Source organism: Corythoichthys intestinalis, chromosome 4 (genome assembly GCF_030265065.1).
Source record: "Corythoichthys intestinalis isolate RoL2023-P3 chromosome 4, ASM3026506v1, whole genome shotgun sequence".
Lineage (NCBI taxonomy): Eukaryota > Metazoa > Chordata > Actinopteri > Syngnathiformes > Syngnathidae > Corythoichthys > Corythoichthys intestinalis.
In genome coordinates, this window is record NC_080398.1 from 12,022,552 (window position 1) to 12,091,481 (window position 68,930).

A 68,930-nucleotide genomic window follows, 5' to 3' on the forward strand; every position below is an offset into this window, starting at 1 on the left:
AATGTGCTGTGTGAGCCTACTTCTGCACCAAACTCTGAACATCTGCTCATTTCACGTGACTTCCCCCCCACCAAAAAATGGGGGAAAAAATAGAATACTAACATCTGTTCTAAATAGGTTTCATTCTGTGTGCTTCAATTGGCATCTGGTCTCCTCTGAAAAGGGGAAACATATTTAAAGTCGTTTTATCCAGAGAAGAACGTGGCTCAGTGTCATGAGTGATGTGTTTAAAATAATACGGGAATGATTATTATTGCAATATGTAAGCGTGAAATTCACCAAGTCAATCTTTAGGTGCACTCTGTATGTGTTTGTGGGTTCGTGGAGCCCCCTCCCACGCACACAAACAGTGAGAGTGCCCCCCTCGTCCACTCTACCTTCACGGCCTCCTTAAATTTCATAGACATCTGGGAATTCCATACATGCCTCGAAGGCCAATTACACACCTTCAAACGGTCACGGTTTGCTTTTTGGACAGTGAGGAAAAACTTTCCCACGTCACCTAAACGTTCCACAAAGCGATGACAGCAGGAAGTCGCGTGATATCTTGGATTAATCAAGTACTGTTTATAGAAAGACAATTGTTATTATGAGTTTTTAAAGCAATCCGTTTATGTGCAAACATCAGCTATGATTTAGAATTTGGTAAAGTGATGGAAATGCTCTCTTGGTAGATTTCTATAAATACGTTGATGCAAAATTGTTATTTACAATATATGAGCTGGCAAATATATATACCTAAATTGGGTGACTTGACTCATCCAACCTTCATATATTTATATTGACTGTATAAGGCAAGACCTTAATTTACATGTTGAGGAAAAAAAAAATACGTGAAGTGTAATTTTGCCGTGTGCGTATTTTAAGGCTGTATCTCGCAAATTCCGTATTTCTTCCAATGTGATTTCATTGTTGGGTGTTGTGGTTGTTCACGTATTGTCTAATTACGCAGAAAAACGACCTATAATTAGAACGAGCAACGAAGGTAAAAGAAACAGCATATATGGTCGTTTTCTTTATTGCAAAAAAAATATACAAACATTTACAAAAGTGATAATAAAAAATAGGAATGTATTTATATTTCAGACACAGGATGTATTCCTAAATGTATTACCAATAAATAAATAGATGTTTTCTGAAAATATTTTTTGCACAGGTTTGATCCACAAAAACAGCCTAAAAAATGTGGGCTCACCACCAGTAGAGAATCACACGTACACACACACACACACACACGCGCACAAACATATACCAAACTGCCTTGCTCCACGGTGGCAGAAATAATACATGTAGAAAAAAAAGTAATTCTTTTTAACAGGCAACAGCCGTGATATATTCAACATTCGTCGTCAACAACTTGTACATAAACCGTCATCGGAGTGGGGGGTGAGGGGGCTGCAAAAAACCCCAAACAAACAAAATCCCCTGCAGCACCTCCGTGGTCTTTGCTTTAAATAGTGATCCCATGTATCCAGCATTGGACTCCAGAAATGTCCCGTCAGAATGTGAGAAGTGTAGAATCAGCAGTCACCTGCACAGGGTCACACGCACACATAGTGATTAGTGTTTATTGTGGTAGTATTGAATGTCAGTGCAATCAGTTTATAGGGCCACTGCATATGTGACGTGACTGGTGCAATTTAAGTGGGGGAAATATAAGTGACTTGAATTTAAAGAGAAAACATTTTGGAGCCTCATGAATTTGAATTAAAAGTACTATTGAGCATTTTAGGTGAAAAAATATCAGATTCATGCAATTCAGCTGCAAAACACATGTTGAACTTTCATTAATTTTTGTTTTAACAATGGAATTTTAGTAAAAAAAAAAAAAAATACTGCGCAATGCAGTTTAGTAAGAATATATTTTGACAGGAATATTCAGCGTTTGATTTAGCTGAGAAACAACAGCATTTTGCATCAAGGGCACTATTATACTAACGTAATGGCAGTCATTGACGGTGAAGGGCGTCCAATCCATTTTGACCGGGAGAATTGGCAGTAATCATTCACTCCCAGTCAAAATGGGTTGGACATCTAACCCCATCAATAGTACTGAATGATGAGCATTCACAGTCAATTATCCCAGGTTAAAAGAAGTATCGTCTATTTTTGGCAATGGCACACAATGAGTTAAATACTTTTTTTTTTTTTTTTTTTTTTTTTAAATCAGGAAAATCAACTTAGAGTGTTATTGGGGGCTACAGTGTATTTCTAATTTTATTCGTTTTAATTTTATAAAGAATGTTTTATCAACCATTAATTAACCATTTTATTTATTCATATACATATTTTAAAATAAGAATTATAAGTGTAAAAGTAATTGTTATACATGACATTTTGAGTCATGGCCCAAAACGTGATGTTTTTTTTTTTTTATTTTTTTTTTTATTTTTTTTTTTATTATTATTATAAAAAGTAGTCACTTGCTCCATAAAGAGTTATCTTGAAAGTATGTTATGATTTTAGCAAGTCTATGGATTTAATTATAAAAAGTAGTCACTTGCCCCATAAAGGGTTATCTTGAAAGTTTGTTATGATTTTAACAAGTCTATGGATTTTAGTAGGCGGGAAAGCTATTGGACATTATGCAACTTATAGCAAAAGAGAAAAATCATGCTTTTAGCAATAAACAAAATTTGACAACATGCACAGTACGTTTTAGTGGAAGAAAAGAAAGCATAAATTTGCACGGGAAAAATAATGCGGACCTTTTACGAATGCAAACTATATGCAAACTAGATGGGAAAAAAATCAATTAAACAATGTTTGTGAGGGGAAAACAGCCAAGCATTTCAACAGGAAAAATAAGATATTTGCACATTTCTTAGGGGTAAAAAAAACAGTCCTTGTATTTGTACCTACCATGTTGGGCTTGTGTCGTCCTGGTGTTAGTGAGATGTGGACATGGACCATGCGCCCTCCATCCTCCAGACGGAGAAGGCGTAGCTGAGCCTTTCGTGGGCCACATAGCTACAGCTGGACATCTTGGCATCCAGCTCGTCGCTCTGCAGCACCTGGCACAGGAAGTCGATGTACCTGGCGGCCAGTTTGAGCGTCTGTATTTTGCTCAGCTTGTCCGAGGGCAGAGTGGGGATGATCTTGCGCAGGGCCGCGAACGCCTCATTGAGCGACTGAGTCCTCTGACGCTCCCTCACGTTGGCCATGACTCGCTGGCTCTGGAGCTCCTCCAGCGACTGCGGGCTGCCGCTGCTGCTCGACTTCTTGCCCCTTTTGCCCCCCGACGGGGTCGGACTGTCCGAGTCGTCGGCGACGGCGTGTTTCCTGCTCGGCCTCCGCTTCCGCGCGCTTCTTTTGGGCTGAGTGTCCGCCTCGCCCTCACTGTGGCTCAGGCTGTCCACGGGGGAAACCGGGGAGCTGCTCGACTCTTCCCCCAAATTTTCCTCGGACATCTCCACTCGCCACACGGAAATAGTGCCCCCCCTCTAAAAGAGTCCGAATATTACCTCCCTGTCATCAAGTCGGTTTATTCCACCTGTAGGTCTTTGCGGTTCGAAAAGGCCGAAGTATCCATAGATGGGCCTCCAGGAGGACAAGTCTTTTCTGACGCTTGAGAAACTTAGCCTCATCTTATAGGCTGAAAACATTTTGGGGAGGGGCGTGATTGGACGAGATGACGAGCAACGTCAAGCGTGGGGCGGGCTTCATTTTCACTAAAGGAACACAGATAACGGTACTGTATCAGTTACATCATAGAAGAAAAACATTATTATTATTATTATTATTTTTTTTTTTAAATAACAACGAAACATTAAAACTGATTGCTGTGTCAAATCAATATTAAAAAAAACTCAAAATTATGAAAAATATTTATTGATTGTTGCATTTGGCAATTGTGCAGTACTGTTTATTATTAATGACTGACTGATTATTCACAACCAAACATTTTGTCCCACTCAAACATTCAATAAAATCTGTTAATCGTCACCTTTCAGTTAAATGATATCTGAACATACACATTTGGACATAATCATATTTGATTTGGGGAAAATTACACAACGTGATTACATTAAAAGAGAATGAACCCAAATTGACAAATAAACTTCTGAAACTTGAATGATGGACTTATTGGAGATCTTTATGTTGTATACATTACATACAATTAGACTCTGTGAAGCAACATTTTTAGTTATTCAAAAGTATTTTTCTAAAATAATATGTAAATACTTACTTTCGGTACATTTATACAAAGCCCAAGTCCAATAAAGTTTTGGAGGTGATGAAGATGCATTGGTTATAGGTGTGAAACTGCCTACTGTTTTGCACGCAAAAGCAGGTTGATTTACATTCCCTTCAACAGTGGCACATTTGTTCTGAGCATTGAAATGGACAATTGGAGGACTGGCTTTCCATCCCAATCATTCATGTCCATATGTAGCACCTCAGGCTGTGCCACAGCCATTGGGATGATTTTAGAAATATTATAAAGTTAATAATAAAAAGGCGTTTAATGAATTAATTTCGAATGATTCAGAGGTTTATATGCAAGCTGCTTTTCTTTGGAGTATATGGACATATAAGTTTTTAGCGCAGATGATCAATCAAATCAGCGTTAATATTAGAATTGAGGGACAAATTGCCTGTCCTATTACTTAGCAGCCCAATCATGTTCTGACAATCTGCTTTCATTTGACTTCTCCGACCAAAAGAAACACCTCCTAAAAGAGTCATATATTCTATTATGCAACCATGTGTGCAACCCACATGACGTTTGCTAATAATGTTTCTATAGTCTGACCTAATCCCGGGGAGATCAAACGTGTCTCATTATGCAACGCTTGAGCCCAATCTGACACATTGCACATGCAGCCAGGGTTTCACATCGTCCAACTTTTTCCTCATGCTCCAATTATATTCCCCACAAGAGGGCATGTTTTGGTAATAAGCCACAAATGTAGATTTTAAAAGGATCATTTAAAAAGAATCGTAAATCACAGACTACAGTATGTCTTTGTGCATGTGTATATGAAACAATGCGTCTGCCAAAGCCCCCTGTTGAGTCCACGCAGCCGAGGGAAAGGAGAAGGTAGCTTTGTGTGCGAAGCCCTCTGGTATTTACTGGTGTGGTGATACAATATCCATCTTGTTTAGTGGAGGATTACTTTGTTTAGGTTGAGAGGGCCGTGGTCCACAGGAGCAGCATCTGGTTCAGGAAACAGGGGGCAGTAAGGGTGAGAGGTCACAACACCAGCCGAACCATCCATTTACATCTTCACGGAGGCCTGAGAGTGAAGTATTGTTCCAGGGGGAGCACCCCCAGGTACCAACAACACACACAGGCTTGTTTAAGTGGGAATTGGGTTCCATTGTAACCAAGAATATTTAAATCTTTTGCCGTTTATGTCCATAAATGATCACTGGAAAGTTGATGAGGATTTGTAACCTCCGTATTATGCAGATAGCAAATTAGAATCAGAGTGAGCCTTGTCAAGGTGATTGTACCTGTGCAGTGTATCTGTCCATGGTACTGACTTGAGCAAGCATCTGTTACCTGTATGTGAGGAGCAATCTACATAGCATTTCGATATTGCTTGTCCTCATTAGGGTTAAATAGAGCCTATTCCATCAGACTTTGTGCAAAAGGCAGGTTACACTCTGATGTTGTTGCCCGCTAATAGCGTACCGCACGTAACACGTCACCTTTGCTCATTAATATTCATGTCGTTAGCAACTGTTGCTAGGGGGTCAAACTCACGTGTGTCCCTCATGCTAGATGCATGTAAATAGTGTACAAACGAGATGTTTACTGAGCTAAACCTCCCAATTCTGTCTGAAAACGATGTCCCTGGTGCCAAATTCACTGGTAAAGATGTGGAAGAGCATACAAATGATCATTTAAAGAGATGGATTGATTGCCGAGGGCTGAACAAGACGGGGAAAAGAGCCGACCTGATCCAGAGGTAGTGCTTTTATCGACACCTTTTGCTTGTGTGCATTGCCTTACGCCACTGACAATGACATTCTCCTGTTAAAAAAAGTTATCCTTTACCACCATATGCCCTGTCTTTCTTATATATTATATCCTCTGGTTGTCTTACATCTCTGACCGTTCTTGGGGGCAATTTATATTGCCATTTTTGTGTAGCGATCGCAAGTGCTACTCAGTGACAGCCAGCGAACACTTTTTAGTTTTTCATTAATAACAAATCTTAATTCTATTAATTTATTTACACTTCGTCTTTACAAAGGTTGTTTCTTTACAACAGAAAAGGTAAAGCTGTTTAATCTCGAGCCTTCCTGTAGGCATGAACAGGCTTACTACAAAAAGACCAAGGCCAGACATGGCTAATTTATTTAAATATCCGTATTTTAGGAAAAATATGCCTACATGACTGTTGTGATATATAAATAAAATTTTAATTATTTTCAGGTCATTCATTGTCAGACAGAAACAGTACGTCAAAACGCTACGCTAAAAAATAAGTAAATGGCTTACCTCTTCGGGGCAGGCAATGGATCAGGATTGTCATCTGTAGGCCCATGGCCCCGAACAAAATGTTTACTGCATATGAAGGTGAATGGCTTCACCATGCTGGCGTTAAACTGGTCTTTTGGACGTCCGCACAAGTTGATCCATTGTTCACATTTTTTTCCCTCTGAGTTTCTGGCTTCGGGAAACGATTGAAGAAAACATCCTTCACATGTGGATGGTTGTAATGTCTAGAATAGTTTCTACAAGTTCCATAGCAGCAGTGTTTATCAGTATGTTCTTTTTTGAAAGATTACCGGCAGAACACAAGCAGTACTAGCATGGGTTGTATGCGAGCGCGCTTCTATGTTGACCCCCATCCGGTTTACGATGGTGACCGCACGCAGCCTTGCAGTCTGAAAATAGCATTCATGCAGTACGCTATTGCAGACCAAGAAACCGTTCAAAAAATGGATAATTTGGGCTAAGATGTCAAACTCAATCTCGTTATAAAAAGTAACCCGCTATTTTAAAATGCTTATAATGTATTCATGTGTTTTAATGTTTTTCTCAATTTCGTTTGTGTACGTTCAATGATGTATTGGAATTTAAGTCAACGTTGTTGGGTTTTTTTTTTTTTTTTCGAATTTTGTTTAAAATTTAAAGGCTCTACAAAAATGGCTGGATGTTCTTGAGAAATCAGTTAATGTGGTTCCCAGGGGGTTTGAGAAACTGGTGGCCAATTGGCTACTTAATAATTTCAGGAGATTTATATGTTAATGCCATACACTAGAAAATACTAAATTAATTCCTGTAGCTGTACCTTTTTATCTGGATTTCACATTTTTCTTTGGCTTCATGCCACACCTCTTCATAGTTTTGGTTTGTATTTTTTAGTGTAATCCAGCTAACTGTATGCCTCCTGTTATTTACTGTCACATTGACTGTTGAAAAAGGTCATTAAAACAACAAGGCTGTTGCGGCGGTGGCCTTTTGCACGGTATATGCATAAAAAAATACAAGCTTGTATTTAGGCCCACTCTATATTTATAATCCTTGGCAGATTGCACCGCCAAGTTCAGTTCTTTGCTGCTGAAGTGACTCTGAGAAAACACAGCTGCTTCTCAGCTACATGATGTCATCACAGGACAACTCCACCGGTGTTGATCTTTAATAAAGACCTAACCTTCATCCCACTGTCGGGAGAATGGACACACGCAAACACAAAAAGATGTGTGCCCACTCATCAATTTATCAATGAGCTCCAGCTCGGCTCTTTTGAGCTTTTAAGTGTTCATTCATCTTGAGCATCTTGAGCGAGCGTTATCGAGCATCCTCCCAGAGGTCACATCAAGGCAGACGCAACTCAGGATCTCGCTCACTATACGATCTGAACCCAAGCCAGATCCACAGAGACCTGTCTATTTTCTCTGCTGGGGCCTTGGAAGGCAGCGTTTCTCTATCGGCCCACTCATATCTGCTGAAATAACAAACCACAGTCCCCCTCATGTACAACGCTCCCACAATTGCCTGTGATATCCGTGTTCACTCCATTAAAGCGGCCGACAGCACCGAGTCTGATGCCAGCTCGCCAAGATGGATCAGCTGCACTCAATGAGGAAAGACAGGGCTCCTTAAAGGGACGAAAGCGTTTTAATTAACCTGAAAGGGCTAATGAGGTCAAGCCTTAGCATTGGATGACCTGAGCAACAAAATGTGCCATTGAGAAGAGAAATCCAGACACTGCATTAGTTTTTTTTTTTCTTCTTTTAATTCTGATAACAGCAGTCCTGTGAGAGTGAGACGATTTGGGGTGTTGAAAAGGGAGGTGAGGTTAAAAACAAGCCTTTATAAGCTGTCTGGACATGGAGGAGCCAGGACTCCTGGCAGTAGCAGTAAAAGAAAGTCTTTAAAGCACAGAGCTTTGATGTTGTGCATTCTAATCGGGCTTCAAGTTGCTGTTCCTGCAGCACAAGTCCCAAGGTCTGAAAGGTCTGAGACAAGGCCTGCCGTCACTAGTTGCACGCCTGCGAAAAGATACACATGTTCAGTTTGTGTTTGTATTTGTAGTAGTCATGTCTCTGATCAGGGTTTGCATTTGAAGGCACAGAACAGAATGTCCAGGTTCAAAGATTCTTTAAAATGCAAACTTCTTTTACAAATGTATTAGGACTATTGTCCACAGGCTGAATCATGATTAAATAGTGGTACAGTGGACCCCTAAATGAACATTCTCCCTTCCATGACATTGGTTTTATTTGACTTTTGAGGCAAATTATTCCAGAAATTTTGTTTAAACCCCAAACGGCACGATTATATTTTTATTTTCATACTTACAAGGTGGGCCAGAGAAGTGTCATAGATCTCAAACCCAAAATGCAATGTATGAATTACAGTTTTTAATGCTGCCCAGAGACGAAACGGCACCTGATAAAAGAATATTTTCTTGGTTCAGTGTATCAAAATGTACCAGAGTTTTGGCAGGACAATGTTCTAACTGGCCCTGATCTAGTATAACATCACAAAGTAAATGCAACCTCACTCCTCACCTGTCCTAGGTATGAGATTTTTCCTGCAGCTTCACCAAGCTAAAAATAGTAGTCAAGCAGACCTGAAGACATGGAAGACAATAAAATGCTGTGAAGATTGTGCTGCAAAGAATCCTGGTAAAATCCCTCCTGGTTTATATGAGGGTGGAGCAAAGAGAAGGATGGAAAATTGTATAACGGGGATGGCAATGATGGGTTAAATTGTTGTTTAGAGTCTGGATTTGAAATGTAACTTAGTTGACACCAGCTCTGCAAACTCTCTGTCACACCTTTTATTTGAACATATCTTGCCTTTGAGTGACTAGTAACCAGTCTAAGCTGCACGCCACCATCTTGCCCACAGTCAGGTGGGACAAGCTCCACTTCATCCGTCACTCTAAAGGCTGAGTTATGCTTCTGCGTTGGGGTGACGCCGTAGAGTCTACATCGTCGCTACGACTTTCGATAGTTCTGCGGCAAGAGAAGGCGTTGCACTGTAATTCACCGCCAAGCCACCAGAGGGGTGTTGCATTGTGCTTGTGTGGTTTTGGGGGACTTGTTGAATTCATTGAGTTTTCTTCCGGTTAGAAAACAATGGCAATGGAGATGGAACGCTTCAATGTGGATCTTCGGCTCATCAACATTGAACAACAAATGTTGACAATACAAATGTTGAGGCACAGGTGACGCAGAAGATGGTTGCAGAGGTGGTCTGTCTGACTGTTGATGCCGCACAGAGACTGGCAGTCACAATACGAATTCTAGCCTCGGGTGGAAGCCAGCAAGCTGTAGTGGCTAGCATTAAACTGGCGTCGAGCAATGTGTCCAGCGTTTTGTCTGAGATGTGCAAAGCATTGTGGACAGCTCTCCAGCCCAATTTTTCGCCGTGTCCTCCAACCAGCCAGTGGGAAGCCATAGCAGATTTCTGGCAGCTATGGAACTTCCCAAACTGCAATGGAAGCCTTGATGGTAAACACGTTATCATAAAAGCACCGAGGCACTCTCAATCAGTGATGATGTATCAAATGTTTAAACTGCTGGTTGTTGAAAATTAAACATTAAAACTCTTTTGACACCAAACCTGTGCTCTTTTCTTCATATAGCTTTTATAAGCTCAAGGCTGGACTACTGCAATGCACTTTATGTTGGCCTCCCCAAGTGCTCAATTTCTCATCTGCAACTTGTTGAAAATGCTGCTGCTCGATTTTTAACAGGTACACCTAGATGTGAGCACATTACCCCCGTGCTATCATCACTTCACTGGCTTCCGGTCCATTTTAGAATTGATTTCAAACTTTTAATGTTTGATTTTAATTCTATTATTGGCCTTATTTATGGGAAATTTAAACCTTCCGTAACTCTGGCAGGACTCTTCGTTCGACCGGCCAGTTTCTTTTACATGTTCCGAGGTTGAAACTTAAGCAGTGGGGAGACCGATCTTTTGCGGTTGCTGCCCATAGGCTGTGGAATAGCCTTCCCACTGAAATCTGCACCACTGCGGATCTAGGTCTTTTTAAGTCTCGGTTAAAAACACACCTTTTTAGGCTTGCATTTTACACAGATTAGGATAGCCTGGTTTTATTTATTTTAGGGTTATCAACCAAAAATATGACATAAAGTGATAAAGCTGGCAGCTTTTTGCCGCCTGGATCACCGCTTCGGGTGGTCATTTGGTTGCGAACACACACATACTTGTCTCGGAGGCTCTTCCATTTTTTATGCATTCGCTGACCTCCAGCCCCGTATTTTCAGCAATCTCCTTTCACGAATTGCTTGCCATTTGGAAATCTTTATAATGCATTGACGAAACATTGTACAGGTGGTCGTACCTGTGGACCTCTTCGATGATCCCCTCGACGGCTTGTTCCATTTTTGAATGTAGCGCAAAAATGTTTGTAAATGGCAGTGATTTTGCGCTGAACTGGAAACAACAGTCTGAGCGGACCAATCACAGTCCATTTGCGTCACGTCACCACGCGTTGATGTGACGCGTAGTCAGAATTTTGTGGAGGTACACGTCAAGCTGCAGAGGAGGGTCGTAAATCGGGTCTGCCTTGACAGCGTAGGTCTGCCGCAGAAGCATAACTCAGCCTTAAGTGTCTCACTTTTGTTCCCTGTGTTTCCAGTAATTACATCAGTTCATAGATATTATAATAATCATTATCATCATCTTCATCGGGATTCATACTGGTCATGAAATAGAGCCTGAGGCCTTTCCTGCAATTACATTAATCAAAACACCCAGTTAATATATGAAAAATATGGTGTTAAGGTTGTTTTAAAAAATACTACAGTAAAATATATCTTAGAATATGTAACTCAACTTCTGCAACTTAACTTCTATTCACACATATTCTATGTGCAATACATATTTACGTGCAATATTAATCCGCAATATGCAATGCCTTCATTGTCAACTGATGCTACTTCACTTCAATTATTTGCACTGCCTGAACATAGGACTACCTCATACATATTTTATACTATTTAGATTTTATACTTTTATTCTTGCAAGCCACTTTCGAGATTTTTACTGGTACAGTATTCATTGCCTTCACTGTCAACTGCTGTTACTTCACTTCAATTAATGCACTGCTTGAACATAGGATTACGTCATACAGTACATATTTTATATTTATTTAGATTTTATACTTTACCATTGCAAGCCACTTTTGAGATTTTTCACTTGTCCTGCACTGTAAAGGGAGATGCTCCACAATTTCATTGTACAACCATATAATGACAATAAAGGGCTATTCTATTCTATTCTATTCTATTCTATTCTATTCTATTCTAGTGCAAGTTAGAAAGGAAAAATCCTTTAAGGTAGGCTGTCCCATTTAACCAAGGTGGATGTGTTTTTTGTTCCTTGAAGTGTCCAGCACATCAATTGGTGCACAGCGTTTAGTAATTGTTGTGTAAGTTCTGTTCCAATTTATACATACCATCTGAATAGGATGTGGGACAGCTCCATGAACTGAACAATGACACCTTATTAGCCACTAAGGACCAACAAACCTCCAGTATGTTTTCACAGCTTGGGAGTTGACACACGCACACACATACGCACCCACACAAGCATGCACACACTTACACACTCACCGCAAACACAAGCCTTTGGATAGTTGCACACAAAACATCACAATTTTAAATTAAAATCCAACCCTGGTGTATCTCTTCATCCTTCAGCATGTCCTCACATTTTTTTTTTTTTTAATGGAAAGTTAACGTGTGTTTTTGGCTTCATTGCCGCTGTTTAATCTTAAAATCTGGAGCCCAGTGAGCCGTGCCTTCTGCTGTCTATAAAAGCTTGCTGGCATTCAGAAGACCACACACACACGCAAGTGCGCACATGCCTGCACACTTTCACTCAAATATATAGGTTCACCCAGGCTGCTGCAGCCAGCTGACCAGTGCAATGACCCACACAATGAAAACTAATGCTGAGACGGTGACGGTAACTTTATCGTCGCTTTGGACTAAAGGGTGCTACCTTGAGTTTAGAGAGTGCTGAATTTGTGAGTGGGAGTTTTTTTTTTTTTTTTTAAGGAAACAGGCTGAAAGATACAGAGCAACTCATTCGTGAAACAGTTGTGTTTTTATGTTAAATCCATCGATGTTGCACACATTAACTGTAAAGTATTGTCCCAGGAAAATGTTATAAATGAAAAAAAAAAAAAAAAAAAAAACTATGGCAACCAGAGATAGACAAATCAACACAATGGCCCTGATGTCTTTTTCCTCATGGTCACATCATGTACATACATGGTCTCTTGTTGCTACGGTTCTCCGTCAGTGGTGCCTAGTGGTAATGCGACAGGTTCACTTATACACATTAATGCAGTACTTCTTGAGTAGTGGGGCGGGCCCCCCCAGGGCGGCGTGGAGTGATGCCAAGGGTGGTGCATGTGACCTCAGGGAACATACTTTTTTGCCGTACTAGAATAAAGTGTAATTGCACATCCGCTCTGGGTGGCGATGGCACGCTCATTTTCAGAGTGTGTGCAGTAGTTTTTTAACCAAACAAGAGTACACAGCAAAGAGCACTGGAGATATGAATAGCTAAGACGAGGAAATATGACGAAGCGTATGTAGAGAGCCGAATATTGCAAACAATCGTCCCGCTTCGTCAGTGTTACATAAGTAAACCAGCGAGCACTGTTAGCATCATATAAGGTGGCATACCAAGTTGCTCAGTGCAATAAAGCAAAAATAAAACCTGGCCCTCTGTCCAATGACACTCTTGTTTTTGTTCTATTTATTCTATTTTTGTTTTTTCGGTCAAATGGTTTGGCATATTGTTCTTATGAGTTCATGGTGCCAATCAATTTGAATTTATTATTATTTATTGATTTTATTAAATTTTATTTTTCAGTATTCAGTAGTCATAAATGTACCTCCAGTGTATTTTTACAGTTCAGATGTACTTTTTTTTTTTTTAAATTCAGGCACAGTGATGCACAGTCTTTTCTGTTACATACAAAACAATGTTGATAAAGTTATACTTAAATTTGATCGACATATTTTTTTTCTTTAATATTAAAAAGGACACAGTGTTTTGAAGAGGTGCAGTTATTATAATAATAATAATGTTATAGACAAATGATACTATTTACAGAGGTGACAGAGAGTTGGGGGGGCATGAAACATTTACATCCTCCTGGGGGGTGGGGGGGCTTAACAGAAAATAATTGAGAAGCACTGCATTAATTCAACCACTGAATCACTGCTCTGTACTTAGAATAAAAGAGGAGTGCATATTTCATCACTATTTACAAATGTAAGCTAAAACTCTCACATGCAAAGCGAAAAACCATTGATCTACAGTATCAACAACACCCAGAAACAGTGTCAAGAGTCAAGAATCTGCATTGGACAAGGTGTCAAGAGTCAAGAATCTGCTTTGGACAAGGTGATAATGCTGGAACTTTTGTTTGGTGCTGTTCCAGTGAGATTTACAAAGATGACTGCCTGAAGAAGACATCAAAATTCCTTCAGTCCTTGGTAATATGGGGCTGCATGTCACGCAAAAGCACTGGGGAGATGGATGTGGTTAAATCTTCAATAAATGCACATAATTTAGACAGCTTTCATATCCCCTCAATTGAAAATATGTTTGTCATTTTCTAAGATGACAATGCATCATGCCACAGAGCTAAAACTGTTAAAGCATTCCTTGGAGAAAGATTCATCCAGTCAATGTCATGGCCTGCAAATTGCCCAGATCTCAACCCTATTTATAACCTGTGGTGGAAATAGAAAAAAAAGGTCCACAACAAGGCTCCGACCTGCAAGGATGATCTGGCAACTGCAATCAAAGAGAGTCGGCACCAAATTGATGAAGAATACTTATCAAGTCCATGCCTCAGAGACTGCAAGCTGTCATAAAAGCCAGAGGTGGCGCTACTAAATAGTAGATATGTGTTTTGATTGTTATTTCTTTGTTTCTCATGAGTCCATATTTTTTTTCCCTCAGAATGGAGTGATTCCATATACTGTATATGTCCCTGCACTTGCTCTATGAAATTAACATTTACGGACCACCACAATGTTTTTTTTATTCCTTTCTTTCAGTGTATCTGAATGCGAAAGAGTTGCACTTTTGAACTAATTCATTATTTTTTTCAAGCTTTTTATCTGAGTTTATCTACATGATAAAATGTCTCAGTGAGTTCTGGTCCGAGACTGGTGATTCCTTACTTTTTGCTACGGGTTGTATTACTAATATAAATAAAATATATACAGTATATTATATAAATATATAATATAATAAAAAATAGTTAACTTTGGGCTGAGGAAAAAAATACCATTGTTAAAAAACAAAACAAAAAAATAAACATCGTAAGCTATGGAGCGCCGTTTGTAAAGCAGCACATGCCGAAAATTACGACAACATTTTCTCACATTTAGTGCCACACAGTGTTGAAAACGTGGTGTCAACATTTTTAGATTCACCTTTTTTGCACATTTACACCATTATTTAGCAACCTAAATATTAATTTTTAAATAAGAAGTTTTCGACCTGAATGTTTAAATCCAGAGCTAAATATTTAATTTCACTCTTAAATTTATATCCTATATCCTAAATGCTAAATCAGGAAACGGTTGGAACTAACTATTTAGTTAATATGCAAATTCACATGGCTGGAGACCGGCAGTAACAAAATAAAAGCTGGAGCACACAAAATACTCTTTAAATAGGTTCTCCTAAATATGTATTTTACCTATATATTGTTATTATCACAATGACTCATGTCTAAGAGCAGACTGCCACCGTTGAGTAGGTTTTATTCATTTTCAAGCAACGTAAACAGACAGTCTGAGCTGCTCCACCAGCTTTTATTTTGTTACTTCCGATCTCCAGTCGTGTCAATTTGCATATTGAACTGAATATTTAGTTCCGACCGTTTCCTGATTTAACATTTAGGATAAAGGATATAAATTTAAGATTTGAATTAAATATTTAGTTCTGAATTTAAGCACTGAGGTCCAAAAATTCTTATTTTAAAATAAATATTTAAGTTGCTAAAAAATGGTGTATATGTACAAAAAAAAAAGTGACTAAAAATTTCACACCATTTTAAACACTGTGTGGCGCTAAATGTGAGAAAATGTTGTCATAATTTTCAGCATGTGCTGCTTTACAAACGGCGCTCCATACGTAAGCAGTTACAATGTTACTCATTGCTTGAGTACATTTTTTTTTGGGATGACTACTTTTACTTGTACTTTAGTCATATTATTTTGAAGTAACGCTACTCTTACTTGAGTATTTTTTTTTGGCTACTCTACCCACCTCTGATTATGCAACACAAGTACTGAAGTTGTAAGACTATAGTATAGTACAGTATAGTACTGTAAATAGTACAGTTAGGAAGTATTTGTATATAATGAATTACCACATGTGCGAAACAAATGTTAATGCAAGACGGTTCAGTCAGTATAGAATACCTCAACAGTGGAGATTACAGAATGAGATGGTCCGTCCACTTCCCTTACCAGAGTCATACCACACTTCGACAATGAAAAATAACTTTCATGAAACTCAATAGCAGTGGGGACATTCCACACTCTTGACAGTCCACAGGCCATGCAATCAACCTACTGATTTGACTCGCTTGTTTTATTAGTACTGATGAAATACTGTAGTCCCTCTGCAATGTTTGCTTGAAATAAGAGGTATTAAATCGCATGCCCCATTTGTGTTTGTGATAGTACTGTTAAAAAAAAAAAAAAAAAAAAAAAAAAAGAAAGTACACAAAAATGTCACTTTCCAGATGATGAACTTTCCTTAAGGCATAATTCTTATGTACAAGTTTAAAGTTGACAAGCTGAGCATAAGCAGACTTTCAATTTTCAGTCTATGACTGTTACAATCGTTAAGTGTAAGCATAGCATGAGACTGCTTCGGACTAGCACGCTTATATGTTCAAATTACAAAACAATTTCTGCCTGGGAATTATTGTAAGGCGCCACGACGCCACGGGGTGAGATCTTGCATGGAGCCCCCGATCGAGGGAGATTATCAGTGGTCTTGTATGTCTTCCATTTTCTAATAATTGCTCCCACAGTTGATGTCGTTACACCAAGCGTTTTACCTATTGCAGATTCAGTCTTCCCAGCCTGGTGCAGGTCTACAATTTTGTCTCTGGTGTCCTTCGACAGCTCTTTGGTCTTGGGCATAGTGGAGTTTGGAGTGTGACTGACTGAGCTTGTGGACAGGTGTCTTTTATACCGATAATGAGTTAAAACAGGTGCCATTAATATAGGTAACGAGTGGAGCCTCATTAGACCTGGTTAGAAGAAGTTAGACCTCTTTGACAGCCAGAAATCCTGCTTGTTTGTAGGTGACCAAATACTTTTTTCCCCACTCTAATTTGGAAATAAATTCTTTAAAAATCAAACAATGTGATTTTCTGTTTTTTTCCCCACATTCTGTCTGTCATGGTTGAGGTTTACCCATGTTGACAATTACAGGCCTCTCTAATCTTTTCAAGTAGGAGAACTTGCACAATTGGTGGTTGACTAAATACTTATTTGCCCCACTGTATGTGAAGGTCACATTTAGTCTCATGTAGTCCACTATTGTATACAAATGTTAATATTTTGGCCTACAAGACCCAAAATGTGATGTTCACATACAGTTGTGGTCAAAAGTTTACATACACTTGTGAAGAACATAATGTCATGGCTCTCTTGAGTTTCCAGTTATTTCTACAACTCTGATTTTTCTCCGATAGAGTGATTGGAACAGATACTTCTTTGTCACAAAAAAACATTCATGAAGTTTGGTTCTTTTATGACTTTACTATGGGTTAACAGAAAAAGTGATCAAATCTGCTGTGTCAAAAATATACATACAGCAACACGAATTAGCAATTTTGGCGAATCATTGACTTGAACAAGTCAGGAAAGTCACTTGGAGCCATTTCAAAGCAGCTGCAGGTCCCAAGAGCAACAGTGCAAACAATTGTTTGTAAGTATAAAGTGCATGGCACTGTTTTGTCACTGCCACGATCAGGAAGAAAACGCAAGCTATCACCTGCTGCTGAGAGAAAATTGGTCAGGAGGGTGAAGATTCAACCGAGAATCACCAAAAATCAGATCTGCCAAGAATTAGAAGCTGCTGGAACACAGGTGTCAGTGTCCACAGTCAAGCGTGTTTTGCATCTCCATGGACTGAGAGGCTGCCGTGCAAGAAGGAAGCCCTTGCTCCAAAAGCAGCACTTTAAGGCTCGACTGAAGTTTGCTGCTGATCACATGGACAAAGATAAGACCTTCTGGAGGAAAGTTCTGTGGTCAGACGAAACAAAAATCGAGCTGTTTGGCCACAATGCCCAGCAATATGTTTGGAGGAGAAAAGGTTTAACCTTTAACCACAAGTACACCATGCCTACCATCAAGCACGGTGGTGGTAGTATTATGCTGTGGGGCTGTTTTGCTGCCAATGGAACTGGTGCTTTACAGAGAGTAAATGGGATAATGAAGAAGGAGGATAACCTAACGTCATCAGCCCGAAGATTGGGTCTTGGGCGCAGTTGGGTGTTCCAACAGGACAATGACCCCAAACACACATCAAAAGTGATAATGGAATGGCTAAATCAGACTAGAATTAAGGTTTTCAAATGGCCTTCCCAAAGTCCTGACTTAAACCCCATTGAGAACTTGTGGACAATGCTGAAGTAACAAGTCCATGTCAGAAAGCCATCAAATTTAACTGAACTTCACCAATTCTGTCAAGAGGAGCTTGCCAGAAGCTTGTGGATGGCTACCAAAAGCGCCTAATTGAAGTGAAAATGGCCAAGGGACATGTTACCAAATATTAGCGCTGTTGTATGTATATTTTTGACCAAGCAGATTTGATCACTTTTTTCTGTTCACCCATAATAAAGTCATAAAAGAACCAAACTTCATGAATGTTTTTGTGACAAAGAAGTATCTGTTCCAATCACTCTATCAGAGAAAAATCAGAGTTGTAGAAATAACTGGAAACTCAAGAGAGCCATGACATTATGTTCTTCACAAGTGTATGTAAACTTTTGACCACAACTGTATGTGGATGGAAACACTCTATGGGGTAATGTGTTTTTTTAATGCCCCCCCCCCCCCCCCCCCCCCAAAAAAAAAAAATCACTTGTGTTCTTTCCAGACCCTACTTGGCATGACACAAGTAGTAAATACTGCGTGTTGAAAAACAACATAAAGTTCACCAAATGGGCCAGTGGCCTAATGTGTAGCAATTCTAACTACTGGTAGTTATGGGTACATTGATGTGTCTTACAACAGTCAATGCTCATAAGTACTAAACCTCATAAGGACTGCTCTAACCTTAACCCTGGAAGCAGGTCAAGCAGAGTGCTCCAGCTGCGTATGAGGATGAATATCATACAAGGAGGATGATGGGCAGTGGAGTGGGGGTGTGGTGTCAGGATTTGCGTGGTGATCTGGGTGGAGGAGGGTCTCCCATCGCTTGCCAAGAACAACACTGCAGAATATCCTGCTGATTTCTATATTAAATAGCTCAGAATCTTATCTTTCTTCATTTTGTCATTCTACAGTCATACAGTCCAGGCGATAAGGGTTCAGAAACAACTTGCACATCCCACACTGCAATGAGCGATGTAATTCTAAATGATGCGAGGTTGTAAGGAAGCTATCGGTTTATGAACTGCAGCTGTACTCGCATCCCTGCTCACTTCTACTTCCCCCACTGTGTCAGTTAAAGGTGACCTCTTCTTCCTCCTTTCCCTTCTCCTCCTCCTCGCGGAGGACACAATGGGCTACCTCGCAGGCCATGTTGTTTTTGGAACAAGAGCCCTTCAGCCTTGGTTAGTTGACAGAAATTAGCCAAGAAGACATCCTTAGAGAGATTTACCCCCAAGCGCTCAGCTGATTGTAGATTTTTGTGTGTTTTCTCTAGGGAGTTATGTTTATTTTCGCTCATCATTGAGGAAGCTGTGTGGTCACTCAGCTAGGCATGTTATCAAGTCGTGATGTCATTCAGTTTGATTATACTAATAATAATAATTCATAATGATAATTACAAGCAATTATTTGAAAGTTTTGGGAGGGAATTTCAGGAGTGAATGGCATCTGATCTCCAGTTTGGTTGAGTGTGAGGTCATGCCTCAGAAGGGCAGCAGCTTAAGAAAATAAGAGCATGTTCATGGTCAAAGTGTCGCCACTACAAAACCTTTGTGACTATGTAGTAAGTTCCAGTAACACCTTCATATTTTTGCTGTAATGATGACACAAGCCAAGGTACCCAGCAAAATTTCCCGCAAGCACGGGAAAAACATGCAAATTCCATACTGGATTGTCGGAAACGCGATTCTTAACTCAGTATTGATTGGAAAGCATGCAGAATGTGCTAACCCAGGGGTCTGCAACCCATGGCTCTGGAGCCGCATCCAGCTCTCTGAACCCTCTGGTGCGGCTCTGTATTATATTGAATAAATTATTATGTGTGTCAAATTTATTCTGGCGCTTGTGAGACTTAAGTCAAAAAAAAAAAAAAAAAAAAAAACTTCCTTTTTGTAAACAGATCAGGACAGGCTCACTGTTTTGTGTGTTTGTTAACAGAACTCTCACGTATGAATTCACTCACAATGTAAAGTTATGGTTGCCCACCAGGAGGTGTACCTCCAAGTCGTTGCACCATTCACAGGAGCAAATACTTGTGATACACTTTCCAAATAGCAATCGTGACCTAACTTAGTTCACTCGTTCAGCTCATTAATTCACCAACTATGTAACGTCATGGTTACCACTCAGAGAGTGTACCCACAAGTCTTTGCGCTATTCACAGGCACAAAGCATACTAAAAGGAATCAAATATGCAACACAGAATACATATATATACAGTATGTATATATAAAATCGTGCTGATGCAATTTCAAATGTCTACAGCAGTGTTCAATAAATCAGGACCTCAGTGCCACTTTTCCTGTCGTGTTTTCCATGTCTCCCTCCTCCAACATACCTGAATCAAAATAATCAGGATCATTATTAGGACCTGGAGAGGTTGCTGATGACATAATCTTTTGATTCAGGTGTGTTAGGGGAGAGGGACGGGAAAACACGACAGGAAAAGTGGCACCGTCGTCGGGATTTAGTGAACCCTGGTCTACAGTATATCTATGTGCGGCTCCAGTGATGTCTTTTCTGTGGAAACTGGGTCAAAATGGCTCTTTGAGTGTTAAAGGTTGCCGACCCCTGTGCTAACCGCTAGCTTGCCTTGAAAAATACCAAAAGCCAATTGTTTTTCTAGTTACGTGCTGTCACTTAGGCTAGGTTCATACCGCAGGTCTTAATGGACAATTACGAATTTCTGTCATATTTGTTTTTTGGCGTGCCCAATCAGACTGCTTTTGTCCGATGAGCCCATTCAGGTATCACACATGCGCACTAATTCGCAGTCCTAGATGGGCTGTGCAAACTGACCAGCATGCGCTGGAGCATCAAAACAAATGCTGGCTTAATGTCATTCCAGGATGATCATATTTAGATTTTCAAAAAGAGGACACAAATAACAGACATACTGTAAATAATCTCAGTTTAGTCAGTTTTATATGGCTTGATAGTTTATACGCACTGTGCATGCATGACGCACACATATACGGACACTTTGCCCCGACTCTCGGCCATGTAAACAATCTTGAAGTACAATGGTACCTCCACATACGATTGCTTCGACACACAATCTTTTCGACATCAAAAGTAAAATTTGACTCGCCGTCTGTTTCTACATTTGACAACATGCTCGAAATACGACAATTTATGACAGCGCCGCAGTTTCTTTCTTTTTCCCCAAAACGGATGCACTACGGATTTTCTTGTAAGAGAAATCAACATGGGTTCGAAGAATGTTAGTGCAGATGGTAAAAAAAGGAAAAATATGAGGCTTACCATATAAATGAAGATCAAAATGATAGAAAAATATGAACGTGGCATACACGTCTGTAAACTGGCTCTACAATACGGCCGTAGAATGTCTACAATCTTGACGGTCCTCCTCCGACCTTTGTTCGCCAGTCTTTATAAGTTAAGGTGACAAATATTATTGTTATAACATCGCCAAAGAAATCGCCACCTTCGTCAGCTTTTTAATCATTTATTTCAGAACTTTTGCAACACAACATGCCTACTGATGCCAACGAGAGAACATGAAAAGTGAAAGTAAGAAGTCCTCTCTCTCTCTCACGTCAGCCACGTGGTGCGTTCAGGTACACCACTCAAAACACATCCGCCACATTAGAATTCTTATGGGAAAATTTTGCTCGACATGCGACCATTTCGACTTACAAACTAGGTCCTGGAACAAATTAACTCCGTATGAGGTACCACTGTATTGCTCATTTGGAGCACAGAAGGAAAAACGAGCATTTTCAGGATTATCCCCCCCCCCCATTTTATGAGTGTTGCCAAGCTCGCCTCTTCCCTAAAAGCCGCATTTAAGCTAGGCGCTAACACTAATGCACAGCTCCATCGCTAACGTGCGCCCTGTCTCTTTTGTTCTTTGCTGTTGTAATTGGTGCATGAATTCCGATTTCGGAGACTTGACAGTTCAGACCACCACCAGATTCTGGTAAAATGTGGCCCAGAGTGGATTTAAACCGCATACGAAAGTGACCCAGATCAGATTTGAAATGGTCCACTTCTATGTGACTTGTCACGTTCAGACCGTCAAGTTAATGCCTCACTCGAGTCAGAAAAACGGATTCGTGCATTAAGACCTGCGATCTGAACCTAGCCTTAGTTGATTTTTTGCTTTGTGTTGAAAGGAAAAAGCGGACTTGTTTTAAACAAGAAGTTAATAGTTCCCAGACAGTGACATGACCAAAACTGACACAAGCCTAGACAAAGACCAGAAAAATAACTTTTAAAAGATAAAACAATTATATTTTCAAAGATTGCAATTAATAGAAGTAAAAAGATAAAAAAGAATATAATAGAAAGAAAAGAAGAATAGAAAGTTTCTAATAACATTTTCTTAATTTGTTTATGGCGAACCACCCAGGGTGTACTTCAACCAAAGTCAATTGGGATAGACCCAAGTTCACCTTCAGCACTAGTGAGGAGAAGCAAAAGTGGATACATTATAGGGGTGTGACAAAATATCGAAATGGTGATATATCGTGATACTTTGTATCCCAAAAGGTTATCGATATGCTCCTGTCAAGAATCGAGATATCGTTTTTTTAACGTGTCAGTGTTAAAAAAAACAACAACAAAAAAACATCAAGTTGCTACCAAAATCCTCCACCATAATAGTGTCTCAGTTAACTTGAAAGCTGCCAGTGACGGTGCTTGATGCCCAATCCATTTAGACTAGGAAAGTTCGTTCATTCAAAAACAGAGCATTCACAGTCATTCGGTCCAATTTTCCAATTCGGTCCCAGGTCACTTCCTGTTCTGTAACTCAAAATAAACAGGAAGTGACCCATAAAAAATCAACAGGGATTTTTTGAAAATCAACAGGTAAATGACCTTAAATCGCCTAAAATGACCTCATTGCCTGGCATTGGCTGCCACTGATGGCCATAGACGTTCAATCCGTTTGAAGTGGGAGGGATGGCAGCGAATAAACGAATGTTCATTTGCTGCCACCCTCCCAGTTCAAATGGATTGTAAGTCTACTAATGATAAACTCATTCTAATTCACAGCAGAAGCTTGTTTTTCTGTTTATTAGTTCTTTTTAGAATATCCTAGAATGATTTCCTGACCAATGTATCGATAATCGTATCGCCATATCGTCATATTATCGTTATGATGAGCTTTGTATCGCAAATCATATCGTATCAAGAGGTACCAAGAGGTTCCCACTCCTAAAACATTATTCCTTGAAAACCAATGCACTAGTTTGACTTTCATGCAGTGATTGTGGGTTCATTTCAATCACAGAAAGAGTGTTGATGTAAGGTTTTCTGTCTCTATATGTGCCCTGTCATTTGCTTGCAGCCCGTCCAGAGTGTTGTTAGTTTGCATTTTGCTTGAAGTCAACTGGGAACAATAGGCGGTGGCAGTTCATAAATCCAAGATTTTAGCATGGAACGCATGTGTGTTATGAAAGCTCACATTGCTGATTATCAGCATACCTCAACGCCAACCCTGTTGGCTCCATCTGGTTTTTAGATCACTTGTGGACTGGGAGTGTCACGCTTGGTGCATCAGGCCTGTCAGCAGCCACGCTCTCTGCACATCCCCCACACCATCGGTATACACCTGACAAAACTTTCGACTGCAACAAAGGGTGTGATCACCTTGGCTCAAAGAAAAAGATATTTATTTTGCCATCTTTTGACTGAGTGATTCTCCGCATAGGATGCTGATGTTTCTCAGAGTTAACTTCATTTAGGTTCCTTCATGAAATTCAATTTAAGTCCGTGAAATGGAAAAAGTGAGAGGAAAGTAAGACGGTCCATGCAGGATGTGGACGCAGATTACTCATAAAGCTGCTCGAAAACGCAGCCAATTGCTTCACGGTCTTGTTTTTTTCTTTCTTTCTAACTTTTCTTTCTTTCCCTGTGAGTCATATAGTAATGGAGCTTCCTCCTTCCCAGCGGTGGTCATGGGAAGAGGCTCCACGCAGGCTGTTAGTCAGAAGAAAGGCATTGAACACCTTGTAACACCACAAATATGCTGCTCTCAAACATTGTGCATCGAAGAAATTGTCTCATGGATTTGCTGAATGGAACAATGTATAATCCTAAAAGTTTGGATGTACTTTATATGATTTATACAAGCACTTTATTTATTTATTATCATTAATATTTATTATTTACATGTTTTGCTATGACATTTAGTTTGGTGTCCAGTGACTTTATTTGAACTGAAATGCCTCTTTTTGGGAACATTACAGGAAGCTGGAGTATTTGCAGAAACCCCAACACAAATTGCACAAATGATGGACTGGAAAGCCTACCTGTATATTTGAACCCAAAATCTCAGAACTGTGAGACAGTCTAACCCATTTTAACATGCTGCCATCGCTTTTAATCATAGTGAGTCAATCTGCAAAGATAAATTGCCGGTTTATAAACTTTTATATTGCTCCACATCCCCCAACTTTTCAAATTATCCAACTTGCTCAGCTCTCACATCATCCATTACCAGATCTTTAGGGCGTAAAGTAAAAAAGGGTGGGTGTTGTGGTAGGAGTCACCAACACAGCCTCCACAGTGAGCATAAATCAGCAAGCTAATAAATTGAAAGCCAAATGACTTCTTGGCCCCGGCATATATCACGGAATCATGGCGGCAACTCAAATAAAGGCTCGTGCACCCAAGGGGGACAGAGGAATGCTTCTGTTCATACAAAGTGATTTGTGGATGGCTCCCAAGTTTGTTGGCTGCATAACCTACCGTTCCACAAACTTGCAAGCTCACTTATCTTAATTTGTAGTGGATCGTTACACCATTATGGCTTTGATTCAGCAGCAAATCTTCAAAATGGGACTTTCAATCTGCTGATGCAGAGTTTAAGAAACTAAATTAATAGTACGCATATACACTAATATATATACTATATATTATATATTTTTAAACACCTGACACTATCAACAACGACGTTTTTGGTACAATGGCGCTACCTTTTGGATGCAGCATGTCACGACAGAGTGATTTTTATTTTGTTTTTATTAGACCCAAGACACGTCAATTAAAGTAATGCATAGATTATATAAACTCAATAAAATAACATTTTCCAACTCAGAATATATTTCAACAAAGTCCTGAGTCACAATCACAAACTTTAAACAGATTCACAACTATAGTAACCGAAAGGGAACTAATTTTCTCGGGGTGTAGTTGCGCTCAGCTCGGTTTTCGAATGAAACACATCGTTTTCAGAAGTAATAAAAGGCGGTTATTTGAAAGCTCAAGCGTTGGCACAGTATTAACCACGATTTCAATGTAATTGTGCTTTAAAACAAGTGTTTACCACTAAAATGTTAGCTTCATTTTCAGACTGCTCGTTTTTTTTTAGAGGTACATCCAGGGGCGTCACTAGGTTTTAAGAACGTGGGTTGGGGGTGCTGGCCCCCAGGAAATGACCAGGATGTACGTGAACGCATACCATACCTGTCAACCCGAGGCCGTTGGCAATCTTACAAATAGTGAAGTATGCCCTTACAAGTTGGTGACTAATCTTCCAATGTCGTATGTAGCGTGCAATATGAAACAAAAATAAAACTCACTTTTAAAAATAATATGAATTTATTGGTAATAATGTAACACATATAATCTGGTGCAATCAAACAACAATCAATATCTTCAGCTACATCATGATTAATAATATTTAACAGTGACTTTTATTCAATTATAAATTGAAAAGGTCAGTTGATAAAATTGACTTACCGATGCAATCTTTGAGTCAGGGAACATTTCTTTTGCTAATTCTGAGAAGTGATCAGCAATAGTTGCGGGCAAATTGTGTTGGGCAACAAATTGGCAAAATAAAATTACTTTTCATTCTGCAGACTTCATCTTTATGACCAGTGTTGTTAATCTTACTTTTAAAAAGTAATTAATTACAGTTACAAATTACTTCTCCCCAAAAGTTATTGAGTTAGTAACTCAGTTACCTGAATGTAAGAGTAATTAGTTACTTGGCAAAGTAACTGGTGTTACCTTTCATGTTTTTTTCTTCACCCCCCCCCCAAAAAAAAAAAATATATATATATATATATATACACATATATACACACACACGTGTATATATATATATATATATATATATATATATATATATATACACACACACACGTATATATATATATATATATGTACACACACACGTATATATATATATATATATATATATATATATATATATATATATATTAGGGCTGTCAAAATTATCGCGTTAACGGGCGTTAATTAATTTTTTAAATTAATCACGTTAAAATATTTGACGCAATTAACGCACTAGGCCCGCTCAGACAGATTTAAATGTCAGTACAGTGAAAGGCCAACTTGTTAATTGTGTTTTATGGAGTTTTTCCGCCCTCTGCTGGCGCTTGGGTGTGACTTGCATATGTGATGTGGCGTAATGTCGCCCTCTGCTGGCGATTCAGTGCAGCTGATTATTTGGGTTTCGGCGCGCTTTTCTGACGTGATTATATGTCGACGCGAACTCACACTAATAGACAGTGCTATTCAGACCAGCTAACGTCCGCATCCAGTATTCAGTGGCAGTTCTCATAGCCCCATCACACTGTTTGTGTCTAATACATGCATCGCTTGAGTTATATTCCTCCTTTGTTTATATTCATGAGCATTAGATAGTTATTGATGATGTGTATTTGAATTTGTTCACATATATGGTGAAATGCAGTTACATTGTTAGATGCTTGTGAGCTAATTGGCTAGTGCTACTGCTCAAATGGACACGTGTGTGTACATTTTATGTTATTTTGTGATTCATGCAAGTTATTGACACATTGCCTTGTTATTTTCAGTTTTACAAAAATACAAGAAACGTGCTCCTGTCAAAAAGAGATGACTTCAGTAAAGCCCATGCAACTTTGCCACACCGTCTGATTTCTTTTTGGAACTTATGTTCGCTATCTGTCAATTTGTGTACTCACACACATTGAGGACAGAATAGGGCTACTAGTTTATTTTTTGATTGAAAATTTTACAAATTTTATTAAAACGAAAACATTAAGAGGCGGTTTAATATAACATTTCTATAACTTGTACTAATATTCATCTTTTAAGAACTACAAGTCTTTATATCCATGGATCACTTTAACAGAATGTCAATAATGTTAATGCCATCTTGTTGATTTATCGTTATAATAAACAAATACCGTCCTTATGTACCGTATGTTGAATGTATATATCCATCTTGTCTTATCTTTCCATTCCAACAATAATTTACAGAAAAATATGGCATATTTTATAGATGGTTTGAATTGCGATTAATTGCGATTAATTACGATTAATTAATTTTTAAGCTGTAATTAACTCGATTAAAAATTTTAATCGTTTGACAGCCCTAATATATATATATATATATATATATATATATATATATATATATATATATATATATATATATATATATATATATATATATAAAACCTTTGCTATGTTTGGAAGTCATTTAATGTTGTGAATCAACCGTTAAATTTGTTAAAATTGCTCCTGTTTTTGCATTAGTTCCCTTCTGTCTACTTTCGACATGTCAAAATTTTAAAACTGTCTCATCAAAACTGTCACATTTCAGAGATGTGGGCATTCTCAATATGAACAAGTGGAATGGATTGGATAGCGACGCATTGAAGGGGCGCTCTGCCTTACTCTATGAAGTAAGGGAAACTGAAAAATTTGTGATCAGATTTAAGTTAATAATGACAGGTTATATGATTATTGATTTAAACTAATATTCTGGTAACTTCCTTGTTAATATGTCAGCATTTTTTGTATTATTATTATAAAAAAAAAAATTTCATAAAAACCACCAAATTATTTTGGGGTGCTTAAGAGTATTTTAGGGGGGCTGAAGCTGAGGCCCCTCTAAAATAGGCCTAACAACGCCACTGACGCCCTACATCACATTGGAGTACAATTTAGCTGTGCCATATTGTTGAAGCGGGACGTGTACCCTACCCTCATTTTTTCCAGGTCCATTTTGTGTGCGTGTGGACAATCTATAAAAACTTTTATCTATTTTTTGTATACTGTATTTTATATACATTATATTTAGACATGCATATAGATATATTTTATATATAGCATTTGTTGTTTTGTTTAATCCCCAGTTCTACTTTTCATGCCGGTGAGCGCTTCTTTTTTCGAGCCCTAAAACAGGTGTCCAAACAACAGTTTAATCAGCACACATTTTTTTGCACTTTTCAGTTCAAACACTAGAGAGAGCTAGTCACCTAAACAGTGCCTCTCCATTAGAGCATTGAAACCTCTCATGTTGAAATTGCTGGAAACGTGAACTTCAGTAGGCCTACTGTATTTTGTTTTACATAAATTATATATTTATATGTATAAAAATGAAGTGTGATAAATTGAGCTGTGGTTTTCTTGCCTTTTTGCTGCCGGTACACATTTCCTCTTTTTTCTGCAAAGTTTGTTTCAGTAGTTTTAATACATATTTTGTGACATCCTAATATATCTGGATTATTTTGTTGCTTGTAGCCCTTAACTCATTCACTGCCGTTGACAGTTATAGATATCCATCCAACTTGTCTTGACGGCTGGCAGCAAGTAAACAATATAAAAAGAAAGTCAAAATGAAGTGGATGTCTATCAACGTCAATGGCAGCTAATGAATTAATGCTAGGGATGTCCCGATCGCATATTTTTGCACCCGAGTCAGAGTCACCTGATTTTGAGAATCTCCCGATACAAAGTCCCGATCCAATACAGAAAAAAAAGTTTATTTTTTATTTTTTTTTAACAGTTCCAAACCTGTTTCTGTCCCACCATGATCATAATGTGAATTATTTGTTAACAAGAATAATGTATAAAAATGTTTCTTTACTAAATGCTTCATTGAGTGAGTCCAGTCACGTTTTGACGCTCACGCTGCTGAGAACAGCCTCTCACTTACACAATGAGTTGCCACAGCACACTTATGCAAGTTTAACAATGATTGACACGTTTGTGCCTTTGATCGTAGACCTACCAAGCTTCTCTGGCAAGATCAAAGCTAAAAACCAGTCAATCATCATTAACTTTAAGTTCCAAATGCAAGCTGGACAGTTTGGCCGCACTGCTTAGCAAGAGGGAGTGTGAGAGGCTGTGGTGCTGTACGACCATGAAGCAGAAATTGAAAGTATTTTTTAAATTAAAAACCCGATCCTTTTCACCCAATTCCGATCTTCTGAAAAATGGTGCGATCGGCCCGATTTCCGATCACGTGATCAGATTGGGACATCCCTCGTTAATACTACTAACATTTTTTAAAACCTGATCATTTTTGGTTACCCGATTCTGATCTTTAAACAAATGAAAGTGGAAGGATTTTAAATTGGCCCTTGCATCCTCTGATTTTTCTGAAAGTGGCCCGAGGAGAAAATAATTTGGACACCCTTGCCTTAAACGCATCACTCTGCTAACTAAATGCAGACAGTGTTAGCCAGATCAGTGCAATATAAGCAATATGATATGTTCCCCCTTTGTAGAGCCTGTGTGTAGAGTTGCATACACATTCCAGAGGCCACTTCTAAACGTTACGGGAATTTAAACACTGCACTCGAGGGTGATACCATAAAATGTTGTTTTTCCGTTGCGCTTATTTTCTCAAAGACTGAAAGAAAGTGGCCACACCTCAAAGTGAAATTTTCTTTCCAGTGGCAGATTCAGCCTGTGGCTGGAGCACAGTTAAAAGGCTGCGTGTTGTGACTTTGTAAAGTTCTCTAAAGTGGGCATATTTTGTCTTCTATAATAAGAGAAAAATAAATTGTGAATCCACAGATTGTAGAGGGTTGTTAAAAAGAAAAAAATGATTTTACTTTGCAATATTTTAATAAGGAAAAGCAATAGAAAATGCCTGTATAATCTAAGGAATTGTACTCAGAATCAATTTATATTTCCTGTTAATTTACAAATTTCACTCAAATCCGCTTAAGGTGCTGAGAACAGCCTCTCACTTACACAATGAGTTGCCACAGCACACTACCGCTAGTGTGTAACAAGCTAAATGATTATTGAAAGAATTTTTGCCTTTGATCGTAGAGCTACCAAGCTTCTCTGGCAAGATCAAAGCCACGCACCTGTCAGTCATTGTTAACTTTATCTAGCAAACTCCAGTGCACTGCTGACCAACAAAAGCAGCAGGAGGGAGAGTGAGAGGCTGCATGAGCATGAAGCAGAAAAACATCAATACATATTTTTTAATTAAAAACCTGATTATTTTCTCCCGATTCCGATCTTCTGAAAAATGGTGCGATCTGCCTGATTTCCGATCACGTGATCGGATCGGGACATCCCAATAGTTCTCACAGGCCGAGCACAAAGGGCAAGGCATTAGGTCCCATTCCAACACGACAACAGTGCCCCTGTGGCAGTCTTATAAAACTTAGGAAACTGCTCTTTGAATTGGTCACTGGATCATTTCATAACAATGTTTGAGAAATAAAACAATACGTGCATGAAAATAGTTTATTCTAGGGATGCACTGAAAAGAACATTCTTAGCCCAAACCAAAACCACAATATGGGAAAACCACAGCTGAAAACCGAAACACAAAAATAAATTCTGAGACCTTTAAATGTTTTAGTTACACTTTGTTTGAATCTTTGTTATGAGAGTGTCATGAATATGAATGGATGCTTATGACAGATGCCATTAAGTGTCATTGAGTAAATTATGTCACTTTTGAGTCAAAGTTGACATTGTTCCAAATGTCTTTTGTTTAGGGTTACGGCACTAAAAGACACCTGTCATAAGCATTCATTCATGTCAATGACAGGTATCACGTCAGTATTATACCAGTCCTTGGCTTTGACACTAATAAACACTCAAATAAAGTGTTACCAATTTTGATGTGTTGGCATATCTATGCCCAAAGTTGCTGTATTGACTCTGCATCGACTCAACAAGCCAAGATAAGAAATGGAATTCTTCCCCAGGGGTGTAATTGTGGAGATTCTAGTTTTTAGTTTTGAGGACGACGAGAGAAAAGACCATTTTGCAGAGAATTTACCTGCTGCCCTTCATTTTGACATCACCTGTAATGTCAGAGGACCTACAGTATATTTGTAGTGCATTAAGGACAGGAGCCCAACTACCGCCTTTTTGACATTCAACAACTAGCTGTTGCAAGCATACTGGCTGCTGTTGATTCTTGATTATAAAGCACAAGAACTAGGGTTGTTCCGATCATGTTTTTTTGCTCCCGATCCGATCCTGATCGTTTTAGTTTGAGTATCTGCCGATCCCGATATTTCCCGATCCGATTTCTTTTTTTTGGTGCTCCCGATTCAATTCCAATCATTCCCGATAATTTCCCCCCATCATATATATTTTGGCAATGCATTAAAAAAAAAAAAATGAATAAAACTCGGACGAATATATACAGTCAACATACAGTACATAAGTACTGTATTTGTTTATTATGACAATAAATCCACAAGATGACATTTACATTATTAACATTCTTTCTGTGAGAGGGATCCACAGATAGAAAGACTTGTAATTCTTAAAGGATAAATGTGAATTTCTATATTGTGACTAAATATTGCCATCTAGTGTATTTGTTGAGCTTTCAGTAAATGATACTGTAGCCATATAACTGTTCTGCCCAAATGCATGATGGGAAGTGCAACCATGACTGTGCGTAGTGGTACCAATTGATATATCTTCTCTGCGTTGGGAAATGACATAGGGTGTTAAGAAAAAGAACAATTACTACCTTTCTTCCTCACATTGCTTCCAACGATATTTCTAATCATAGGGAGAGGGATTGTAAGGCTTTAGCCAATTAAAAAAAGGCTGCCAAAATTCACTCTACTCATTTACACTTCCTTTTAGCTCTATATATAGGTAAAACGGCCCCATTACAGATTGAACGCGACAATGCGTGAGTGGGTCGTGCAGTGCATGCGTTAATTGCGTTAACGTGATAAATTTAAAAAAAAAAATAATAATTACCGCCGTTAACGGGATAGATTTGATAACCCTACCTTGAGCCTAAACTAAAGACTCTGGATGAGTGTAACATATTATGTCTGTAACGTTAAATACAATTAGAAAACGATTTAATTAAAAAACATATACATATTAAAAAAAGGCACGTCCGATATTTTTATGCCGATTCCGATACTTTGAAAGTGACGTGATCGGACAACTCTTTAGAATTTATAGTCTTTTTTCTTGCTTCCAACCAATTGTTGCATAAAACTGAAGAACTGGGAAAAAAAACAGATATTAAAAATGTTTTAATTTAATAATTATAATTATTTAGCCCTCATTCTGCACATATGTTCATATATACTGTACATATATATTGTATATTTTTGTATCTATACTTTTCAGAGGGACATTGCTTGTTTTCAACATTAAAAAAAAAATATTATTTTATTTTAATCAACCATTTTTTTGTTATTTATTCAGTCGTTCCTTCCTTCATTCATTTTTTTTATTCCTGTAAAATGATAACATTCCTGGTCTAACTACCTTCAGTAATGATTTCTATTAATCCTTGAATCAGTTGGCTGAGTCCTGTTATATTTTTAAGATTTCTTTTGCCTCAGGCCCATTCAGTGAGCCAAAATAAATTCACTTCAGCAGCGTGTGTGCTCTCATACAAACAGGGACGACAACTGAAACTAAAGCCTAAACAAACAATTCTAGCTAAAGCAAACATGGGGGTAAATCATTTGCAACCATTGCCACAAGACCAATTAAAAACACACATCAAACTAAATGCATTTCCCCCCTGTATTATAGTATGAAAATGTGAGTCCCCCAGTTAGTTAATTGTAGTTCATATTTTTTATCAAATGCAATACTTAATGTCTCTGTAAAACATGGCACTACTAAAAACAATGATCCAAAATGCATCTAAAAAAACATCTGCCAACACACAGTGGGGCAAATAAGTATTTAGTCAACCACTAATTGTGCAAGTTCTCCCACTTGAAAATATTATAGAGGCCTGTAATTGTCAACATGGGTAAACCTCAACAATGAGAGACAGAATGTGGAGAAAAAAAAAAAAAAACAGAAAATCACATTGTTTGATTTTTAAAGAATTTATTTGCAAATCATGGTGGATTATAAGTATTTGGTCAATAACAAAAGTTCATCTCAATACTTTGTAATGTACCCTTTGTTGGCAATAACGGAGGCCAAACATTTTCTGTAACTCTTCACAAGCTTTTCACACACTGTTGCTGGTATTTTGGCCCATTCCTCCATGCAGATCTCCTCTGGAACAGTGATGTTTTGGGGCTGTCGTTGGGCAACACAGCCCGTGGTGTCAAAATGATAACAAGAATGGTGAGCAAAAATCCCAGAACCACACGTGGGGACCTAGTGAATGACCTACAGAGAGCCGGGACCACAGTAACAAAGGCTACTATCAGTAACACAATGCGCCTCCAGGGACTCAAATCCTGCACTGCCAGACGTGCCCCCCTGCTGAAGAAAGTACAAGTCCAGGCCCGTCTTCGGTTTGCTAGAGAGCATTTGGATGATCCAGAAGAGGACTGGGAGAATGTGTTATGGTCAGATGAAACCAAAATAGAACTTTGTGGTAGAAACACAGGTTCTCGTGTTTGGAGGAAAAAGAATGCTGAATTGCGGAAACATCATGCTTTGGGGCTGTTTTCTGCAAATGGACCAGGACGACTGACCTGTGTAAAGGAAAGAATGAATGGGGCCATGTATCGAGAGATTTTGAGTGAAAATCTCCTTCCATCAGCAAGGGCATTGAAGTTGAGACATGGCTGGGTCTTTCAGCATGACAATGACCCCAAACACACAGCCAGGGCAACAAAGGAGCGGCTTCATAAGAAGCATTTCAAGGTCCTGTAGTGGCCTAGCCAGTCTCCAGATCCCAACCCCATAGTAAATCTGTGGAGGGAGTTGAAAGTCCGTGTTGCCCAACGACAGCCCCAAAACATCACTGCAAGGAGGAATGGGCCAAAATATCAGCAATAGTGTGTGAAAAGCTTGGGAAGAGTTACAGAAAACGTTTTGCCTCCGTTATTGCCAACAAAGGTTACATAACAAAGTATTGAGATGAACTTATGGTATTGACCAAATACTTATTTTCTACGATGATTTGTAAATAAATTCTTTAAAAATCAAACAATGTGATTTTCTGTTTTTTTTTTCACATTAGGTCTCTCATGGTTGAGGTTTACCCATGTCGACAATTACAGGCCTCTCTAATATTTTCAAGTGGGAGAACTTGCACAATTGCACAGTTGACTAAATACTTATTTGCCCCATTGTATTGTGTAGGAAGTAATAGTGACTTATAAAATACATTAAAATACAAAATATTAAGTACATTATTTGCTTCGGAAGAGCACTAGGGAAACACATATAAATCATAATATTTAATGCAGGTAAATAATTCACAATTATATATTTCTTGGATTCACATTTTTTGGTGTCTCAACCCAGATGTTGTGTGTTTCAGGTCAACTGATGCAAACATCTTTAATAGTTCTATCACCTCTATTCAAAAGGAACATTTAGTCTGTAAGCTAAAAGTGCTAGAAAACAAAACAAACAAAAAACTATACATTGTGTAACCATAATTATATTATGAATGTCAACAAAGATGGATGGGGTTATTGTTTTCAGTGCCGTGCTGTGTTGCTAACTCATTTGGCCTTTTCCAGCTGTTTTCCAGCTGTAGTTAAAGGACAAAGACATGGAATTAACAAACAGAAGAAGTGTAAGGGCAGGGGTAATATTGCAATGCATTGATTGCAAAGTGCTTAGTTCTTTGGGTATGCGGCGGCCCGGTAGATATCGAGGCAGTTGACTGTTATAAGGGCACCGGTAAGCTGTCTCCACTGTCTGGTGGCAGGGTTCTTCATCTTATCTAGGACCAGGTGGAGGTCTTGAATCATGTCTCTGTAACTGTTTCCGTAACGCTGACTCCAGGTGAACAGGAAGTCGTAAGCTGGTTTCCACATTAACTGAAAGACAGTGCGAGACAAAAATACTTTTACTTTCAAGAGATATCCTGTCCATACTGTTCGAAAGTTAAAACATTATGTTTAGAAAAATCAATAGCTTTAGACACAATATCTTTCAAAACATAATTATTGTAAGCTGCATAAACCGAGTGAAATGAATTTAGCACAATATAAGATCATGCCTTAAAAAAAAAAACTAATGCTGTTTGAGCACTGCTCAGTTTCCCAAGTTGTCCACCTATAACATAACAGTGTCAGTCAATATGCTATAAATCAGATTACGGTCAAAATAACTGGAGCTTCAATATAGTCAGTGACATTTATTTTCATAGCTCTAAAACAAAAATAGTCTTAAAGGGCTTCACAGGTCTATAGTTGACAGAAACAAAAATCCCCTGGTATAGCGCCACAATCGGGCTAAAAAAAAAACTGTTAAACTGACCTGAAGCCCAACTTGACCATCCTTTTCTCTGTGTGGTGCCTCATACACAGCAATTTGAGCACTGGTTAGTTTCCCCATTTTGTCAGCGAGCTCCCGCCATCGACCCCCCAGCTCCACAGCAGTGGACAGGATTACTGTATTCTGAATCAGTTGGGTCACAAGATTCATGTTGTCCATCTTTAACAGACCCTTCAAAGAAAAACACAGCAAGAGTGAGGTTACTAGAGTTAGCAGGAGAATGAGTGCAAATGTTGAATATTGTCTGACAACAAAAACACTTGTCATTTCTCGGCTGTACTTTTGGTGTGTTATTTTTTTAAATAAAATGTTCCGTCTACTTACAACCATGAGTTCGTGAAGGAATTTCTTCCCACTGTTCTCAGCGTGGCAGTCTTCCTTCAGCTTTTCCAGCACACAGGCCACCTTATCAGTTTCTGTTTCAGCAACTCTGCGAGTGATGATGTCCAGCGACAAATTGTAATACCCTAAAGCATCTGCAAAACCTCTCCAGTTAGTTACGTGCTCTGTAACTAGTGTCTGGATGGCCGAGTACATGTATGTAAGCTTCTTGAAGGGCAGTGTCATATTGTCCAGGAGCACCTCTGTAGTCACGTGAATACCAGTGAAGTCAATCACCTGATCCGCTGTGATGAGCTTGACATTTTTGCAATGAACCAAACCAGTCCTGCCCCTGAGGAATCCAATGTACCACTGCTTTACCTTTGAATTCCCCACCGATTTAACAGTCGCTTTTGATAGGAGAGCTACTGTGTCTCCCTTGAAGTACTCCAATAGGTAGTCCACACGTTGCTGACGGAGAACTGATTTTATTGCTACTCCATACCATTTTAGGATTACAGGCCCATCCTTAAATATGGGGAAATCTGGTACCCGTTCCTCAGGAATAGAGCATGTTTTTGACATCTCAACTAGTTTTCTACTTGTCTGATTTATCATGCGCCTTTCACATCGAACTGGTGCGGCTGGAGGGGAAGGGACCTGAAAACATGCAATGATTGAAGAGTTTGATTCAGTTACTTGTAGGTCTAACTGAAAAGGAGTCATGTCTTTGCAGACAGTGCAAGATAAGGCCACCGGTAAATGCAGCACAGTCCCTATCTTGAGCTGGCTCTGCCTCACTTCTTTCACCTTGTCTTCATGTCTTATTTTAAACGTGGAGCCGTTGATACTTGTGGTAACAAACAGGTCTTGCAGGTTGTCACTCCTAAGGTGATGTGTTCCCCAGAGCTGTAGCACTAGCGGAGGCAGTTGTTTGTTTCCTCGACAAATATCTGAAAAGGGAAGCTTTGGTGGTACGTCCTCATGACAGCACACAACTAATACAACCTTAAAAGATGGATGGATGTACCTGGGGCCATAAACAGCAATAGTGGTTTGGCGATGGAGGTAATCCCAGACTGACATTTCTGGGGACTCGATGGCTGAGGCCTTTGCAACTGCTATCACATAAAAATGTGTCTTCAGCTGTTGGAGCTGCATGTGCATCATGTTATTTAAAATGTCACAGTCATTTACTTCATCATAGGGTCCTTCTCGTTTGCAAGACAAGAGTCCGACCACTGTGGTCAGTTCCTGACTTAATGGGTCACTCCGCACCTCTCCAGAAAGCTTTATCCTCAAAGATATTAAACCTTTTGTGTTGATGTTGCTCAGGACTACTTCCACAAGTGGACTTATAGTGGTGGTGTAGTTGTTGTTGAGTCCTGGTGGAGGGTCCAGCATTGCCTTCAGTGTTACTTCCTGAACTTCGCCAAAAGGGACATGGCCCTCTGGGACATGAATACTTATGTCTGAGTCTGGCAGGTAGACTGTGCCTCCATCATGGCCAAGTTTACAGATGACCTGAAAGTTTGTTGCCTGAGTCTGAGCCCATCCAGGACTCTGGCTAATCACATTTAGGTCCAGGCAAGAGCGAGTTAACTGCCTGTGGCTCAGCCAAGCCATTTTATAGGCTTCTCTATCATTTTTTAGCCACTCAAAGTCAGGATTTAGAACTGGCTTTGACGGTTTGAAGCTATCACCCCTCTTTGGTACTTTCCTCTCAAAATTATCCAGAATGTCTGTGGTACTCTTCCATCTCCCGGATTTGTTGTTGGCTTTGTTTTTCTTTTCCAGAAACTTCTCCATGTTGCCTTCATCTGAGGATGTGCTAATGGTGTCCCCATTTTCTGTATTTAGCTGTTTTGCTGTCCCTGCGAATGTGTGTGATGTGTTGGAAGTGAGTCTTTCGGAATTGTGTACAATGTCAGCTAAGAAAGGATTAGATCCAGGCAGCTTGTTCCAAAAGGGATTTTGTCTTAACTTGTCATACCTTGAATTTTGTGGCACATTTCCATCTATTTTAAAAGGCAGAATTTTATCAGTAAAAAGGCTTTAAAATGAATTAGGTTGCTTGCAATTTAAAGACATTACCGTTCAGATTTTCCCCATTCAGAGTTTTTTCATCCAGATCAATCAGTGTCCCCTCAGATCTGCTTCTCACAAGACTGCCTGCACATGGCAAGGAATTATCCATTTTTTATCTGTAAGTGTTGAAAAATATCCTGTTAAAAGCAGTCCAACCAGAGCATCAATGAGAAGTTATCATGTACGAGACAGAGGATCCAGTTGCGCATCACAGACACAGGATTTTATTGATGTTGACAGGCAAATAAAACAATCAAGTCAAGCAGTAATGGCTAGTTGGCATGCGAACGTATGCTGAATCGCTGACGACCTGACGCTGAATGCTAGGTGTTCGTGCCTTATATACTGTTTTCAATTGTTCTTTGTGACATATGAAAGAGTACACAGTCCTTGTGATAGAAGCTTTGTGGTGCAAATATACTGGCAATATGCTGGTACAATGGTGCACGACATAAGTTAGTAATGCTGCACTTATGCCAATAGCTCCTTTAGACCCTGAAAAGTTATAAGGAAACAACAGGAACAAGTTTATTTGATAAACAAAACACTATATAATAATATCCTGTTCCAGATAGTCACCCATAAAAAGTACAAATCATCCCACCAATTCTACACCGTGGAACCTCTAAAGACGTACAATTTAATTTGTAATAAAATAGTATTTGCTTCAAAACAAGTTCAAATGAACTACAGAAGCTCTGCTCCGTAAAAGTAGATTATCATCAGCCCAGATACATGATAAGCACACCCAAAGAGCACGCATGCTTTCTAATGGCAAACTTAGACAACAACAAGTCCACAGTTAATTATAAAATTGGACTCCACGGATTGACGCGTATAAATTCTAGAAATTTACCTACCAAATGTCATTATGGTCCATCCATGAATAATGGAGGAGTCATTTTAGTTTGTGTCCTCACTAGGAAAAACAAAGTGAGTGAGATCTTAACCTTCCCTCTGTGTGGTCATAAAATCGTAGCAGACTTAAAAATTTGTATAAATATATAAATTTATATAAAACATACGTCTGTGTTGGGTTTTTTGTGGAATGGCTTCACCTCTCAGGCATACCAAACACTCCCTTGCTTATTTTGGCACACCATCGAAGACTGGAACCATAGACTTCAGAATATACTGACTGGGCACGGAGCCGACTAATAGGGGGCCTATCTCCGTCTAAGCTGACTGAGTGGAAACACAGATAAAGAGCTTTTTACGTTGAAAACTTTTGTGAATAAATGCTTAAATCCCTGAATTCTTTATATATATAGACGTAAAAGAGTCTCGATTTTTGGTTAAAAGACAAAAAAAAAAAAAAAAAAAACGGGCAGTTAGCATTTATTTTAAGTACCATGTTGAATGTGCTGCTAGTCTTTAAGCCACTGTGGCGCCACCTTATCACCACAAAGAGGTATTTACGTTGAAAATTCTCATGAATAAATGCGTAAATCCCTGAATTCTTTATAGATATGGACATAAAACAGTCTCCATTCTTGGTTAAAAGCAAAAAAAAACAAAACAAAAAAAAAAAAAAACGGGCAGTTAGCATTTATTTTACGTAAATGTGTCGGATGTGCTGCTAGTCTTTAAGCCACTGTGGCGCCGCATTATCACCGCAAAGAGGTTTTTACGTTGAAAATTCTAGTGAATAAATGTTTGAATCCCTGAATTCTTTATAGATATGGACATAAAACTGTCTGGTTTCTTGGTTAAAAGAGCAAGGAACCAGGCAGTTAGCATTTATCTTACGTAAATATTGAGAATTATGACGCCAATGCCGATGCGGTTAATTTCTCCCATTAATTTTTTTCACAGCGTTTTAAAATGCATGCATGGTACGAAAAATATAATAATTACTTTGAGTCCTCCAACAAATCACTCCTGAGACAATCCTTCCTGTTTGTATGCGGTACAGCTTTCGTACTTTTTCAACCTAAATCCGGTGTTTGATCGCTGCATGTATTTGAGAATAACTGCGACCTACTTCGACCAACTGAAGCGAGTGTGGGACGGCCCCCTACTTGAAGGCGTGGCGCAGTGTCTGGGGAATGTGTCCCATCAATATCATTATTGTTAGGGCCTCGGCCCCGCCCTCCTAAGACCTGGCCCACCTTGGGCAGGTGTGAGTGTTTTTATTGATTTGTAGGTTGGACGCCAGACGGGTGGAGCGGCCACAGCTGCTGGCAATACCAATCAGCCGTTTTATATGCCAGTGGACGCCACCACCTCGTCGCCCGATCAACTCGTCTGTTACTCACGTCAGTTGTATCTCGCATTCCTTATATGATATCTTTGCTCACTGGCTCACGACTACCTTGCTTTCGTCCCAGGTCCTGTTTTCTGCGCGCCCCTCGTCGGATTCCTCGCCTGCCTCCCTTCCAAGCCTCCTCGTCAGCTCAACTGCCCCGAGCCAAGCAAACTTCCACCCGCCACGCTCTTTCTCGTGATCGCTAATAAAATACTAGTCGCCAGAACCGTTTGTCTGCACTGGGATCCCTTCCTGCTCACGCACACCCTAACAATTATTATGTGTATGCTGGTACATAATTTATTTATACTGCAATAACTTATTTATTTATGTGGTTGTTGTTGAAAAAATGTGATGACATTGGGTAGCCTTTATGCTCTTTTCTTACTGTGGTGTACACTATGCTTCTGTCAATCATACCAACTGCTATTATTTGGATTCATTAGATTTATGCAGCAGTCATGTAATGACAGTACAATAATTGGCAAAAAAATGACTTGTTAATGTTTCCTGTGCAGTTAATAAGTGTTTCATGATTGCGACGGTTTGATCCAACTGCGGTTTACGCTATGCTTCTGTCAATCAAACCAACTTTTATTATTTGGATTTATTCAATTTATCCAGCAGTCATGTAAAGACAGTACAGTAATTGGCAAAAAATTTACTTGTTAATATTTCCTGTGCAGCTAATAAGGGTTTCATGATTGTGACAGTTTGATCCAAAAGTTAAGTGCCCCTTTATTGATCATATTTTTATATGCTACCTACAAGCTAAAAAAAAAAAAAAAAAAAGGAAGCATCCCACCATGGATTATGATTAGCTGATCTAATTGGTTCCAATGTATCTTGCCTTTAACAATGAATGCTCTCCATGAGATGACAGTTATACTCAATTAATGTTATACTAATAATAGTAAAATAACCTGAAAATACCTGTTTAAATGTTAAATACTTGTTCAGTGTTTAATGCATGGAAGTGTCTAGATACATAACAGAACATAACCAACAGATATGAGAAAAGAATCCCGTTTTCACAAATAGATACCTGTCGGCTAAGGCCTCAAAGAGCGTACGACAGGATAAAAAAAAGTCTTAAATAGCACTATTATGTGAATTATAATCATTTTTTGAGCCTTTTCGACTATATACAACAATTTGGCAAAGTGCAGATGATGAGAAATTTGTGTTTTAATCCGCCGTTTTGACGTCAGCAGGGTCATGGTTTCATCTGATTTAGTATTCAGCCCATTGAGGGGGACTGAGGAAATGAATGCGACGAAGAGAGCCGCAAAATGTCATTGTTTCAGTCTCTCTTCTCCAATATTTTCACAGGATATACTTTTTATCTCAGTATTTTTTCCCAATTTGCTAAATAAGTGGTATGGTCAAGACAAATAAAGTAACAGTCTTGTGCTAAATGGTGTATGAAATATTAAAAATGCATTCATTCAGTACAACATGTCAAAATTACTCCATAATGGTCGAAACTGTCCACTTCATGCACCTCCCAAACTATATTTTATGCCACCCACCGGAGTTAGTCCGGCTTTTTTCCATTAGCCTGCCACGGCTTCGGAGAGTGTAAAAAAACAGGCGACGTGACAGCTAGCCGACATGCTAACCCGAACAGAGTGATGTTTCAAAGTCTATTCTCGGCTTTCCAAGCGAAAAATTACTCGTCACACGACGGCAGGATTGTTGCTTGTCTTCGCCGATTGGCAACCCGCCCGGCGGCGAGCAAGTTACAGCTCGTCCCATGCTGCGTGCAGGAGAGCATGTTTGCCGGGCAAGCAGCTGTAGAATTATCGCCGGAGAAACTGGCCGACGTCGGAGGAGTGCGTAGCTGCCACATGGCCAACACAAATATGGCGTAAACTAATGCTTAACTACACGGCGAAGGCACGGCGTGCAGTTGTTGTGCAGCTAACATGGCAGAATGTGTCTGATGAGAACTTTTCTACATGTTCGTCCATGATCAAACGTAGGTAAATAGTCCTTTATTTAAAGAAAGTTTGTAGTATTTACTTTGTAATCACTGTATTCACAGCCATTTTAAACACAAAGTTGCAATTTCTGATCGGGTGGAAAATTTGACAGAACACCGGGCACATGAAGAGGGCAATTAGCCGAGTATAGCACTGTCCCAGCGGGGGGATGTGCAAAAAGGCGCCTGTTGTCGGCAGAGTGGCATTCTCGGTGGACAAGGAGCATGTCAGCCACAAAATGTGAGCCACCTCCGTATTAAAACGTGTGCCATGATCCCAGTATTTAAAATAATACAAAACACGATGCTTACTCACTTTCTCGTAACTCTAATGGTCCCACAGTGGTAGGGCTTGTTTTGGCCAATATCCGCCGGTGAATGAGAACCTTTTAAAACCCTGAAAAGGCTCATTCGCCTCTCCCTGGTGCAGCAACAATTTTCTGCAGCCGTTTGGCTTGCGTGATGCAAAAAATAAACGAATTAATCCGCAAAATCAGATGAAACCGCAGTCCATCTGCATGCTATAAAGCAATGCTGTATTGTAAGATGCTGACCCGGGTGACGTCACATTCACATTCGTCCTAAACCCGAAACTGGAGCCGGAAGTAACTCATTTTCATGGCGTGGGATTCAAAAATTGAATATATAAAACAATCGCTTCTACACACATCCAAGAGGTCCATTTCATTCAGGAGCAAAAAACACTGCGTGAAATATGAAATAAACATGCTTTTTGGAGTCATATGCAGTTTAAATAACTAAGAAAACAACACACTAACCCACAATATCTCACTTTCCAAGTTATTTTTAGTCAGTACAAAGCACATTTCTGTCTTTCTTACTATGAAACAGTATTCAAATTATTCAAATTGCAGAAAAGCTCCAGCTTGCCAATGTGTCACTAGTTGGCGTGAAAAGGATACAACCTATTCTTGACATGTCACAATGAGTCACTCATCAATAATGTGCTTTCTTACAACCTGTGAACAAAAACAGGTTGGTCTTGTCAGGCTTTATGAGGTTACAGTCAGTTCCCTTTGAGTCTGTGGTTGTGTCAAAAGTGTTCCTGCTGTGAAAAAAAAAACTTCCACCAGTTCCTGTAACGATCTGAGCAAATATTTTATACACTGGCATAATATTCAAACAGCATTCAAATGAATGCTGTCCAGGTTCACAACAAGGTCAAACTCTGTCTCAACAGGTGTGAGTCTGGAGGTTACACATTTATGACCAGCACAGTAAAATGGTGATGTCAGAGCCAAACTATATAAAACAATAAAACATGCCATAATATAAAGAATAAAATATCTCACCCTCGACATTAGATGTTTGTAGTTTTTCCTGGGGCACAATCAGAAATAGAGGCTCCAAAAACATTTGACTCTTTGTGCTCTTGTTAAGTGTCTCCTTGTCACAGTTTAGCGCTGCCTTCACACACAACGAGCATGTTGGGACTGCAAGTTTGAAGCAAGCACGTAAACTCAGTGGAGGAGGAGCTTATACTTCATGCGAACTTCAACCTCCACAATGCACCTTGGTATTTACCACTGGATATTACAACACCTGAAACTGAGGGGCGGTTTCGAGGGCTTACAGACAAATAAGCGCGCCCCTGATGAAACATGTCATACACTAAGGCAGCAGTAAGAATATACGTGTGATGAATGCAAATGATCAAATTTAACAAAATGTAATAGACGAACCACATGGTGCTGGTCTAACATTTTTGCAATGCATTGCATAAGTTTTTTTTTCCAGTTTTTTTTTTTTTTTTTAACATTGATTTTACTCTGTTTGGGTATCAGTGCTCTTTTGTGTGATCAAGCCCCAAGCGAAGGTTAACTGGAGTTAACATGGCACCTGTCCTTGGTGGGATTACCTAATTAACCATTTACTCTATTACTGGCTGACTGTTTTGTAAGAACTCAAAACTGGGGCTGTATGCCAAGCTCATTTAAACTTGGATATATTTTGCTATATAACTCGATATTATGCACAGTTTACTTAGATCCAGCATTTTTGTTAATAATGATAAAGTAAATGATTGCCCCCCCAAGGGGACTAATTCCCTTGTTTGCAGTGTAAATATACTAATAAGTGAAATTATCTGCCAGCGCTTCTAGTAAATTTTACTCAGATTTCTTGAAATAAGAAGATAACTAGCTGAAACTAAGCTTAACAGATTATTTTAAGCAAAAAGCATATTTAATCTAAAAAAAAAAAAAACCTCAGAAATGTTTTTAATTCAAAAATGGATATTGTTCAAAACCTTGTTTGAAAGCAGTTTTCTTGAATTAGTTGAGAAATCAACAACTTTTAAATGTATAGGCTTAACAAGAACAAATAGTAATATTTACGTAAAGTAAATGGAAGAGTCTGACGCATTAATCAGTTAACTAGTCTTTAACACTCAAAACAAGATGGAGAAAATTATTCGACAAGATTTAAGGAAAATGATCAGATTTAGTTGTTAAAAAATTGGCAGTGTGAAAGTTAGTATAAATCAATACACATTTATTCTGCATTGATCATGTAGCCTATCACTTAATTAGGTTGATATTGGTGAGAAATGTAGCCCTGACCCGTTTACCCAATCTATTTGGTCTTATTAATATCCTGTCCCCAGCAAAAAGTGTACATGCATTTTATGCTCTCATATCGTCCTTTCCAATATCGAGACCAAACCTACGCCCTTGCTTTAGTGTCATCACTTGTTAGCCACACGGTGGAGCCATTTTTCAAATATTCTCATTTTTAACATGTGCTTTTTTTTCCAGTTTCATCAAAACCAACAAGTAGTCTTAAGCAAGTCAAAAGGAAGCAACAGCAATGTGACAAAAATATTTAATATGTACAGTGCTGGCCAAAAATATTGGCACCCCTGCACTTGTGTCAGATAATGCTCAATTTCTCCAAGAAAATGACTGCAATTACAAATACTTTGGTAGTAATATCTTCATTTATTTTGCTTGCAATGAAAAACAGAAAAGAGAATAAATAAAAAAAAATCATTATCATTTCAGGCAAAACTCAAAAAAAATTTTTTTTTTTAAAAATGGGCCAGACAAAGGTATTGGCACCCTCAGCCTAATACTTGGTAGCACAATCTTTAGACAAAATAACTATTCAATTCAATTCAATTTTATTTGTATAGCCCTGGATCACAACAACGTTGTCTCAAAGGGCTTTGCCGAGGCAATATGATACACAATCAGAAACAGCAAATGAAGCAACAAAGATGAATAAATACATTCAAGTCCTGGGTATTCCCCATCCTTAGACCCTCCATGTCGGCAAGGAAAAACTCCCAAAACTCCAGAGTCATTGGGAGAAAATGAGAAACCTTGGGGAGTACCACAGCTCAGGAGAGATCCACTCCCAGGACGGATAGACAGGAAGCCCCAGGACTGCTAATGGGAATTAGCAAGCGAAGTTACAGTCCGTAAAGATGCAGTGGAGTAAAGAAACAAGAAGAGGTCCATCTAGCCAGATGAGACGGGGGTAGCAACGAGGACGTCCATCCAGCCAGGGGTCCGGACAGTCAGGAGGCTGCAGCTGAAAAATAGCCCCTCCCCAGAGGGGAGGGGGGAAAGGGGACACCTGGTGACTAGTGATGAAGAGACTAGACAACTGTATCTACATCTAGATAACTGTAAACAACCGCTTCCTGTATCCATCAATGAGTTTCTTACAATGCTCTGCTGGAGTTTTAGACCATTCTTCTTTGGCCAACTGCTCCAGGTCTCTGAGATATGAACAGTGTTGTTAATAACGGCGTTACAATATAACGGCGTTACTAACGGCGTTATTTTTTTCAGTAATGAGTAATCTAATTAATTACTTTTCTCATCTTGGCAACGCCGTTACCGTTACTGAGGCGGGAAAGGCGTGCGTTACTATGCGTTACTAAGTTGGTTGAATAAAAAAAAGTCTGAGAGAAACGGACTCACGGGGACGAGAGCAGAGCAGGAGTGGGGAAGACGCCGTTGCAACCGCGATGCTAGGTGGCTCCAATAATACCTGATTGCAGCCATAGCCGACAAACTACACCCACATGACACGGTAGATATCATATTATAGAACTAGATGCAAATGGCAGACACTGCTGCATTGCCAACATGTTTTAAGGACTACATGCGTTTGTAAACAGCCGCCATCTTAAAGCAGTAGACCTCTCAGGAAGGCCCTGATGTAGAGATCCTTCCTAGCGAACCTAAGTAATTTTTTTTAATCTAAAATGCTCCTAAATCGGCAAAATCTTAACTTAAATCTATCTTTAAATGATGAAACAATTTTAAAACTTACACATGTTTAAAGTAGACAGAAGGGAACTAATGCAATAACGGGAGAAATTTTAACAACTTTAACGATTGATTCACAACTTTAAATGACTTCCACACATAGCAAAGGTTACTAGCTAGTTATCGCAATACCCTTGTGTCTAGTTAAGTGGAGGGTAAAGAATTGGGCTAGGGCCAATTGTCCCCCAAACCCTTTAAGCTTCACATTGTGTGACCTGTATTTTTTTTTTTTTTTTTTTTTTTTTAGGAAAAAAAAAAAAATCACTAGTTACTTTGCCAAGTAACTAATTACTCTTACATTCAGGTAACTGAGTTACTAACGCAATTACTTTTTGGGAAAAGTAATTTGTAACTGTAATTAATTACTTTTTTAAAGTAAAATTAACAACACTGGATATGAAGGGGGCCTTCTCCAAGCTGCCATTTTCAGATCTCTCCACAGGTGTTCTATATGGGATTCAAGTCTGAATCATTGCTGGCCACTTTATAAGTCGCCAGTGCTTTCTCTCAAACCATTTTCTAGTGCTTTTTGAAGTGTGTTTTGGGTCGTTGTCCTGCTGGAAGACCCATGACCTCTGAGGGAGATCCAGCTTTCTCACACTGGGCCATACATTGTGCTGCAAAATTTGTCGGTAGTCTTCAGACTTCATAATGCCATGCACACGGTGAAGCAGTCCAGAGGCAGCAAAGCAACCCCAAAAACATCAGGGAACCGCTGCCATGTTTGATTGTGGGGACAGTGTTCTTTTCTTTGAAGGCCACGTTTTTTTTCCCTTTAAACTCTATGTTGATGCCTTTTCCTATAAAGCTGTACTTTTGCCTCATCTGACCAGAGAACATTCTTCCAAAACATTTTTGGCTTTCTCAGGTAAGTTTCAGCAAACTCATCCTAGCTTTTGTATGTCTCTGGGTCAGAAGTGACGCTAACCCTTGTACCCTCGGACTGCAGGACAGCTTGAATTTGTTCGGGTGTTAGTCGCGGTTCTTTATTTGCCATCCATACAATCTTTTATTGAAATCTCTTGTCAATTTTTCCTTTCCGTCCACATCTAGGGAGGTTGGCCACAGTGCCATGGGCTTTACACTTATTGACGACACTGCGCACGGTAGACACGGGAACATTCAGGTTTTTTGAGATGGACTTGTACCATTGAGATTGCCCATGCTTCCTCACAATTTTGCTTTCCCAAGTCCTCAGAGAGTTCTTTGGTCTTCTTTCTTTTCTCCATGCTCAATGTGGTACACACAAGTACACGGGACAGAGGTTTAGCCAACTTTAATCCATTTTAACTGGCTGCAAGTGAGATTTAGTTATTGCCACCACCTGTTATGTGCCACAGGTAAGTAACAGGGGCTGTTAATTACACAAATTACAGATGCATCACATGATTTTTCAAAGGGTGCCAATACTTTTATACAGCCCATTTTTGGAGTTTTGTGTAAAATGATAATGATTTCATTTTTTTCCTTATTCTCTTTTGTGTTTTTTTCATTTCAAGCAAAATAAATGAAGATGTTACTGCCAAAGCATTTGTAATTGCAATCATTTTCTGGGAGAATTTGAGCATTATCTGACAGAATTGCAGGAGTGCCAATACTTTTGGCCAGCACTGTATACTATACCTATTGTAGCCTGTTGTTTCAGTCACATTAATGAAGGCCTGCACTAATCTCAACTCATGGTTTTGTGAGATTTTTTCCAAATTGAAATTGATTTCTTCGTTTAGTAAAGACAAGAAAACGCTGAAATAATGGTTCAATAAAAGAAACACAGAGCCAGATCAATATTTGTAAAAGTATAATGAACATTATTTCATTTGCAATTTCCCGTTTCACTAAGTTCAACACCATGTGGTTACGTGAAGAAATCTAATTAGCTGAAAACAGAAAATGGTACACCGGTAAAATCACTCTGACTTGTTTTGGCAGTGGTAGTAAACAAGTATGCGATTTTTTCTAGAAAAAGAACTTGAAAAGTTGATCTTCAGAGTATTCCTTGTGGTCCAATTGACTGGGTCAATCGAAGGTTTGGATGGAAACACGGTTTGAATCCACTCCTGTGGTCTTCATCCATTTTAGACAGCTCAGTTCTCTTATAATCTTGTATAGAACAGGTGATGAGTATTCCTCTTCAGGAAGATGACCACTGATGGCCTGAAAAGATCTCACATGCCCTACAATGCTGAGGGTGTCTTGCACACATGTACTAGCTTCATGTGACTATACATATATATTTATTTATACAAAAACTTGAAGTATCTGCCACTCATGTGTTTCTTAATCGTATTTTAGTTATAGAATAAGTGAAATAAGTGACTTTAAATTTTAATTAAATCAAACATCATCAGTATCTTTTTCTCCCCCTCTTTTGACTGTTTAGTGTGGACGTATCCGCAGTTTATATGAAAGAAGGACAACATTGATATTCAACATCTTAAACAATCATCCTATTCTAAGTTTTAGTGATAAGTTAAAAATTGGAAAACACACTTTTAAAAAATATTTTATTTTGATACAAAAGATAAGAGAGTCAATGTAAGATGCAGTACCTACAAAGCGAGCCTTTGCACTATATATTGTACTAAATGTATGTTACAGTTAAATTAAACTCATACACTATTTTTTTTTTTTTTTATATATATATCTGTGAGTTAGAGGTTAATGGGTTCAGGCTGTCTCGTGATTCCTTTATTGAAATAGCACACACAAAAATATCCCTTCCATAAATTTGTCTAATTTGTTCTTTGGGTTTTGTTGACGTCCAAAAATTATCAGAACGTATGGTCTGGGACAAAAACAAAACATTTTAAACGACAGAGGGCGCTGAAAAGTCGCATACTGTAGTTGAAGTGTAAACTAATTTTCCTCTTCCCTTGCAAAGCTTTTAAAAAAAAAAAAAAAAAAAAAAAAAATCCTTTTTTTAAACACACAGGTTTCAGATTGTACATATCTTTGAAATACCTTATTTTCACATTTACACAAGTATTCCTTGCACTCTGGCGTTAGTATTCTTTTTTTCCTCTTTCTAATTATTCAATCTTACGTTAGGTGCGTGATCCAATTCTACTGTATATGGTGTGCAACACAAATACACAGCGGAGAAGTTGAATCCGTTATCAGGTTTATAACCCCTAAATGGATATCAAAATTAAAAAAATAAAAAAACGCAAAAGTTCAATAATAATAATGGATCTTTGATTAAAAATGATTAGTATCAACTATATTGTTTTCAAGATATAACAATGTAGAACTTGTGCAACAATTATGAATTTGAACAATCAAATTATAACATTATTGTTTACAGGGGAAGGAAAATTTTATTAGTATTATATTAATCAAGTCAAAAGAAGCCTGTCTGAAACGTTCTTCTGCTTGCCTCCACCGGGCAGTATATGTTAAAAAATATGTTAATATGGTCACTGAAATTATTTTTAAAGAAACATAATTTAAGCATATATTCAAAATCTGTACTCAAATGGCACACCAATCAAAAAGAAAAACTACAGAAAAGACCGTAAATTACGCAATTAATTATTGAACAATTCAACACAACAGCGAAATGGGGGGGGGGGGGGGGGGGGGGAGTGTTTAACTCATATTGAAATTCAGTCCAAATTTCAATATGCATACGGTATAATTTTTATTGGTTGTTTCTTGAACGCTCCAATACGTTGTGATTTAAATAATTACTGAAAAGTAATTAATGAACCATTGCAATATCCTGTTGATGTAAAATATAACTTACTGACTTAAAAAGTGATCCACTTTTGAAAATGCTTCAAAAATAAACATCGATTTTTCCAGTAATATAAAAAAGTTTCATTGCCAATCATTTAATCGATCCAACAAAGTGATTCTGAGTCCATACTGCCTTTATTGAGTGGCTCACATAAAAAGCCATTCTTAGAATGGGGAAAACAAAACGAAAAAGAGATATTGTAAAATTAAAATCACTTTACAACATGCTTACTTAAATTAAAAAAATTCAAGAGTGGGTAAACAGTAACTCATCTCCAAACCTTACAAATCAATTCAAAAGTGCGCCTAACAATAGACCCCTAAATACAAGAAAAGTCGTGGTTAAATAGAATTTCCCACAATACATTTCATATCATGTCAAAGCAAAATATCCAAAGTACATCTCCGCGTATATTTTCAAATATTTCTAGAGTCCATATACAACTAGAAATAGCTATACAAAATCGTCTCCTGGACAAATACATACTCACCTTTGACACTGGTTTATATTCTAACCTACATGTTCAATATTTACAACACATTTTGCAGTCAGATATAGGACCTCCTCAACTAAAAAGTATACAAACTTGCCTTGGCGCACATGGGCTGGACACAAAGTTTGCGTATGTGTGTGTGAGTGTCATGGCCATTTAACCAAACGGCCTAATTATCCTCCTTCCGTATTCCTCACCGAGTTATGTTCATCTGTCTTTCTCGGTAATACAGTATAAAGTGCCAGAGTTTGCTGCTAACAGATTGACAGCACAACTTTTTGCAGCCCCTCTAAAAAGACACATTAAGCATGAACCAAACTTGTCCCCTCCTTTTCCCCCACTGTTACACGGGGATATTTCTATTAGAACAGCAAAACGTCAATCCAAAAAGAAGTGCCTGTATTTTCCCAATAAATGACATCGCATGATGGAACATTGTTGTTCCTGTCACGCCCTTACTCAGTAATTCGCAGGCCTACATTTTCCCCAACAAAATGGGGTATCATAAACTAAAGTATATCAACTATTATGCACTTAACTACAAGTGTGCAGGTCTTATGTCCTAATAAGAAACACTTAGGAAGAGCCATCGTGCATAAAGATGAGTATAATTGTTAAGTCATAGCCCAATAATGCAACGACTTATTTTTCAGTGTAAGGATCATGGAGAGTACAAAAGTATAGCCTTAATGACCTCAAAAAAATGTAAAGGCCTATTTTCTCAAAAAAATGACATGGATCATTGTGCTTCACTAAATTAGATAGTGAGGCATTAATGTCCTCAGGAAAAAAATAATTACATCGTTTATTGTGCATACGCCAATTTATAATGTCCACAATAAAAAACGTATAGGCTTATTTTCTTCATAAATGACAAAAATGCGCGTATATAATAAAAATGTATTGGCCCGTTTTCGCAATAAATTAGATGGAGTTTTGTGCATACAATGAATGTTCTTCACTGCTGCCCATAGTCCTCACAAATAATGTAAAATTTGTGGGCCTATTTTAACCCAATGCATGATACTGTGCACTTTCGTCCCCTTTTGGAGAAATGCATGGGCTGAAAACGAATTATTGAAAACGACAAAAACAAATTATACATGCATACACAAACTGGTACGTTAATTGGGAAATGTATAGGCCTATTCTATTTCTAAATGACGATTTTGCATGTTGTTTGCCAATAGGATATAATTTAAGAAATGTCTTGGCCTTTTAATAAAATACACACCAAACTGCATGTCACAGAGAATTCTAAAGGCCTTTTAGAAGATGGAACATTGTGCACACACTGATATGTCCTTACTGAGAAATATACATGATCTTTTTTTCATTCTGCGCACACATATTATACAGTAATGTCCAGCACTGTCAAGTCCTTCCAGCAAATTTCCAACACTTTGTATAGTTGTTCACACACTTTTAACGTCATGCGAGTGGAGTTAGAGGCCGTTCAAGCCCACCACGCCCTGCCTCGACTCGGCCGGGTGCAACAGGTCCGGGGAGTGGCACGGGGGGCTCCCCGGTGCGCTGTGCTCACTGTCGGTATCGCTCCCCCTCTTACCCCCGCTACCGCCTGAGCCTGAACCGGCCGAACCCCCTGCGCTGTGAGTCTTTACGTGCTTACTAAGGTGATCGCTGCGCATAAACCTTTTGTTACACACCGGGCAAGCGAACCTTTTCTCCCCGGTGTGAGTGCGTAAGTGTCGCTGGAGTTCGTCGGAGCGCGTGAACCTCTTGCCGCAAAAGAGCCAGTTGCACACGAACGGCCGCTCACCGGTGTGCCACCGCAAGTGCGCCTTGAGGTGGGACGTTTTGCCGTAAACCTTTCCGCAGCCTGGGATGTGACAACTGTGGAGGCCTTTCCTCCGCAGGCTGGCGCCAGCCGGTCCCAGTCTTTCGGCCTCCTGGCAATTCGGACAGTCACAGGTGGCTCTGCCCGAGTAGCGCCGCGCGGAGGACCTCGGGGACCCCGCTAAGGAGGCGGGTGGACCCCCGGAGAGCATGGTACCGCCCGCACCGGTTAACGGAGACGGGGTCGTGTCCGGATATGAGGAGAGAACCGGTTTGAAGCCGTCCATCAGGTGCTGGCCAGTGGTCAACAGGTGCGGAGAGGGATTTGTACTGAAGGCAGAGTGACTTAAAGTGGAATATTCAGAATTATATCCGCCCAGGGGAGAGTGTAAGGACGTCTGGAGTCCGCCGGAATGTAACGACGTCTGGAGCGCTGCTCCGTTGGGGTTCTGGACGTCAATCCAGCCGGCTCCCACGTCCCACCACGCGGACGCCCCCGTGCTTCCAACCTCTCCCGCGGGGATGCCGGGATGAGACGACTTGAACCAGGACTCGTACGGATGCGCTACGCTCATCCTCGGGTAGATGCCCTGAAGGCTGTCCACGGACGTGTGCACCTTGGAGATGAACACCGGCTGGTGGCCCGACTCTTGGGAGCCGTTCGACACGGAGGCTTGGAACACCGAGTAGTCGTTTCCGAAGTGTGACCCGGACGAGGCGCCGGACGTGAGGGAGAAGGCGCTGGATCCCGTTGAGCTGTTGGAGCCGAACGAGTCCGAGATGGCCGAGCCGTTGCGGGAAACCCCGAAGCCCGACAAGCCGGAGCCCAGGCTACAGCTGCTGGCGGCGGCTCTCTTCCACGGGTGGAAGCCTTTCCCGAATGATGAGGAATTATCCGAAATGGTGGAAGGGGAAGGGCTCGGACTCCCGATTTTGTTACATGTTGCAGCTAACATGGCTAAAGGAGTCGATCCCAATCTCGGCTCCTCCTGGAGGGAGAAAACGACAAGTTATAGTGACTTGTTAGAGACGCACTGTTTTTTTGACAAGACGCTTTAAATCTATGCGTACCTGTATAAACTTTTACAAACAAGAGAAGCGCACCAACTTTTATCCCATCTACCGAAAACAGAAACTAAGCACTGCCTTTGCTGTAACTTTGCCCCCAGGTTTTTAAGTGTAATCCCCTAACCAAGCAGGAGAGGAGCAGCCAATGACAAGAACTAATTGAAGCAGTAAGAAAGTCTTTTCGGAGACTCACCCCTAGAAGTGAAGTTGCCATCACACACAAAAAACCACAGCCCTCCTCCGAGGATCTTTTTATATTTATGAATCCGAGCAGTGTTTTTCCCCCTTTTTCTTTCTTTCTTTCTTTTCTTTTTTTTCCTTTTTTTTTTTTTTTTTTTTTTTTTTTTTAGAGGTGTGCAATACAATGATGCGTTCCGCCCATTCTTCCACGGTCCCGCGGCTCCTCTGCGGCTTTGAAGTGGCGCTGTGACACGGGCGTCCAATCAGCGGCTCCAGCGCGCCGCGCGGACACCGCACGGCCCCCGTGAGGTCATCAATAGACAGGGTTCTCCACCCCCCAGGCCGCCCCCTCCATAATAAAAGACAGCGGAAGGAAGGTAAAGTTAAATGAGAGTGAATAAGGAGGGAGGAATTAGGGGGCCACTTATTGAGATTTTTTACAGAACATCACTTTCCATAAATTAGAAGAGTCAAGGGCGGATGAGCAGGGCGTCAATAAAAGTTTTACATTAAAAAAAAAAATCTCACTCCTTTTTCCTTTATGTAAAACCTTACGTTTTTTGTTGCATTTGATGTTCCTGGCATATTCCTTTTAAATCATCACATGACAGCTTTTGCACAAAAAAAAATTCACATGCTTAATTTAATATACACAAACTTCCAGTGTATAAAGACATGCTTTGTTCTTCCCTCGTTGGATTCTATATTAAAATAACTCCCATAATTGACGCCAATTATGTTGATACACATTTTGCAAAATTAAAAAAAACACACACACACATTACATCGGCTATAAGGGATTATGTTGGTGTCTGTATTATTTATGGAAATGAGTGATTGCACAATACTAACAGGCTAGATTTTGACTATAAATATTTCCATGTGCAATCGGCTTTATCACTTTATTGACATTCTTTTTGTTCAAGGTGCTGTTACGTAATACGAAGTTAGGTGCAAGCGGTGCATGGAGCGTTTAGATGCACGCCACTCTCGTCCTGCTCTATTTTGCATGCAGTGCGCACTGGAAGCGTACATTTCATTTGAATTTCAAATTTAATAACGCGGGAGGTTTTTAATCATCCGCACTTTTATTTGTTTGATATTAACATGCTTATTGACCGACTCTGTTGACCAGCTTGGTCATTACAGGACAGGGAAAAGTTAATTAAAACGACCAGGGATTATTCATCACATCATCTGCCTTGGCCATGTCGCTTCCTTTATTACACAGCCTGATAGATGGTGTGCCTGATTAATTCTTGTGTTTCTACCATTGGACACAAGTCCCCCCCATCTCCCGAATTAATCCACACTACTTTGCTCTCAGGTATATAAAAATGAAGGAATGACCAAGCACGTTAGTTTTTTGCACATGTTAATTAAAAACAGATTTTGAATTACATTGATACAGGTTTTACACGTGTTCCTAATACCTGGCAGCATTTAGAAGTTATTCAAACGAAATACTTGATATACAATAATTCAATTTGAATATTAGAATATGCATTAATTTAGGCTTTTTTATAACCAACTTGAATTTTTTTCACAAGTGAAACTTAAACCGGAAAACTACACAGTTTATTTGCGTGATGGGAGCTCTTGCATTTTAAATGTACAAGTAATGCATAAACCTAATACATTAATATTATCATTATATTAAAGATTCTTAATTTAGCCGTTTCTGTTTGCATCAAAAGCCCGCGATTAGATGCGACAAAACAACCAGTGATTTGGCCTTGAAAAACAAATGTGACAATGACGATGACAAATAAATAAGAGCTACATACCGTTCCTCTCTGCTCCGTCGTGCACCTATCAGTGTTGGCTTTAACAGCACAACATCACCACCCGGTGTGGCTGCGTGACTGTGCACCGTGCACATAAATGATACACTTGTAATTCCCTTAGCTCTAAGTTGGGAGACAGTCTGCCAACCCCCTTTATTAGAATATGCTAAATTGATCCCATGTAAAAATAAAATCCTAAACTGGGGAAAAAAATAATAAAACTGGGAAAAAGAACAGGGTAATATGAAATATGCAATAAAAAATATGAATAATTATTGGTAAGCAAGGGTGATTTAGGTTTTTTTAAATCCATTATTCGTGCAAGATTGAGCACATGCGACAGTGGTGCATGTAGGGGGGTGAAGAGGACGAGTGTGGGGGTGCATGCTGGCCCTTGGTAACAAATTAGCGAGTGATCATTGCAGCAAGGGTGAGGTCAAAGGTCGGCGTGACAGCCAGCATGTTGCTTGTGTGTTAAACTCAGAAGTACTAGTAATGTAGTAAAATAAAAAATGAATATTGTTTTCAAATTTCTGTCTAAATCGTGTATGTGTTCAGATGGTGCACAGGTTGCTGTGATAGCGAACTGTACGCCGCCCTGAACAGATGTCACCATTGAAGGCTTTCTTCTGGGCTATATTACTGCCATGACATCAAACTCAAAACCTGTCCCCTTGGCCGCCATAATGAGCAACTTATTCTGGGCCGCTGAGCACGAACAAAGTGGGCGCAATAATGCGTGCGGCACAATCGCTCACGCACAAAACAACTGGGGCCATGGCTGCAGACACTATACTTTGATGGGAAGCTTTACCTTCAAAGTGGCTTGTGGAGGAAAGAAAATCAAACCTGATGGTCAGCACTTGTGGCTTCAGACTATAAAACCCTAAATAAACAACTTAATTTTTTTCTTAAAACAACATCGTGTACAGCCTTAAAAAATATAGCCTGATGTTTAAGTATAGGTAGTTTATTATTATTTTAAGTAGGGGATGCTCAGGGTTTTATGCTGATGATTCCACTACAGCTCCACTAAATGTAAGCGCTGTGATCGCAATTAAGATGGATTCGCTTTATTTATTTATTTTTGTTAGTGAGTGCTGTTGGCTGATCTAAAAATAATCGATGTTATTTGACAACAACAACAACAAAAATCCTGTTACAAAAGCCATAGTAAATATTCAGTCAAAACAATATAAAAAACCCTAAAACATAAATTTACCAACTTTAAGTAACACAATCTTTATTAGATATGAATAAATCAACTATAAAAAAATGAACATTGATTAGATTACATAACATAACAAATGATGAAAAAAGTAAATTATTCTGAAACTCGCACCTGTCGATATATGCTTTCTTTCATAACCATAAGGCTTCCCATTGGCCTTCTAATCTGTCTCACTATAAGAGGTTTTTGTAATTGCTTGTTCCTTGAATGTCCTATTGAATTATCACAATTTTCGGACTATGAACGCACCTGACTTTAAGCCGCACCCACCAAATTCCACAAAAAAAAAAAAAAAACAAAAAAACCTATTTGTTTATAAACAAGCCGCACTGGACTATGAGCCTCAGGTGTCCACATTGTATTATGGAGTATTTAGACCAAAAGACATGCAGCTCATTAGCCTGTAAAAATCCATAAATAAACCATAGTGGACTATAAACTGCAGAGTGCAACACAGGGAGAAAAAGTAGTGACCAAGTCCGAAAATTAGAGTATAGATGTGTTCAAGCTTATGGTGTGCCTCCCATAGGCGGAGTTTGACTTTTGGAGCAGGAGGGGCACAACATGTTGATGACCCAGAAATGCAGTGTCAGCAATTAAATTAACTTACAAGAATATTCATAATAATAAGTTGAAAATGAGCGTTTTTTTTTTTTTTTTGTTTGTTTCCCATCATTTTGAGGGGAATTCTTAATCGGGCAGCTTAGGACAGCTATATAATTTTTGCCAAGATCGTCATCTATTGAATATGGTACACCGGTGGTGGCTCTGTTGTACAATTACCATCTTTAGTGGGGCAAGTTGAAACTCCGTTCACCATTTTGGCGGTGCTTTCTGATATTTTGTGGTCCATATTTTCAATCCTTGGTTCTTGCGCAGTAGTTGTTGTCGCTTTTGAAAGCTTAGGTTTGAAAAAATTATGTACATCCAACTTGCCTCTTCGGTCCTCAGGATTGTTTTGGCTAAGCAAAGCAAATGACCGCTTAAGGTGCTAGTCACATGATCTGTTCGAAAAATAATTTTGACCCATTATAAAAATATATATTTTTTGATCATTTCATTCATTTTTGTTGTTTGTCTTATTGCTTTACAACTTTTATGGACAACATTTTACCGGAAAACTCTTAATTCCGAAATCATATATAGGAAAGTCAATTACATTTGATGACATTTTTAGGCATCGGTGGCTGGGGGGCTGGCTCCCCTTTAAACTCCGCATATGGTGCCTCCCCCGCAATGTATCTTTTTGTGGCATATGCTGCAGGTCCAAAATTTAATATAACTCGATGAATTAAAGTTCTCCATATAGTGACGGACATCCATCACAAGGGTGTGTGTGAAAATAGAAGCCTGTGATTAATTTTACAAGCATCGTTGCAGTTGCTTATGAATCCTCTCGTCATGTTTTTAGTATTTTAGTTTTTTTGTGTGTGTTGTTTTATCATTCTGTTAGGTTTTTGTTTTCTAATTTATCTTAATTAATGAGGCTATATTATTCTAAATCAACAAGGTTAAGCTATTCAATTGGAAAGCATTCAGTATGTATGTTCAGTTTGCCCACTTCCCAGTTCTTATTTTGGTCACTGGCCTTCAAGATAACAAAAAGACTTGGCTAGATTGTGGCTCCATTTATAAATTCTTACTGGCCAACCATTTTTACTGATCCACAAAAACTGATATGGGTTACAATAGCCCATTTTTAGCAAACCTATGTTGGGAGACATGAAGGAAAGTTCTGGTCCACCTCAAGAAGTCGGGAAAAGGAGCGAACGTGATGATAGCCATGATGATGAATGGTGGATATTATTCCTATTTTCCAATCCAGCTGAGCTGGAGCCCCCTCCCCCCCAAAAAAAGGACTCTTTTTATTTGACCTTTAATTTATGGTCTCTGTGAAAGTATGTTCCACATAATGCGAAATTGCTCTCATTCGTACATACTGTGGGGAGAACAAGTATTTGATACACTGCCAATAGGTTTTCCCATTGGCAGTGTATCAAATACTTGTTGTCCCCACTGTACATTTGGTGTGATTGTCGGTTATTGATGGACTATGGTGTGTTTTGATGTACATTATATTAAATAGTGTCTCCAGTTTCTGCAAAAGGAAATAACAACTCAGAATTCAAGGTCCTCCCTTACTGAAGTTTATAGTTTTACAATGTAATCATACACTCACTGTAGAGTTTTAGAGCTCTGTAAAGTCTTCTCCATCTGTTTCTACTGTATGGTCATCATCCATGACCAGAACAGCAGCAGCTAAGTAACAACAATTTACAAGTAATACATAAATGGTGGCCCTCCTCTCAATGAATTTTTCCCAACCAAGGAAATTTGGTAATCAGTGCTCTAAGAAATCATTTAAAGCTCAGAGGAAAATAACAAAATTTGACTTAAGTTCAAAGTTTCTTTATTTGTCATACCTGTGTATCAACCTGTTGCAGTTCACAACAGACAGAATAAGGAATGGGTTCCTTCTGGATTGTGTTTAAAGAAACATTCCCAAATCGGAAGAGTGATTAACCAATGTAAAATGGTTACACTTCTCTAAAATGGCCCAGTTACTCTTAATGAAGTATCATCTACCTGAGACCCTCACCCAACTAATCTTATGAGATTTTGTTGCTAGTTTTCACCGAAATAGTTAACTGTTGATCTTATTTAAAGTGTTGCTAAACAAAGCAGCTGTACAAAATTATCTAAACATACTGTGATGAATCAAAACACGAGGGGAATTCCCTACACTAAATTACAGATGTTCTTACATTAGGTAGGAGTAGCAAAGATTACCATTGGACTCTGACATGGCGGTTCCACAATGTTGGGTGAGTCCATGTGATTTCTTTAGTTTTCCTTGGTCGTTGTTTCTTCCTAACATTTAATACATTACAGTACAAGTTTTTTTTCGGAACTATTATCACTAGACATTGTGATTTGAATTTGCTATAGTTTAATCATAATGATAATAGTAAAAATACAAATAAAGGCCCCGCTCAGGTAGTTGGGTAAATAAACTACTTCAGTGGTTATTTGTCTTTTTGTCCTTTTAATGGTGTCCCCAATAGGACAGATTTTAAAAATTCTATCACCTCATTGCATTCTCAACCTTGTTAGCTAGGAGGCTAATTCTTTTGCGATGGAAATCTTCAGTCCCGCCTACGCAAGGCTATTGGATCAAGGAGATGCTGTATTTTCTCAAATTGGAGAAAATTACACTGACACTCTGTGGATTACACCTTTTTGTCATTTGTTAGAAGCACATATTGTCATTTTGATGTGGATTTTTTAACTATGCCGGTAAAACTTTATAATTTACAGTATATGTACATATTTGTTTCTTGATCACTGTTCTTCTCCCCTTTAAAGGGGAGCAATAATAATAATATATGGTTTTGGAGATTTATGCCGCGTGTACTGGGGGAGGTTTTTTCCCCCTGTATTTTCTGATTGTTGTTTTCTTTTTTTTGGTTTGGTTGTTTTGTTTGGTTAGATTAAAAAAAGGCTCAAATGGTGTAACCTCATTTGCTTGTACCGTATGGGATAAATAAACAAAGTTTATAAAAAAAATAAAAAATACTATCATTACGCTCTATGTTTTGTTTAATCGTGTTAGGCATGTTATTGATGTTAAATTCTGCTTATATTTTGTCGGTATGTATGTAATCATACAACTGTAGGACAGACATCACAGCAGGCTTTTTGCATTTGATAATAATTCCTTATTTTGTTCTGCTCCCTTGAGTAGTAGTTTACATGCACTCAAACCCTGAACTGTTTGACTTCTTTTTTTTAAAACTCAATTGAAAATGTGTCGATTTCAAACTTTCATCCATTTGAACAACTGCACTTAACCTTTCTTCAATTAACTCTTTCTTGTTGAAAAAAATCCACCGTGAAATGAGCTGAAAAGACCATCGTCGCCACCTAGCATTCAATCCCACACAGGTTTTCTAAACCCAGATTTTACAGAGAAAAGTGAAAGAGAGACGGAATTGATAGTAGCAGTAATATGTCACTCTCGTAGCAACCTTGGTAAAAAATTTGCCTAGGGTAATACTTTAGCACAGAGTGTAAAAACAGATCTTTTTTGGATGTATGAGGCAGTAAAAAGATTTAGAACCCCTGTTACGTGTATGAACCAATGAATGAATTCATCTAAGGGGTGTAAATATCAGAGAAAAGGCTCTGTCGCTTAATGTTCTGTTTCTCCACCAGGAGTTTGGTGGAAAGAGCAGATGTCTGCATGCACATGTAGCTGCCAAGAGGGTGCAGAAACGGGGCATGCTCAGACACAAGGGCCCCAAATGGTGTGACAAAAGATGTGCAGGAAGCCCCTCTCCGCCTGGGTGAATCCCAGAGAGGGTCTACTCCTCTGCCAGCCTGTGTGAGCCAAAGCCTTGTGCTCTTCACCAAGGCGATGAGGTGATGATGCACCAATTGTCAAACACAAATTTGCGAGCGTTCAAAATGTACTAAAGCAGCAAAAAATGACCCATTGTTGTTTATTGTACTTTTTTTTTTTTCAAATAATCTTTTAGTACATCAACCAAAGTTTTAACTGTTATTGTCTAATTGTTAAGTCATAATTAACTGATACAACGGAACATTTAAAAATGTCTCAAAATAATAATAAAAAAAGTTTTACATGTGTTGGTACAGCAAACTTCATCGGCGTCTTTTTACATAATTTGTACTCTGAATCATCCATTATATGCTGGAACAGATTTATTGATCAATTACTAAAAGAATCCTCCCAGGAAAAATGTTTTAAAGGATAAAGTAATGCTTATCTTATTATACTGGATAATTACCAAATTTGTTATTTAGTGTACACAGGTAGTTCACTTGTAAAATCTTTCATTAGCTACATTATCTAATTTATTCTTCATCCATACATCCATACATCCATCCGTTCGCAAAAGAGGTGACGGTGTCATGAGGCCTTGACCGTGTTCCGAGCACAGGTGTGCAGCCTGGCCCAAAGTGAAAGAGATGCAGTCAACCATAAACAATGATATAAATGTCTGACAAATAAAATGGCTAGTTAACAGTCTTTTGACTGCTCTAACCTCTCAGCCCTTTGTGGAGTATCGATCAGCCAGCTGTTCCCGGCTTTGTGCGGTAAAACGAGAGCTTCTGGTTTCTTCTGCACGGATGAATGAGAGCCACCAAAGCACTTTCCTCCTCTTCTATAGCACGATCTGTCCAACAAACAAAGATTGAAAAAGCGCGCATAGGCTCCCCTCTATTCATTTCTAATTAATGTTATAAATTCCACATTGTCTCATAAAACTACACAGTAAAAATTGCTTCTTTTTTGAGGTCACTGAATGTTTTGATGCACAGCATCATATTTTATTCGTCTTGACAATTATTTGCAATGTTTTTGGTTGGCATGGAAACTTGTACCTTGTCAAATGGACAGGCATGACATGCCTTTCCTAATTGCATGTTAATAGTGAACATTCTCAGAATTGAGGCGTGATGGATTTTGTCACGTAACCATGTCGGGATAGTCCGCTAATGATCCGTCTCGGTTCCTGTCGATCAAATAAAGGCAGCCAAGACTCTGCCGTATAGCTCATGTAAGGCCTTGGTGTTGCCTCAGTGTTACAAATGATTCTTCCTCTATTAACAAAATTAAAATGTGTGGAATAATTTATGTGTGCCTGTTGGATGTTATGATCTGCATCCCTTGTGATAGATTGCGCTGTTTGTTTATCATAAACTGAGATAACTGCTGTGCCTGGGGTGACTGCAGCATCTCTTCTTATTGACTTTGACTGAGGCCAACGTTGCACTTTGTCAGCAGCCGTCTAAAAGAGACGAGCGGCTGAGGCGCTCGTACAAAGTGAGGTACTTAGGATTAGCATCGGCTCTTCAAGTTTCACTAATTATCCTCCTGAAGGCATTCTTTCTTTCTGTGCGGGTTAAGAATGGAAGTACGCCTGTCACCTCTCAAGTGTTGCTGGAAAGGTCGGTGACTGTGGGGTGGCTGGGGGTCGCCAACGAGAGGCGCAAGACAGAGAAATGTTTGCTTTTCTGTTATGTCATCCGAGCAATCACAAGAGGAAGAGAAACTGGTTGTGTTTGCTGAGCCCAACTCAAGCTTGCACACAAACATGTCTCCTTGGAATCTTTTCAACCGCGGATGTGCTAACAAAACAAACACAAAAAGGGTGAATTGCCAAGTGTCATGCATGGGTGTTTATTGCTAAACAAATATGTCGAAATGGTGGCTGCATTTGTTGAGGAATAGTATTATTGAAGCTGTAGAAAATATTACTTAAACATATATAGATTGAATTTTGACTGATTCGAGTTTACTGTATTTTAGTGGTTGTATTTTGTAACATTGCAGGACTGCTCTGCATGCTGATATCCAAGACTGAAATTCTTAGCTCTCACAATGATGCAATACAGTTACAACACACATCCGCTTGGAATCAACTCTGGTTGTGAAAACAAAATACACACCAAAACGGAGATGGGAGTTATCGAGTGTTATGGATGGGTGTTTAATGGTAAACCATTAATATATACGATGATATGATGATAGTATGTGTTTTTAAAAGAACATGGTCCCTTCATAATAAATGCTGAGTTTTGATTGACATTCAAAGAGAAGTTTTCATTTACCAAATTGTTTATTAGTCTTATTATTATTATTATTATTACAGTGATGATGTAGTTTGCAGTGCTGTACCATTGCACAGCAGCATGCTGAGAGATGTCTGCAATGTACAATAGGCCATATTTAGAAACGGCTCCCGCTATAATACTAACGTAGCAATAAACCAATTTTTTTTTAATGACGTCTTTAATCCAACCATCACATTTAATATTTTGTGCCCCCCTTTGGCAGCAATAACTTCAACCAGGTGATTCCTGTAGCTGCAGACCAGTCTGGCACATCGATCAGGACGAGTCTTGGCCCATTCTTCTCTACAAAACAGCTGTAATTCATAAGGGTGTAATAGTACATGCATTCGTATTGAACTGTTTCGGTACTTGGTGCTCGATTCAGAACGGACGCGTACCGAACGAGTTTCTGACGTAATGTATCCCTTACTTTTCGAGGCTGTGAGTCGATCGGGTAACAGTTTTTTTGTGTAGATTATATTTACTCCGTCTTCTCTACTATAATGAGTACCAACACGGTATGACAGTAAGAAACGTCAACGGCGCGGCAATGTGGCCGCTGCGAGAACGCAGTGAAATGCGGCTGTTAAAGTCAATCAGCCAATGCACACCAGTCGCAGTGCGGCCGCGTGTTAGACACGTCCCAGAAGCGGCTCAACGCGATGCACGCGAAAAGAATTGTAGAGTATATTATTTGACGCGAGACGCGGCCCTCCTGCGTAAATACTACTAGTTAGCAGACCGGAAGTCACTCGTGTAAAAATACGGTGGATCCGGTCGATTTTCAAACTAATATGCAATCATAACCCAGTTTTTGAGTCCATCAGATTTCTTGAGTGGTAGATCGGGGCACAGTGGACTTGTCTTTGTTGATTTACAGTTGTCTTCTCTGCTATAATAAGAACCAAAACGGCCCCGTGTTCAATACAAAATCCTCCTACCACAACAAAACAAGTAGGAACTAATATTCACATAGGAACTAAAGTTATACAACATAAAATATACAATATGAATACGACATCACATTTGTAAAATATAAACACATAATAAAATATATAATATCCCATTTAAATAAAATAAATTGAAATGAGCTAAAACACTTGTAATTAAACAATATGAATAATACACAGATCCTTCTTACACAATTACATTTATTAATTTCTGTGTGGCGCTTTAACTTGAGAAAATCCACCAATAAAGCTTTTGAAAACCGTTCATAAGAAGAAAAAAAAATCATTGAGGCATTTCATTTGTAAAATACATGTTAAAATCTTTGTCATTGGGATTGCTTTTCTCTTTAGCACAGGACTTCTTTTTTCTTCTTTCTTTCTTTCAGAAAGAAAGCTGACCAATACGGGGGGTCTGAAAGGCAAATTGTTGTTGGATTATTATCTTTAAATACCCGCTACTTTTTGAGCAGAATTCTAGCTTTGTATAGGCTACTGTTCCTATTGTTGAAAGCACAAAAGTGTGTAATAAACTAGCACCTTTATATTTTGCATTTTGTTTTCTTACTGTACCGAAAATGAACCGAACCGTGACCTCAAAACCGAGGTACGTACCAATTCGAGATTTTTGTGTACCGTTACACCCCTAGTAATTCAGTCAGATTCCTGGGATGTCTGGCAAGAATCGCTGTGTTTAGGTCATGCCACAGCATCTCAATAAGGTTCAAGTCCGGACTTTGACTTGGCCACTCCAGAACGTGTTTTTTGTTCTTCTGAGGCTATTCTGAAGTTGATGTATGAGTACTTCTGTGTTTTGGATCATTGTCTTGTTGCAGCATCCATCCTCTTTTTAGCTTCAACGGTCTGACAGATGGCCTTGGTTTTCCTGCAAAACATCCTGATAAACTTTTCAATTTGTTCTCCCATTATTGATTGCAAGCTGTCCAGGCCCTGAGGTAGCAATACAGCCCCAAATCATGATGCTCCCTCCACCATGCTTCACGGTGGGGATGAAGTGTTGATGTTAGTGAGCTGTTCCATTTTTCCTCCACACATGACGTTGTGTGTTACTCCCAAACAATTCAACTTTGCTTTCATCAGTCCACAAAATATTTTGCCAAAACTTCTGTGAAGTGTCCAAGCGCATTTTTGCGAACATTAAACGAGGAACAATCTTTTTTTTTTTTTTTTTTTTAGACAGGGGTGGCTTCCTCCGTGGAGTCATCCCATGAACACCATTCTTGGCCATAGTTTTACATATAGTTGATGTGTGCACAGATATATTGGACTGTGCCAGGGATTTCTGTAAGTGTTTAGCAGACACTCCAGGGTTCTTTTTTACCTCTCTGAGTATTCTGTGCTGAACCTTTGGCTTCATCTTTGGTGGACAGCTCATAGACATAATCGTTATTGAAGGGTCAGCTCGGCCATGCACTGCGCCACTCCTTCAAGCAGGGGGCCGCCCACATCAAAAGGAGCTATTCACAAACACACGCACGCAGCGAACTAACGGTGGATTTCGGTTCAAATAGTACGAAAGCTGTACCACATACAAACAGGAAGGATTGTCTCAGGAGTGATTTGTTCAAGGGTTAAAGGTAATTATTTAATTTTTCCTACCATCCATGCATTTTGGAACGTGAAAAAAAAAAATTGAGAAATAAGATGCTAAGGCATTGGCATCACAGTTCGCAATATTTACGTAAAATAAATGCCTGCACTTTTTTTTGCTTTTAACCAAGAATCAAGACTGTTTTACATCCATATCCATAAAGAATTCAAGGCTTTAAGCATTTACTCACAAGAATTTCAACGTAAAAAGCTCTTTGTTGTGGTAAGGCGGCGCCACAGTGAGCTTAAAGACGAGCCACACATTTGACATACTTACGTAAAATAAATGCTACCTGCAGGGTTTCTTTTGCTTTTAACCAAGAATTGAGACTGTTTTATATCAATATCTATAAAGAATTCAGGGATTTAAGCATTTATTCACAATAATTTCAACATAAAAAGCTCTTTGTTGTGGCTAGGCGGCACCACAGTGAACATAAAGACGAGCCGCATATTCAATATATTTACGTAAAATAAATGCTACCTCCACTTTTTTTTTGGTTTTGCTTTTAACCAACAATCGAGACTGTTTTCCATCCATATCTATAAAGAATTCAGGGATTTAATTTATTCATTATTTGGCTTTGCAATGCAGCATTTATTCACAAGAATTTTCAACAGAAAAAGCTCTTTGTCTGTGATTCCACTCGATTAGCTTTGCGCCTTGCCAACAATGCAGGCCCCCATTTATCGGCCCCGTACCCCGTCAATTACATTATGAAGTCTATGGACAGCCATACTTTGGGAGAGAAGCAACAGTGCCAAACTCTCTCCATTTTTAGACAACTTCTCTGACTGTCGATTGGTGAACATCCAGACTTTTAGGGATCCTTTCCCAGCTTCAGGCAACTCTTTTGAACGAGCCATGATGCACCTCAGAGAATGCTTCTCATCATTCTGTCTTACCAGGTGTGTGTTTTATAGTGGGCAGGGCAGCTTTAAACCACTAATCAGTGACTGGGAATACACCTGACTTAAATGGTTTGGTAAAAATCGGTTTCAATTGCTCTTTAAGTCTCTTTAGGCAGAGGGTTCACTTAAATATTTTTCCCCCTTATTTCATTGTTTGCATGCTATCCTCATTAAAATATTGAAAATATATAAATGTTTTTGTGGTTTTAGTTAAAGCAGACACTGTTTTTACATCTTTGTGATTTTGACAAAGATCAGATCACATTTGATGGTGATTTTATGCAGAAATGCAAGAAATTCCAAAAGGTTCAGATACTTTTTCATGCCACTGTATCTGTATCAAGTTATATTGTAGCTATCTTACTGAAGCCAATAAGATAATCCTCTCATAATAAATATTTCATTATCTTAGACCTTGGGTGTAAACTTTAGGGGTTTCATCACTTTTTTTGCACCTTTACTGTAGATTTGATTATGCATGCATAACTGATGTTGTGTTCTCTGGGAACTTGTTGTCCTTCATTATGTTGTTACAAGCTTATACAAGAAGAACAAATGCATATTATTTAAGCTCAGGTGCAATGTTGGATGAGTATAGATCTCCTTCTACTAAGCAGAGAAAACAATGCTTTAATTAAGAGTGAGTCCGATTTCCCTGAGGAGAGATTGTCTGCTTCCATTAACTTAGTTTATCATATAATGAAGAGGTTGCCTTGTCCTTCGTCACCCAGACAATTGGTTTTAATCAGCCAGTAGGCCTTTCATGGCTGATAATTTATGCTAAATTGACAAGGGTGGAGGATGTCACACAAAATCATGATGACAGGGCTCATGTCACTGCCTGTCACCATCTACTTCTAGCCTGTCTCCTTCGCTCACCGCTGCCAGGTCGCAAAAAAAAAAGATGAAAAGAAATTAACGCTTATGAAGCTTTATTGTTGTTTTAGGAAATGATATGGATGTATTTCAGGCAAAGCAATTAGAAAAAGTTATAGGGACACCTTTATCATGTGCATCCCAGAGGAAGGATTCTGATCAATAAACTCAACCCCCCGCAGAATTAATTTTTTCTGACGCGATAGTTGATTAAAACCTAAATTAGATCCAGTATTCTCAGAAAGTGGCTGCCCAACATGTGGGCTGAAGTAATGGCAATGGTAGTACTATTTTAGCCAATCCCAAATTGCCCGCCATTCCTTGGGACGAAAGGTATACCCATTATCATATGCACCGCTGCTCAAGTCTGTCAATATGTATGTGTGTGGGTATAACTGATGTAAAAAAGACAGCTAAACTTGTAAGCGGTGTCATTTTTTCTTTTGTGTTTAAACTTCTATTTCTAAATTTGCCACCTGCATGGATTATTCATTTTTGAGAAAAGGTTTTCCACTTGAAGATCATTTATACAAGGTTCTTGTCTGGGGCCAGGCTATTAACGAGGTAGCTGTATACTGTTTACACAGCAAATGTAATCACCTGGTTCCAATAGTTACAGATCAGAGCATCAACCATATAACACAACGCAACACAATGCAAAACATGCTGGATTTTAAACAATATTTGACAATAAAACTTAGTAGTGCCATCTTTTGTAAGTGAAAGTACAAGTAAGTGTGTGGAGGGGGGGTTTTGGGTGGGGCTCTGTTGCACGGTGTACAAAGTGAAGATGAGCACGGCGAGGCAAAAGCGTGACACATTCCTTGCCGTGCAATTTAATCACTGCATACCCAGGCAAGTATTGACAGTTGTCCTGTGGAAGCTATTAAAGTTGCTGTCCAAGGTTAAATGAAATTGCAGTTTATCAAGGCTGCATTGAGAAAATAAGGGAATCTGTTCATGGCTGTTGATTAATGTGGAGCGTGATCAACACAAGGGCTTCATTAAGCTATACATCATGGGGGTAATTTAACATGTCACCCAGCCTGCTGTCGGTCCCCTTCACACGTTCTGTGCTCTGTGTACACTCTGAGTGTTTGTTGTGTGCTTATGAGATGACGTGCTATGACCTCACACTCTCTCTTGTTTACCATTTTCTCCCTCCCC

The 68,930-nt window shown here is 39.1% G+C and overlaps 3 protein-coding genes across 3 annotated transcripts; all 3 read right to left on the bottom strand.

Moving 5' to 3' along the window:
* Positions 1-903: 903 nt before the first annotated feature.
* Positions 904-3,535, bottom strand: LOC130914932 (twist-related protein 2-like). Its single transcript, XM_057834527.1, has 2 exons — positions 2,863-3,535; positions 904-1,531 (listed from the first exon to the last, which is right to left on the bottom strand). The coding sequence occupies exon 1, from the start codon at positions 3,408-3,410 to the stop codon at positions 2,889-2,891; it is 522 nt and encodes a 173-aa protein (XP_057690510.1). The 5' UTR covers positions 3,411-3,535; the 3' UTR covers positions 904-1,531; positions 2,863-2,888.
* Positions 3,536-34,314: 30,779 nt separating this feature from the next.
* macc1 (MET transcriptional regulator MACC1) lies at positions 34,315-43,627 on the bottom strand. Its single transcript, XM_057834415.1, has 5 exons — positions 43,493-43,627; positions 37,954-38,063; positions 35,863-37,877; positions 35,521-35,709; positions 34,315-35,078 (listed from the first exon to the last, which is right to left on the bottom strand). Exons 2-5 carry the CDS (start codon positions 38,054-38,056, stop codon positions 34,875-34,877), a joined length of 2,511 nt encoding a protein of 836 aa, XP_057690398.1. The 5' UTR covers positions 38,057-38,063; positions 43,493-43,627; the 3' UTR covers positions 34,315-34,874.
* Positions 43,628-52,157: 8,530 nt separating this feature from the next.
* On the bottom strand, positions 52,158-53,861 carry sp8b (sp8 transcription factor b). The gene is made up of 2 exons (XM_057834723.1): positions 53,771-53,861; positions 52,158-53,498 (listed from the first exon to the last, which is right to left on the bottom strand). Exons 1-2 carry the CDS (start codon positions 53,789-53,791, stop codon positions 52,158-52,160), a joined length of 1,362 nt encoding a protein of 453 aa, XP_057690706.1. The 5' UTR covers positions 53,792-53,861.
* Between the last annotated feature and the right edge of the window lie 15,069 nt (positions 53,862-68,930).

Coding starts and splice junctions, on each gene's coding strand:
- LOC130914932 (XM_057834527.1), bottom strand. CDS start 3,410: ATGTCCGAGGAAAATTTGGGGGAAGAGTCGAGCAGCTCCCCGGTTTCC.
- macc1 (XM_057834415.1), bottom strand. CDS start 38,056: ATGGATAATTCCTTGCCATGTGCAGGCAGTCTTGTGAGAAGCAGATCT. Junction 37,878..37,953: donor GAATGGGGAAAATCTGAACG/GTAATGTCTTTA, acceptor CTTTTAAAATAG/ATGGAAATGTGCCACAAAAT. Junction 35,079..35,520: donor ATGGTCAAGTTGGGCTTCAG/GTCAGTTTAACA, acceptor ACTGTCTTTCAG/TTAATGTGGAAACCAGCTTA.
- sp8b (XM_057834723.1), bottom strand. CDS start 53,791: ATGGCAACTTCACTTCTAGGG. Junction 53,499..53,770: donor TGGCAACTTCACTTCTAGGG/GTGAGTCTCCGA, acceptor TTCTCCCTCCAG/GAGGAGCCGAGATTGGGATC.